The 72089-nt window shown below is 40.4% G+C and overlaps 4 protein-coding genes across 4 annotated transcripts; 3 read left to right on the forward strand and 1 right to left on the reverse strand.

The window, feature by feature from the left end:
• The first annotated feature begins 272 nt into the window (after positions 1-272).
• On the forward strand, positions 273-7290 carry rhbdl2 (rhomboid, veinlet-like 2 (Drosophila)). The gene is made up of 8 exons (XM_062421981.1): positions 273-460; positions 1805-2048; positions 3249-3397; positions 4621-4733; positions 4942-5042; positions 6061-6121; positions 6204-6265; positions 6886-7290. The coding sequence occupies exons 2-8, from the start codon at positions 1818-1820 to the stop codon at positions 7063-7065; spliced, it is 897 nt and encodes a 298-aa protein (XP_062277965.1). The 5' UTR covers positions 273-460; positions 1805-1817; the 3' UTR covers positions 7066-7290.
• Positions 7291-9794: 2504 nt separating this feature from the next.
• Positions 9795-11816, forward strand: gja9a (gap junction protein alpha 9a). Its single transcript, XM_062421978.1, has 2 exons — positions 9795-9847; positions 10334-11816. The coding sequence occupies exons 1-2, from the start codon at positions 9795-9797 to the stop codon at positions 11814-11816; spliced, it is 1536 nt and encodes a 511-aa protein (XP_062277962.1).
• A 1094-nt stretch (positions 11817-12910) lies between these two features.
• Positions 12911-15980, reverse strand: LOC133983051 (c-Myc-binding protein-like). Its single transcript, XM_062421982.1, has 5 exons — positions 15848-15980; positions 14887-14959; positions 13825-13873; positions 13501-13630; positions 12911-13374 (listed from the first exon to the last, which is right to left on the reverse strand). The coding sequence occupies exons 1-5, from the start codon at positions 15860-15862 to the stop codon at positions 13327-13329; spliced, it is 315 nt and encodes a 104-aa protein (XP_062277966.1). The 5' UTR covers positions 15863-15980; the 3' UTR covers positions 12911-13326.
• A 1517-nt stretch (positions 15981-17497) lies between these two features.
• On the forward strand, positions 17498-31710 carry rragca (Ras-related GTP binding Ca). The gene is made up of 7 exons (XM_062421979.1): positions 17498-17854; positions 21106-21309; positions 23586-23785; positions 26315-26429; positions 27607-27749; positions 28109-28257; positions 29722-31710. Exons 1-7 carry the CDS (start codon positions 17672-17674, stop codon positions 29874-29876), a joined length of 1149 nt encoding a protein of 382 aa, XP_062277963.1. The 5' UTR covers positions 17498-17671; the 3' UTR covers positions 29877-31710.
• The last annotated feature ends 40379 nt before the right edge of the window (positions 31711-72089 follow it).

Consider the following 72089-nt stretch of genomic DNA (forward strand, 5'->3'; position numbering starts at 1 on the left):
ACCGACCCCCTCCGCTCAGTGTTTGTCGGTGACGTCATTGACCTCAGGTGTGGCACGGGGAAAACAGGTAAGCTTTTGTTTCAGCGCGCGGCTAATCATTTATAGTCACAGCTACTTTAAAACGGTGCAGTGGTAAACTGGAAGGAGGGAAGTACCGGCGGGTTGTTTTGGATGAGGAAGCGTCCTGCAGGAAAAGGCAATGAAAGGGCTATAATTATCTCCCAAGTGCTTTTTTTTGTTTCGATCTCTCAGGAGCGGTCGGTCTGAAGAAGAGGCTCTCTGGAAACATGGAGGAATAGTGTTGAACACGGATATACAGTATTTTGAACTCATTTCTTGTATATGAACCTATGCAATTTTCAGCTTTCACATTGAGCTGTTTTAATTAGTTTAAAGGAGTCAGTATTTATGCGTTTAGGACCGCCTGGAGCCTCCCGCACTCTTCCCTTTGAAGGTTTAGGTGAGTAGGCCACAGTTAAGCTGATTTTATTGAACTCTAAAACAAATAAATGTTAACTTTACATTGCTGAGGAGCCTGAACTTTATCTATTTTAAGCTGTGGACAGCTTGAGTCAGCAAACCACAAAATCAGGGTAAAACTGTACCCAGCAACGCCCAGTAAACAGGAAATGTTAATTTACTCAGAGCTATTGTAACTTAGAGATAATTTGAACTGTTTTCCTGGAATTAGTATCAGCTAATGTTCAACCAGTGACATGTTGAAGGTAAACAATGTGATAAGCTAATTTTAGCTGTCAAAAGTGGAAGAAATACTATTTCTGATACAGTTGCTCTTACTGTAAACAAGTTCTCACTGAAGGAATTTATTATAATGTTATTAAAATACATTTGATAATTTTATTTTTATTTTTACTCAAAGTTTGTTTTCAGTTTAAGTAGTATTTCTTTCCACCTGGGTTTGACATTACTGTAGTTATCTGTTGAATGGACACCAAAACACAAAGTGCTGGTCATGTCCTTTACTGATATTTCAAGGCAAGATCAGGCTTACATATACATCTCACTACACCTTATCATTCTCTCGTGTCTCTTGGTGTCAAAAGTATATATATATATATTTGTGATAAACTCAGTTGTACCCATAACCCCTGTATGTTGTTGAATACCTCTCTGTGAACTATGGGAAATTATAGTGTGCCTTTTTCAGTATATTCTGACAATTCTTTGGCTAAACAATTACTTGAGAGAGTAATCTTCAGATGCATCAATATTAGGTAATCATGTATGTGTTAAAAATAGTAGCAATCCGTACTCAGTTTAATCAATTTCTAAGAAGCACTGAAGGCATTTAAATGTGATAACATCTTTATGGTGATTTAACTTTGTTTCTGTGCGCCTATAATCTTATGAGAATTACTAAGCGAGTCAGAATGCTATGCAGGGCTTCTTCTTCTTATTATTAATTTCTTATTTGATTAATCTGCTGATCATTTTCTCAATGAATTGATGAATAGTCTTTTTTTATCAGTCTTTATATGTCTTGTTTTGTCCAATAAACAGTCTGAAATCCAAACACATTCAGAGAAGCTGCAATCAGCAAACATTTGGCATTTTTTCTTTAAAAAAATACAAGAATGATTCATATTACCAAGGTAGTTGCAGATTAAGCAAATGAATTTACTGACAAGTTAAACATGTTGCCAAAATGAAACAATTTCATATAAAAATACAAATTTGCTTCAAAACAGTCTTAATTAATTTGTAAAACAAATATAAGAAAGTCTCTGACAGAAAACAAATGTATATTGCCACAGTCAATCCAAACATGTAATTTGCTGTGCAGGACTGCAGCAGTGATGGATGACATAGACGTCGAGCAGCAGGAGCCGTTTCCTGTGGACCGAGATGGACGACAGATAACGATTGAAGAAGACGAGCCTGATGGGAACAGGAAGCTAGGGTGTTGTGAGAAGTTTCAGCGGTTGGTCTCCAAATGGATGCTCCCAGAGACCCACCGCAAAGGGTACATGGAGCGGGCCAACTGCTGCCCGCCTCCCATCTTCATCATACTCATCAGTATTGGAGAGGTGAGGCTTTAGCTCCGCCCTGAGTATACACACAGTGACACACATATCAGTATAGATTCTGTGATCTAATTATAAAACTCACTTTCTATATTGTCATGGTGTTAATTACTGTATAGATTTACTCTAATAATATTAAGCAGAGTGAATATTGAGGTGAAGATGTGGAAGCTTAGGTTGAATATCTTCCAATAATGACACTAAGTGAAACAATTAGCCTTATTTGACTGTGTCTAGATTTAACATTTGAAAAAAAAAGTAGCTTTTGCTTTCAGAGCTCTACTCTGAGAGGCTCTTGTGTAGCCACAAGCGTCTCTTTTGGCATCTGTGCAGTCTCTTCTGAATGTCTATATTCATGAAGGGCAGTCGCCCAGAAGCAGGCAGAAGGCACAGTGTCAATGAAAACAGTAGTTTTGCATGAGTTGTGGCTTTAGACTAGAGTGGGGGCAGTTGGCCTTTAATGATGGGATTCAAAGCTGCTCTACCAGAACATGTAAACAGAAAGCCACAGTGTCTTTAAACTGTAAGATTCAAGTAAATAAACACATCTGGAGAAATGTGGAGGATGAGTGGTTGATTTGTGGAAATGGCAAAACGATGGCCTCGTTTCCTTGCATAACAAGGTTTTAAAACAGACTGGAGTTACTTTGGGTAGCGACTCTCTTCCTATTATCACAATTTGAGGATGGAAAGATACACTTTATGAAAGTAGAGAAATCTCTAAAGCATTCCTGTCTCATGCTGCTGTGAGAATCAATTGAAGGATGTCGGATCTTATCATTAAGCGTTTTGCACATTGCTTATTCATACTCTGACATGAACAGCTCACTCTTTGTAGCTCCCAGATGTCCAGTGTCACTGCATTTGAATGTCTGTGAATACTTTCTTATTTGAAGGATATTCAGTCAGTGAACATCAACTGAGCTTCTTTGTCAGCTCGTCTTTGCTTTATACACATGCAGATATAAGCATTCGGACATCTGAGCTCCTATGTACGGTCACCCTGGGGGAGCATTCCTCAACATCTGTACTCCAAGTTCATTTTTCCTGTTTTTATTTTCTCAGCTGTTTGGGATTTGGCTTCTTGCTTCGAACCTGTTGCTCTAACCTAAAGGTTGATCAGTTCCCACTCTGTTGTGGAGAAGAAAATGAACTTGTTTTTAATCCAAGAATAATGTGTTTACCTTCTCTGTTCTTCATTAGTTGGCAGTGTTTATCTACTACGCTGTGTGGAAGCCACAGAAGCAGTGGGTGACCCTGGATGACGGCATCTGGAACAGCCCCCTGACATATAAGCCGGATCACAGACAGGAAGCATGGCGCTTTATCTCCTACATGTTTGTCCATGCTGGGTAAGTGTGGGCAGGGCTGTTAGACACAATCATTATGTGGTAAAAGCTTGAGTCACAAGGTGGAGTGGACAAAATCTCAGACACTTAACAGCATAGTATCATGGCCCTGCAGTAAACACCAGTTTGATGAAGCTCATGATCTTTCAGGGGCTTTTTATTAGGCCGTCAGTTCAATGCAGTGGTCATTTGTTAGACTTCAGGTTGGGACAATGGTCAGGATGATTTTTACACTTCTTGCTGCATTATATGACAACATAATTTAGTGTGTGTTACTGATGCGACTTTTGTGAATCACAGTTACAGTGTCAGATAATTACTGTTTTATTACATAATATATACATAAGCGACAGAAACACAGGAAAAACAAACCTCATGACTGCACAGAAACACTGCATTTGCCAATACCCAAGTGAGAGGTGTTTAACGGGATATTTGCTTAAAGGATAAGTCTGGTGAAGTTCTTTGTGTTTCCTATTGTCAACAAATCTCATGATAAGACGAAAAAAAACAATGAACTGATCCCACTAACGAGTGTTGTCTGTGTATTCAGAGCCTGATCTATGTTATTCCTCTGAGCCGTAGAGCTCCATTGTTGTCCAAAGACACAGAAATGAGCCACAGTGACCACTGGGTGACATTATGGGTGGGAATTTGAGTGAGTCATTTAATTATTGACTCAAAAACCGATTCTCAGTTAAATAAATAGAAAGACAGAGAGAAAGGAATTTAGGAATTTGTAAATTGATTCAGAATAGTTGCAATCCAATCATTGTATTTCATTTTAATTCAGTCCCACTGCTGCATCCTGCTGTTGTAGACACTTAGAAGAACACCACATATGTACAAATCTGGAGCTGAAAATGTTCCCAAACAAATGATCACATTTAGTAACGTTAGATGACATTTGTTACAAACTACAGAGCCTAGCTGTAGTCTTTTTAATGAAGTGACACTATATTGTGACTTGTTTTTAGATATAAACATCTTCATTAGGAACCAATGGGCTGAGTTTGGGAAAGTACAAAGAGGGCAGACTAACATATTTGTTTTTAGTCTTTTCATTAATGTTGACAGTAAGAAAAATATAGAATAACACCAGTCTTACCCCTTAACACCTCTACACAGAACAGTACAGTATACGTTGTCCACCCTCCTGTACATTGGTATGATTTCACCTCCGTGGTGCAGTATATTGTGTTCATCACATGCCTCTGCTTGTCCAGTGTGGAGCACATCCTGGGGAACCTGGTGATGCAGCTTCTGCTGGGCATCCCGTTGGAATTGGTCCATAAAGGATTTGAAGTGGGAATGGTTTACCTTGCTGGCGTCTTGGCCGGTGAGAAACACTTTTCCTCCTCAAATACAGACTTATAAAATCTTTCAAGACCCTAACCTTGCAGGGTTTCATAAGAGTTTGTGAATCCTGTGCCTGCAGACATCTGACATTTACTTGTCTTGAAGTTGGTTTTTCCAGTTTGTGTAAGAGTGAGTCGTGGCTTTCAGAAATGCCACTGACTGATCATTCCTGTTGCTCTTTCCTTCAGGCTCTCTTGCCAGCTCCATCTTTGATCCTCTCCATGCCTTGGTGGGGGCTTCTGGGGGTGTTTATGCCCTCATTGGAGGCTATTTTATGAATGCAGTGGTGGTAAGTTTAAATTCAGTGTAATTAAAAAACACTTGACCTGCATTTCTGACTCAAGTATGTACTCTGTTGAGTTCCCTCCTTTATACTGTGTGTTACTAAACTACCATTTACTCATTGAATCATTACTGTTTTTGTCCAGGGCTGCAACTAATGACTATTTTCATTATCAATACAATCTGATGATTATTTTCTTGATTAATCATTTTGTCTATAAATGTCAGACAATTATGAGAAATGGCTGTTACAATTTCTTAGAGCCCAAGTCAATGTCTGCCTTGTTTTGTCTGATAAATAGTCCAAAATCCAAAGATATCCAGTTTAGGTCACACACAAATGTTTAAAATCCTCCAGTGCTGCCCCTTGACCAGTCGCCAAGTCAGTGCATCAGTTGATAAACCTCAAAGTCGAGTGGCATTTATTCAGTTGAATTGTTGCCATGTCGTTATTCACTGTGTAATGCAGAGTGACAGCATGTCATGTAAACTTTTACAGACTCTTGACTGTAAATGACTTAAATACATAACTATGATAGCTATGCACAGAGAGGGATGGTGGAAATGGAAGACAGTGTGATGCTGCAGACACTGTTTGCTGCTCTGATGCTCTCAGATTTGGTGTTAAAATGCAAGGAATTTGGCTAAACTACCATTTAAATAGATGTGTCTCTACGTGTCCTCCTCTACCGTCCTGTATGATTGACTCCTCGGCTGAAAGCGCTGTCAACACTTGTATTTTATTATTGAACTAATATCAGGAGGCACACTTTTTATACCTCTGAATGTGAGAGAATCTGATGTTTTTGCATTACAAATGATGAACAATATCATTAAAACACAAGCTGTGCAGGTAAAACATGAGAAGCTGTTATGTCAGTTTAGTGTGGGGAAACATAAATGTCATAAAGTTCCTTCCACTGAGAGTGGAAGGAAGTTGCTTTTTTATCTTATCTCTATGTAAATTTATTAGAGCTGCTATGAAAATATTTTTCTTCACAGCTGATGACTCTTTCAATTCACAGAATTTCCGAGAGATGATTCCTCTCCTTGGAGTGTTTCGTATCCTTGTCATAGTGGTTATTGGTAGGTTATCCTTTTTTCTTTTTTAAATAAATAACTACTGTGATCACACTTCAAAAATGTTTAATCTAATACTGCTTTCCAGTTGGCACAGATGTTGGATTTGCCTTCTACAGAAGATTCGTCAGCCATGATGAAGCTATGAAGGTATGATTTCCCTCTTCCTCCTCTGTACAGTAGATAACTTCAGCAAAATAGGAAACAAAAGGTCTCACTTAACCTTTTCAGACATAGATAGAGCCTCAAGAGAAATACAGGTAACCTCCCTTAAAACCAACAGTGGTTTGTGATGACTGCATTAGCTTGTAGCTGCAGACAAGATCAGCAGCTCTTAGTGGGAGTTAAATCCTCCCTGTGTAGGCATGTACAATCACCTACACTCTACACACAAACCTCCTCTTTTTTAATCAGTAATCCGTATCTATAAATGTTGAAACTTTGTTATTTGACTCCATATTTTCAGTTTCAGTTTTGAATAAGAAAACAACAAGGAAAATCATGTTTTCCCCTCTTTTAGCTTGTTTGTTTTTCCAACTTATGACTCCACACTATGAAAACATGATTCATTATCCACTCCCCCACCTGATTTTCACCCTCTTTTATTCATTTGTTTTGCTGTTAAACTGGTCCTGCAACTTTTCTGGGTTTTCCCCACTTTTCCGGTTGGTTAGGCTGACATTAGCTGGGGATCTATGGTCAATACAATGCTTTGGTGAAGAGACTTGCAGACTAAATCTGAAATTTGACCTCATGTTTTCTCCTCTTAGGTGTCTTTTGTGGCCCATTTTGGAGGAATTGTGGCTGGGATGACAGTCGGCTACGTCTTCTTCAGCGCCTACAACAAAAAGCTACTGAAAGATCCACGTTTCTGGCTTTGTATAGTGGGCTATGTAGTCTTTGTCATCTTTGCTATACTCTTCAATATCTTCCTCTCACCAGCACCATAAATCTTCACTCAACCACCTATTTTAAAGGTTAACGCTAAAAGCCTTAATGTCACACTCAGGAAACTAAATTTCACTGATGTGTTTTATAGCAAAGTTGCTTTTCAGGGACTTTGTGAATGCAGTGCACAGGTGTTTTTTAAATGTTATATTAGATTTTCGTTTTTAAAAGTGCTGTATTTGTGACTTTGAGTGGAAGGGTGCCCCCTGCTGTTTATTTGTAGCATGCAGAAGGCGTATTTTACATTTTAGACAGTAAAATGAAAATATGCCTTTTTAAAAAGTGCATCATTTGAGTTAATTGAGTCTAATTTTTATCTTTGATGCAGCTTTGTGTATTTTTTTTTTTTTTTATAAGTTTGTGGATCTTTTTTATACTTTTCATGATTATCAGTGAATATGTCACTTTTCATTGACAGGAAATAATGACCAGGCTGTTAAATGGAATGACTTTATACTCATCTATGCTGTTGTTAGTTTTCTATTGAATCATAAACTCTCTCTCTAGACTTCCAGTATTCCTTAAAATGTGCCTTAGAAGTGGGGAAGTCCCTCACCACATTGAACAGATTTGATTACGACATTTAAGACATCAGCTGTATGATGACGCAAAATGTACAAGGAAGTCTCAGGGAAAAGGAATACATGTCCAAAACTGCTGGAGTGGCCGCTTCCTTTTGTAAGCAAAACAACTGGTTTACCATCAGGCCATGGCTGAACGCCACTTCATTGTTTCAGTCTCATCCTGTTGAAAAGAAGTAAACAAATGAATGTTAGTTTATTGTCACGTGTTTGTTTTGTATCCAATCCAAAACTTACACAAACATCCAACTTTTGGAAATATCAACTGTAAGATTACAGGGAAGCTATGACCAAAGACCGTATACCTCATACACTTTTGGTTTTGCATTTCCACAGCTCAATGTTTTAGTGTTTTTAATGAAATTTAATATTTTTTTTAGTGTTTGTTTTGTCAAATAAAATCTGACCATTTGCAAAAACAGGACAGCATTGATGTTGTCTGATGAATAAATACAGAATTAAAAGTAAAGACTTAATTTCCTTATTGTAGGATAATTGATTATCAATATGTCTAAAGGTTAGTAGACAACATGGTGTGTGTGTACAGTAACAACGTGCTGTGTGATGCTGCAGGGACTCCATTTCATGTATTTGATTTTGACCCTGTGGCAACTTCCTGTATGTGGAAAGTTCCATAGTTTCCAGATTTAGCACATCAATGTTACTTAATGCATCAATACTCAATCACTATAAGCTTGTTTAACTAAACTTGTTGGCGGGAAATTATATTTTACCCCATGAAGTTCTGCATTTGACACATCTGATGTCACTAGTAAGACGGCTAAAGGTCTGCAAGATTTCAATTTTTGTTTTTTAAATTAAATATTTGCTGCTAAGCACTCATTGTCGTGTTTTGCATTTCATTTTCTTACAGAAGAATGTGTATGTGCTTCATATTAATGAGGATCTTAGTCTTTTAGCACTAAGAATTTTGCTAATAGCAGAACAGAGGACATCCTGGTGACACCAAATAATACAGGGACTGAAGCACAAGTAAAAATTGATTTTTGTGATTGGAAAGAAAAAAGGCAAACAGCACTGGGATTTTCCCAATATTGTTACCTCAGTGTGACCCTCTGTACCCCTAATGTGTTTGTACCAGACTAGTTTAAATCAATCTTGCTCTGCAGGGCAACAATCTGGCAGAAAGAGATTTTAGGACAGAGGGAAAAAGTTCAGCATAGCATAACCTCATATTTTCAGATGGGTGGAAAAAATCTTGAACTGAGTTGAATGTTGTCAACAGGTCAGTTATGATTAGCTTGTTCCTGCTGACAACAAACATCCTCGGTGTAGTAGGTAGATTTCATGCTCTGTGTATTTAAAGAACTATATAACGGTTAATAAACACTTCATGCTATGGGTGTGAAGCTATTATATAATGACTGACAGAAGATAACAACCATATTTATCAAACAGGCATTTCCACAACGGTGAGATTAGCCAACAGACGCTGGAAGCAGCACTAATCCATTGAGATACATTTCTTGTACATTTTATTTCAAATGGGATAAAATAACATGTCAAGTGCAGTGAGAACTTATTTACACCCAGAGAGGAGCAGCAGGGTATGAAATTGGACATGATGACTCATTGATTACTTGCCATAGTAGAAAACTATTGATTGAACAAGGCCTCTGAGGATAACTGACTGGTATTGATGGTGGGAGGGGATTGAAACTGTGTATTTCTGTCTCTTCGTTGGTACATGGAGCAAGTAGTTGTTTACACCCAGACCGGACGCACATACTCAAATGAACCACCATAAATATGTTCAGTGTAAGCTCTGTGCTGTTGGTGCAATTAAACTGAATCCATGCAACGCTGCTGTGTGGAAATGTGAAGTTAAATCAAGACGTACAAAAAATAAAAAAGTTGACCTCAAAAGATTGAGGTCAATATCTGTGTAGAACTGGTTACAACCCCATCAATGTGGGGCCATGATCTAAATGCATCTAAATGAAGCTGTCAGTATTGACTTTCTCTGGACAGAGTAGTGCTGGCACTCTTCCCTCAACAGCTCAGTTGTTCCCACTTTGTTTCTGGCAACACCAAAGCGGAGGCGGGTCACTGAAGTTTAGGTGATGTTCAGGGACTCGTGGAGGGTGCTAACGATTTCTAAAACTTTTTGGTGACCGTGTCAGAGCTGTATGACCCGAGGGGATTTAAGTCACCACCGGCAGTCGGTCCATGCTGCTGCAAGGTAAATGGAAAGAACAACTAAACAGGACTCGGCCTTGCTTTATATAATGACACTGCTGAAGGGAATGGTTTCATTAAGACAAACCGGGATAGCTGAACAGCCAAGGGAACATATCTGCGGATGTAAAAGTCTTTGCTGTGTGCTTTTACTTTATCTTTTTGCAAATATGTGACACATTGCATTATTACTCCACTGCTACTACAGTTTGGTATTTGTTAATATTTCATTTTTCCAGCTGAGAGGTACTGTAACTTCTTAATATTTTCATTGTTACTAAAAATCTTTCTTTGACTTAACTTTCTGGTGGTTTAGTTAAAATGTTCTTTTGTGCTAACTAAATCTGAAAGGTTGCTCATATTCTCAATGTGCTTGTTTTTTTGTCTATTTAAAAAATCCATCTTACTTGACCAAAAGAGAACCATATGTGTCTCGGCAGATTTTCTTCCCTAATTATTCAATCTCTCTTTGTCAATGTCTTCCTCGCAGTCATAATGGCAGAGTGAAGATGGGTGACTGGAACTTCCTTGGGGGGATTTTGGAGGAGGTGCATATCCATTCCACAATGGTAGGCAAGATCTGGCTCACCATCCTGTTCATCTTCCGCATGCTGGTCCTCGGGGTGGCAGCTGAGGATGTGTGGAACGACGAGCAGGCTGACTTCATATGCAACACTGAGCAGCCCGGTTGTAGAAATGTGTGCTACGACCTGGCTTTCCCAATCTCCCTCATCCGCTACTGGGTGCTGCAGGTCATTTTCGTGTCCTCTCCCTCGCTGGTTTACATGGGCCACGCTCTCTACAGGCTCCGGGCGTTGGAGAAGGAGCGGCAGAGGAAGAAGGCACTGCTGCGGAGGGAGTTGGAGTTGGTAGATGTGGAGTTGACAGAAACCAGGAAGAGAATTGAGCGTGAGATGAAACAGGTTGATCAGGGGAAGCCGAACAAAGCTCCTCTGAGGGGTTCTCTGCTCCGCACATATGTGGCTCACGTTGTCACTCGCTCTGTTGTTGAAGTGGCTTTCATGACAGGCCAGTACATCCTTTATGGCTTTCACCTCTACCCGCTGTTCAAATGTGAACGGGATCCTTGTCCCAATGCAGTAGATTGCTATATTTCCAGACCAACTGAGAAAAGTGTCTTTATGGTGTTCATGCAATGCATTGCTGCTATTTCTCTCTTCCTAAACATCTTGGAGATCATGCATCTGAGTTACAAGAAGCTCAAAAAAGGCATCTTGGACTTCTACCCTCACTTGAGAGATGACAGAGATGACATTGATGATTACTATGCCAGCAAGTATAAAAAAGAATCTGTAGTGCAAATATGCACCAGTACAGCTCGAAAGGCAACGATTGCCTCTGCACCCAGTGAATACAACCTAGAGAGAGCCCAGGGCACAATTATGTACCCAAACCTTATCAAACCTTCAACTTTTCTACCTCTTCAGGGCGAGCTGGCCAATCAGCAGGATTTGGATGATTCTAGATGTTCAGCTCAAAGTCCCCCGGAGTATAACTGCAGCTCGACTACCAACGAGCAGTGCTCACCGTGCAGTGACTCCATAATTAAACCAAAGCAGGAGGCTGAGGACTTTTTGCACCCCCCCACACACAGTAAGGAGGGCAGTGAAAAAGGGAGCCCAGACTCTCCGAAACGCTCACGTAGGGCATCTCCTGCTTCCTCCTTACCCACGCTGCCAATAAGTGCAGCAAGAAGACCGTGGAAGTCTCATGGCTCTTTCAAATGCGCCACAGTGCTGGAGGGTAAAAGCTCTGACACAGATTCATATGGAGGTGCAAAACCTAGTAGTGGACCCCCGTTGGCCAAGCATCAAAGCCGGCCCTCCACCCCAGAGTCAATGGACGACTCCACCTCAGGATCCGGGCACAATTCAAGATCACCTTCCTCTACGTGCAAAACATCAATGGCAAGTAACACGAGCAGCAGGCGAGCACCTGACCTGCAAGTCTAAACTCTAAACACAGACAGTTCAATCTTAATCCACGTTGTTAAAAATCAACCCATGAACCAACTGTCATGTCTACACTCAAGCTCAAATATGGATTTAGTTGCAAAAATTACAAGTATTTATTTGGACTGCATTTTCTCCTGAACTGCAAACACTGCATTTGAGACAAACTGCAATTAAAGTTACACAACTCTGACTGTAAACTGATTTTAGTGAAATATTATTAATGCAGAACAACAGATGTACTGTGCTGTATATTTAATGTTTTTCCAGCTGTTTTGGAATAAACATTTGTTTTATATATCGTGACCTACTTCATGTATTGCTGTCAAATTACCGTGAAAAATAAGTGAGTACAGTAATTGTGTTACAAAAAACCTTGAAAAGTCTGACACAGGATGAGCCGTCACAGGTGTTTTAATTACAAAGATAAATGTCAGCTAATTCAGGGCAGTAAATCTCAACAAATACACCTAAACCTTTTGCCCTATACTACTCAGTTTTCTGAACAAACAATAAAAGAAAAACATGATTGTATAGCAGCTTTTAAACATGAGTTGCAGTTCAAGGTACTTAATATAAAACTGCATTTTAAAAAGGAGGACTATCCCCAATATTTAGGTTACCTGTGAAAGCATGAAGTGACTTTTTGGATTTGTAGCATTGTTATATAAAATAAAACTAAACGGGAAGAATGTCATCCAGATAATTTTGTCAGCAGTGTGTGATTTCACTGTAACCCCATCATATGTTTTAGGGTATTAGCAGGAAGTCAAAACTTAGATTTAGAGGAAATAGCCAATTAACCTGTACAGATTTAACAAAAAGTAAATGTCAGCTGTATTTTAATCCATAATGACAAAAGGAAGTCCTGGATATAAAACACTAATAATTTCCTGTGCATATCAAAAAGCAGCTAACAAAGAAAGTGTTGATAGCAGAGTTGTGTCCTGTAATATTGACTGGATGCAGCTATCTGTGAACGCAGTAATCACAGTATCTAAATCCTGTGACAATCCAATAAATGACCTAATCAAAACACTGCTGTGCAGAAATGAGTTATGAAACCATTTTTTCATTAGAAGGCTGTGCTTTATTTCACCAGTGACTTACATTTCTGAGCTTTTGACAATAGTTTACTTTCATCAGACCTGTCTTTGTCATTCATTTAGATCTGAGTAGTGTGTTTGTGCTCATAACAACGCCAGAAAAACACATATTGGTTATTTTCTTACATAAAGCCCTCAAAAAAGAAAAAAAAAAGTCTAAAGAACCGACTTGTTTAATTGTACAGAAAGATTCTTACTGTAAAAATGTACTAAAGACTGAACAAACAAGAAAAAACTTATTTACATACATGTACAGAATAATTTAAATTCTAAGAAACATAGTAGAAATAAGATTTACAAAAACAGCTGAATAAAAATCCTTCACTTTACAGTGTTGTCTGGACTTAAAGTTACAGTAATATAAACAAAAGCTGTATTAAATCGTGCCAAAGCTCTGCTGGGGTCTAGTCCACCGTGGCTGCGTCTTCTGACACAGGTTCATACTGCTGGAGCTGGAGACGGAAACAACAGGTATACATGTTAGACACTTTTTACAGTATGTTGCATGAAATTAGCGATTATTTTTAATATTTATCATTAGAAAAAATTCTTATTACTCTCAAAAGCATGAGATTTACCCTTGTTCTGAGGTCTTTGTTCTCCTCAGCCAGACGTGAGCACCTCTGCCTCAGGTCCATCACCTCCTGCTGTAGAGCCTCGGTGTCTGTGGAGGCCTGGCCCGCCGCACCGAGGTGCTGCTTCACAAATCTGGGTAGGAGTTGGTTAAAGAATCCACAGCGAGCAACATTTTTCTCTTCGTTACTATTTTTGTTTGGGAGTTTTAGTATGAGCCTGAATCACAGGCTGAGGTCACCACCCACTAAACAAAGAGACTATTTTTGGAAACATACAGTGATTGTGGTTTGAGTGTGAAGAACAGATTTATATGGATGGAAGGATACTCCAGAGCATTAGTGGGTTTTTCTTGTTGTTCATACAGAGCGACTAACACTGAAATACAGAGAAACATGTTAACAAGATTTTACAACGACCAAAACGAGACTCTAGCACAGACGAAGTGCATTGCTGCTGTTTTGTGTTAATACAATATTAAACTGATGAATTTGAGAAGTTTGGCTTGATTTATTAAGCACAAAACACATTCCCTTACTATTTGGGGAATATGGGGGGAAAAATATGGGTACTCAAATTACACAGTCTTTAAGCACAATGGACTGTTTGAAGTAGTTTGCCTGGCGATCAAGCAAAGGGCATCTTCGACTTATCAGTAAATAAGCTACTAAATAAAAAGTTGTTATCGACAATAGCGTGAAAAACCTTTGTGGCAGTAATGCAGGTTGGTACTTTCTATAAAACAGAAAAAGAAGAAGAAGAAGAAGCAGCGAGCAAAGCTGTGCTGAAGATGTGCTGTGAAGGAGTGTGTGGAGGTATTCGGGTGGCTACACCGTAGATACCTTTTTCTACCTTGACATCAAATCCCAGAACTTCTCAGCAGACTTGACACACACCTTGTCTGATCAGTGCAGCTGTTTGACACCACACTGGGAAATATAAAGACTATACTGAAGGATAAGAAACACTCTCTGACCGCTGTTGGACGCTTATGATGGACACAGTAAACTATATCTCTGACACATTACTGTATGCTTAAATCAATCTGAACAAAGTACTTGTTAGTTCGACTTTGTTCAGACTTGACTTTTTTGAAAAAGTAAGTCAGCGAAACTGTGGCACCAGCACCAGAGTTAAAAGGTAATCTAAGTCAGAAGTGTTCGATTAGTTGATAAGTTAGTGTGTTGAAGTTAGTGTGTTGTCTTATAAATCACAATTGGTGGTTTCATAAATGTTGTCCTGTTTAATGATCCTTGTTTCAACCTTTTATAAAAAAGTTAACAGCAGGTTTTAGTTATAATCGAGTCTAAAATGCTCATTTGCTCGTTGCTTTCCACTGCAAAGTCAAGTTTGTGAAAATGGTCCGAGCACTTTAAGAAGAGGCGTCATACCGCTGGTAAGGCTGTCAACAACACCAGCTTTCTCCAAGTATCTCCGAAATTGTTCCCTTTTGGGGTCTTGAGCCTGTTGGGAGATTACAAAAAAGGTCATTAAAAAAGCAATTAATGAATATCAACTCATCACAAGAGGTCAGTGGTTAAAAGCTAGACTTCTCTCTAGAAACTGAGAAAAACACAAAACATGGATGAAAACAGTCAGGTGCACAAATTAACACTGAAATAGTTTTTTTCCCTGGCCATTAGAATCTCACTTTATAATACACTCTCTATGTAAATGTCGCAAAAAATCCACAAGCCTCTTTGTGCTGTAAAAATATATTTAAAAGAAGTTTGTGAAGCTTATATGAAGCTTCAAAATGAGTCAAATCAAGTAGATATCTTTCAACATTACAGTCTTTTTAGTGCAGAAGTCCCTCTTTTTGTTGCTATACTTCTACCACAGCTCAACAGGGAAACACAAAGAGGGAATTTGATGCTAAAATGACTGTAAATGTGACAGATATCCACTTAATATGACTAACTAAGACTAATGAAGCCTAAGACCAACTTTAAAATGCATTTTTGCACTAAATGACACTTACATTGAAAGAACATTTGAGGGGGACTTTTTAATAGCCAGTATGGCCAGGTGGGATGATTACAGTGAGGGGAACCGCACTTAACTAAACTTGTTTAATTGACCAGAGCTCCTGTTAAAAGCTATAAACTGTTTAAAAAAAATATATCTAACCTGCAGCAGAAAAAGTCAATGTCAAAAAAAGTAATACGGCAACAAACATTTACAAGCTCCAATCATTACTAAAAAAAAAACCCAATCATGAGCTCTCACAGGTGGTCAGTCGCCCCTCTCAGCTTGCTAACCTTACCTTAGCTCTCTATAAGTTTTAGACCTAAAAAGTTAGTTTTTCCAAGTACTGAAAGCGTAAGAAGAAGCGACAGACAACAAACTTACTCTGTAATGCGCCATAATGATGAAGGCTGTAAAGTTGGCTTTTCTTCTCAAAGCAACTATATTGTGTTTGTCCCGCAAAATACTGCAGCAGCACACAAGTTAATAGAGCAGCTAAGTAAGTAGAACCGGGAGAGCTTCAGTTTCATTTTTTCCACGGAAGGGTCCGTGCTGCCTTCAGGTGCTCCTCGTAAAGATTAACACTACTATCAATCACAAGAATTAGAGCGAGATAGAGGGGAGGGAGAAAGATTCATTAGCTGTGTTATCTTGTTGAAAGCGTTGGAGGCAGGGGCGATTGTAGGATCAGACCTTTAGAGGGCCTCAGCTCCTAATGAGAGAATTTGACATACAAGTGTTCAAACCCCCTGCTAAATGACTCATTTCGCTGGATAACGTTAATTAGGCTATAACAATACATTTTAATACATAGCAGAGTGGTGTACTATAGCGTTTAATAATAATGGTTCAGAATAAACAATTACAGATTTCTACAGAGAGGACTCTAAGATAGTTAATGAACCCTGAGGGAAAGACAATAATAATGACAGAACTAGCCAAAGTACATTAAACCTGTTAAAATAAAACCATTTGAACCTGTAGGATAAGTGTTTTACGCATCTCTAACAGACAGGCTTGCAAAAATAATTAAAGTTGTATAAAATAGTTTTTAGTAGAAAAGAAAAACAACATAAAAAGGGTCTAAAATCGCCACTGGTTGGAGGTATCAACCATCAAGCTTGAAGATTGTCATTTCTCAAAACTCACATACACTGAAAAGTATTGAAGCTCATTTCCACCAATTTGATGAGAAGAAAGATCCTGTAAGTCAATATAATGAGAAACTTGCTCAAAATATTTACTTATCTCATATATTATATAAGCACATACCAGTACATAAAAGTATGAAAGCCTTAAAATAGCAGCAAAAGTAAACATGAGGTAATGCAATGAGTTTGCAGCTAGGCATTTTACTGTTGTCAAAGTGACTGATGCATTATGGAGATGTTGCACTTAACAAAAAAAGCATTGATAATTCATATGTGCTCTTGTTTATAATTGTTTATATTGTATATATTTTGTTTATAAATGTCATGTTGTCAAACACTTAAACAAAACATAAACATAAGCAAAGGTATATTATTATTATTATTATTGTTGTTGTTGTTGTTGTTGTTGTTGTTGTTGTTGTTGTTGTTGTTGTTGATGATCGAGTGATAACTGTTAATTCCGATATTCTCGACAGACCTTGAAAGCCTTATCTCTACTGTAGTGGTGTTTTGCTGCCATCTGTTGGTGTTTAAGGAAACCACCGTAACTGACATAACACTATTTGGTTTGCTTTCAACAACCTTTAGCGAATATTCACTGATTTTTTACAGCAAATGAAATGTATAAATACTAATATATCGCTAGAATATTAAGCAGCATTTTTAATCTGATTTGACTAAAGCGTGTTTTAGCTTTATTCAGGCGATAGGTCACAAAACAAGTCTGAGTACTAGTCAGGTGACAGCGTCGAGCCTCAAATAGAGTGACAGCCCGCTCGACCAATCACAATCCGTATCGCAATCCAGCCAGCCAATCAGAGCGAGCAGAGGGATGGGATCAAAGGCGAGTTTTTCTCTTTTTTTTGCAAGGGAGAGGAAATCCTAAGAAAATGTGTGGGATCACGCTCGGTGTTTCGAAGTAGCTTGGGCTTTTATTGACAAGCTATTTATCCATTTTTGTGACGGTACTTTGACGGTGCATACCAGCTGTGTGTGTGTGTGTGTGATAAGCAAAAAGGGGGGGATATAAGGGGGAAGCGACCGTCGTTGGGTCAAAATGTCGATTCAGTACGAGGTGGAACAGCTGGCTGACAGCTACGGGGTTGCGGACTCGTTCCCCAAAGATTTCGGCTATGGTGAAGAGGAGGCCGACATCGAGGACAGCCCGGCTCCGTCTGACAGCAAACCGAGGATCCTGCTCATGGGTTTGAGGAGAAGTGGCAAATCATCGATACAAAAGGTAGCGTAAAAAAAGAAAAGAAAAAAAGCCTTTGCGCCTTTCCCTCTGCTTCAAGTAAACGGGACATTAGCCACCATAGCTAACGAGGTAGTTTAGCATGTAGCCAAGTGATGATAGCTGATAAAAAACAATCAGTAAATAACATATGTCCAACTACACAGCTAGCCACATCTTGCAGCTAAGTTAGCTTTCCACTAGTTGTCTGCTAATATTAGTGTAGCTGTGGCAAGTGAATTATTAACCAGCTGGATGCATCTCCTCTCACTGATCTGTGGACATACAGCATGTGACTGTATGGTTAACAACTAGTTCAACATGCCACATATATCTTTTTTTAGTCCGTCCCACCCAGCTGTGAAAGCATAGACTAGGTCTTAATGAGGAGCTCTCACATGACAGACAAAGCCGGCCACACCTTTTCATTCTGCAAGTCATAACACTTTGTTTTCCAATCAGTGCAAACACCTGCTGTATGGTCAACATCCTCTTTCCCCTCTGTGTGTGTGTGTGTGTGCTAATGGGGCCCCTCACTGACCCCCTCACTCACTCAAAAGCCCATTGTATGTATGCACTCTTCTTCTTCAAGTTTCCATTTAAAGATAGGGGTCACACGTTTTCAAGTGTGTCTTCATCTTCAAACAACATGTCATGTGCCCTTTATGGACACTTGAATGCATACTGGCTTGTCATTTATTTAGTTTATCTGAAGCTTATATGAGGCTTCAGCAGTCTGAGTTAGTCACATTAAGTGGATATCTGTCACATTTACAGTCCCCCCCCCCCTGTTGAGCTGTGGTGGAAGTATAGTAACAAAAGAGGGACTTTAGCACTAAAAAGTCATATGAAGCTTCATATAAACCTTTACACTTTTGCACAGAAGTAGGAATGTGGATTTTAGCCCCCATTACTAACATTGAAAGTGCATTATGAAGGTATCGTCTCATGGTCATTAAGAGCATAAGGAGTGGTGATGGCAGGAAAAAACAATTTCAATGTTCATTTGGGAACCTGATTGTCGCTTTATTACAGACTTGGGAAAAAACCCATCCAGAACAACCAGAACTTCCATGATTTCCCCAAAGATTTTGTTTAGCTGAGCAGATCCTGACACATCACTTCTCATGTTTAATTGACTTATTATTTGATGTGTTAAAAGTACCGTCAGTCATTAAATATTCGCAGCACTTTGGGAAATAACATTCTTGCTTTTTCTAAACATGAAGCTTTGCCTCAATGTTTTGCTTTGTTAAAGCGTACTGAGTTTTAGGAACATCATTGGAAGTGGTCTCTTGGTGACGTGGCCCACCGTCACTATAAAACACTACAGACACTCTCATGCTAGGATAATACTTTATAGAGCTATTACTGTTGATTATTTCTTCAGTTAATTTGTTAGTTTGGTTTATAAAATGTCAGAAATGTCCATCACTGTTTCCCAAAGCCCAAGATAATATCCTTAAATGTCTTGTTTTGTCCACACTGCAGATATATTGAGTTTAATATCATATCAGACTAGAGAAACCAGAAATATTCACATTTGAGAGGATGGAATCAGAGGATTTGGACATTTTTCTGTTTTGAATTAAATTTTTTGTCTTAAAATTGACTCAAAATGGTTCATTCATTATCAAAATAGTTGCCAATTCATTTAATAGTTTGAAATTAACCCATTAATTGTTGCTGCTTGGATACTTTATCTGTGTTAGTTTGTGGCACTTTCATTACATACAACTTTATTAAGAATATGCGTCATATAAGGAAGCATAAATGTAAATAATAAAGATCTTAAAGCAGGATTTTGACGCAGGATTCCTGTACAAGACATGGTGGCACATTAAGTGAATAATGCTTGACCTGCCATAGTTGATATTGTACTTTGGGCCCCTCAGGGTTGGTGCCACTTTGCCCAGGTGGTAATCTAACCTCGACCTGAAAGCCTTTTTTTGTTTTTTGTGATCTAACAAACTCTTACAGCACAGTTGCCTGTCTCCATCATGTTGTTGAAGTCTGCCACTTTCAGGCTGGCACTGTGGTTGAATAATTGATGAGTTGCAGTTGTTCTTCCTATGATATTTCATTATTTATGTTAAAATTCAAAAGGGAAGCAGAATCATGCGAGATATAGCGTGACGCACCAGTGGTCTATATGTACTGCCTAGAGAAGAGTAATAGTAAAGAATTGAACTTTCCTGTACTGAAGTGTCCATGCATTATTGTACTGTGTTTCTTATAATCAGCACACCCTCGAGTCCAAGATTAATGTTCCTCCCCAGTAAGCCTCCAGTCTGAAAAACATGTGATTTGGCTTTTTTCTGGTTCATTGGCCTGTGACCTCATTGGCCCACACATTGATTTTTTTTTAAAAGGCAGTAATGGAGCACTTACTCAACCACTGTAACTCATTTTCTCACGTTACCTGTTACTGTACTCATTATATGCAGACAGTGTTCAAGCTGCTGTCTCACTGTCTGCTGAAAAATGCTGAATGTAGATTGATGTGTGTTACATCAGAGTAGTGAGTCTGCAATATTTTGCCCTTTCCCTCTCGCTCTGCATGTGACATCTGGGTGATGTCTTTGTGTAATCTATGATAAAGGCTAAAATCACAGCACAACTCTAAATACATTACTGCTGTGATAACCCCACCAAAGATACATTATGGCTGTAACTAATTATTATATTCAACATATTCAGTTTATTATCATATCATATGATTCATATGAGATATAATATATAAAGGAAGCAGCATGTCTTCACAGTTGAGAAGCTATAATTGTGGAATTTTATGGTATTTTTTACCCCCCAAAATGATTGAATATCAAATGCTTATACATACATACATATTTTATTTTCCAGTTGATCAACTAATTATTTAATCGATTATAACATTCATTGCTATCTTAGTAACTTAAGAAGAAAACATCTCTAAAGTAAAAAAACTTTTTCAAAGGGTAGTCACTTACTGCATATTCTATATATATTTTTAGCCATATGATAAAATCTTTAGTTTTACATCATTTCATTAATAAATTAGATAAATAATGTTTAAAAGTGTGTAAAGTCAAAGATGTTTTAACACAAACTGTCAAGATGTCAGATCAGTTCATAGCGTTACAATGACCAGAGTAAGCATATAGTGTGTCATTTCATTTCATTCTAGTATCTCTTATTTTCTGTCTCATTCTCCGAATCACTTAAATCAGTTCATCTGTATTCATTCTGCTTAAAGACGAACACTATTCTGATTTCAGGTGGTTTTCCACAAAATGTCTCCCAACGAGACCTTGTTCCTGGAGAGTACCAACAAGATCTACAAAGACGACATCTCCAGCAGCTCTTTCGTCAACTTCCAGATCTGGGACTTCCCCGGCCAGGTCGACTTCTTTGACCCCACCTTTGACTACGAGATGATCTTCAGAGGAACCGGGGCCTTGATATTCGTCATCGATGCTCAGGTGAAAAACAGATGTGGTTAATTTGACACGGTTACAAATAGAGGAAGTGGATCTGTGGTGTTCCAGCTGCTGTGAAAACAATTTCAACTTTAAACTTAGCCTTCAGGCCCCTGACGGATACAAAATATGACAATGTACTGTAGCTTCCATCTCATCTAGATGACTCAGCATCTGGTGAGGTTCAGTAGAAGCTGAACTTTGCTTTAACCCCTGACAAATAATCTTTACAGAGTTGATGAACAGCCAGACCATAAGAGACAATTACACGCTACAGCTTTAATGCCAGTGCTGCTCACATGACCCTAAATGCTTTCAAGAAGTAATCTCAGCTACGATGTTAGCCACAGCTGATCTGATCGCAGGCTTTATATCTACTCGAGGAGGTGCATCAAATTCAATTTGTCCCAGCAGCTGCTCACACTGTGATACCTGAGGAGACTTGTTCTTGTCTCACTGTTTTGAAAGACAATGCAGCGCTGCATTTCCTCATACCTCATTTAAAAAGAACGGCCTTAGAGCAGCAGCTATTAATCACCTTTGAATGCTTTTAATAGTCTTGATTTTCCTGTTAATGTTATCGCAGTGAATTATCTGTGGCATAGATACTCTAATTGCTATTGTATTTGGCTGTGCTAAAATATTCATAAGGGTTGTTTGTTGAAGGTTTATCCAGGCAGAATGTGGTCACATGCAGTGTTGAGAGACTTCATAGTAAGAGGCTTTGTTAGCTTTGCAGTGTCCATTTATTTAAATGAGTTTTGTTACAGTATAGCAAAAAATATAGACGATTAATTAAATGCTGATTGTGTGCATGAATGCAGTCAGTGAAGATAAATGATCTTTAAATAGGGGCTAAATTATTCTCTTAGATTTTGTAATACATCTATTCCCAGATTTGTCATTTACGTACTTGAAATATGTACATACCGTACATTAGTGCTGGAAAGTATACCGATTCATCTGGTGTACCAGTTTCATTTACCCATACAATATGAATTTTTCATAAACCATCACTCTAGTGCATAGTTGACATAATTGCTGTAACTTTTCAGTAGGAGGAAAAATGTATATAATTACCACGAAGAGCACTACAGTCAGGAGAAGCTGTGTAGAGTATACATGGGGAAACCCCTATTAACTGTGTAATACTTAACACGTATGCTTGGTACAGTTCACTTGGTGACCAGGTAGCTACGTTATTAAGTTTCAGAATTAGATTTGGTTACCAGGGCAACCTCAGTCAGCCTCCCACTGCTTTAGAAATAAACAAGATTTTTACATGAATGGCTTCAAAAGTTTGTTTGTGAGTCTGAATGGAAGTAAAATAGGAAGTAGCTGTTTGTAGCAGTATTATGGCTAACTGCATAGGGAACTACATTCAGGGCAGTTTGTTTACTTCTGAGGCTGAGGAAGTAACTTAGTTGAAAAGTAGCAAAATGCTTCATGACTGCACGTTCCCAAAATGACAAAACATACACTGAGCAGTTTTCATGGACTACCGCGGGAAGATAGAGACGTACATACTGTAACTCCTCACACAGTTACGTGTTGAAATCGTGTTTTTCTTACCGCGTGTGGAGCTGAACGATTGATCCAGCCGCCCTCGCTCTTTTATTCCAGTTGGTTTTGTGGAAGTGAAACAATCTCCAGGATGAAACCATTTGTAGTAGTTACACAGCTGGGATTACTCTCAGTCGTGGATACTTTTAGTTTTTCTGAGTCTGGCAGCAACATGTCAGACTGCAGAAACAGCAGCAGTTTCCTCGGAGGGAAAGTCCACTGTATGTTGACTTTCCTGACGATTCTTCTGCCTCCATTCGTCATTTTTCTTCTTTCGATTGTTTTATCTCCTCTCTGTGTACTCTGGCTTCAATAAACACGCTTCGCCATTCACACTCAAATGACTCACGATCGGCTACAGGAAAATCAGTCATTGCACTTCGTTTTTTTTTTAGCTTCCTAACAGTCGAACCGCAGTGAAAGTCAGCCGCAATAAACCAGTGTCTGCAGATGAATATGAGGGTGGTTCGCTTAGCTGGCAAACTACCCCAGATATAGATCTGTATGTAGTTACCCATAATGCTGCTACAGGCAGCTAGTAGTGTATTTACTTTTATTCAGACTCACAAACAAACGTTTGAAGTGAATCATGTGAACTGTACACCTGACTGTAGAATTTCAGTCATGCAAACAAAACCAACCCCAAAACCCTGTCATATCCCGTTCAATCGCCCAATTCATGTATGTGTGTTCATGCTTTGTCTTCTTTGTTTCAGGATGATTATGTGGAGGCACTGGGTAGGCTTCATCTCACTGTGTCGCGGGCATACCGAGTCAACCCAGAGATCAACTTCGAGGTGTTTATCCACAAAGTGGACGGACTGTCAGACGATCACAAGATCGAGACCCAGAGAGACATTCACCAGAGAGCCAATGATGACCTGGCGGACGCTAGTTTAGAAAAGCTGCATCTCAGGTACCTTCTTACACACACACACACACGATACAGGATACTATATAATAAATTTATATTTTAAAGGCTATCATATCAGCATTAAATTATTTATTTTAGAATAATTATTGAAACAAACGCACAGCAGCTCCCTGTAGACGTATAGTCACTTTATAACCACAAGCCAAATCAAATCAACAACTTAATAAATCCACAGACTTTTGTTGGGATGTTTGCATGAAAAAAAAAAAAAAAAAAAAACGGCACAAGTCATCAGACACACATTGTGTTATATTCTCAAAGTAATGCTGCAGCAGATTTACTCAACATAGCAGCTGATCAGAAACCTGAAATCTGCCTGAAAAAAAAGCATTTCCACATTCAGACTCTGATTACTAAACTAACCTCACTCATCTGCTCCGAGTGTTACAGAACTACAGAGTAACTTCCTCAGGTGTCTCTGACTTGATGGAGTTGACTAACAGACTCAAGCATCTTATGCGGCATAGTGCTTTTATTTTTAGAGGTGGTTTGATTTCGTTTTAACAAGTCAGCAAAACAGGGGCAGAGAAACACTTCCTAACATAATTTACTCATGACGTCAAATGATTTTCAGCTTTTCTTAAAGCTCCGTAAGATAGAAACCAAGACCCACGAACCCTAATGCAGCTGCCCCGTCTGTAACTTCACACTGAGCACAGATCAAACAGGAGCAGTACATGTAAACCCTCTTTTATCCACATATTAAAACTGTGTGTTTTATTGTACATTTTTATCCTCACAATTGTCATAATGATGTAGATAATTCTAATACAGCTTATTTTATGATACAGGTGCTATAAAGGTGACTTTGTGTTGTTTTTTTTTAAAGAGGATATATGACTCTAAATAGTTGTCTTCCCAGAACTGACTTTGTGTAAATGGAAAAAAAAAAGAAGTTGTTACATATACGAGGAAGTAGATGGTTATGAGTAACTGTGGTTGCTAAGTTAAGCATATTTTATTTTGTTTTTTTCGTAGCAATTCTCTGGATTACGCAAACTATGTCCTCCAATAACATGGAGGTGTTAACATGTCAGCCTTATACTCCAGCTTGTCACTCCTCCCACTCAATTCACTTTGTACTGACAGTGAAAATTAGGCTGCGTTCACAAAATCTTATTATATACTGATGTACTTTAAAACATTTAAACATCCAAAAGCTTGATTTAATACCTCCAAAAACTCGCACTGTTCATGGAATGTGTTTATTTGTTTGTGATTTGTGCAACAGCTCAGCTCAGAGCAAAACCAGATTACTTGCTTAGTCCTTGGAGAGAAAGCTGTGGCTTTTTAATGCGGTTGTCCCGTCAGTGGAGGAGATGTTTGTGTTCGTCTACATTCTCTTTGCATTACTGTGAGATTCCTCTTTGGCTTTCTAATGAAGAAACCGTGACCTGTGCTCAAATACCAGAGCGGATTATGATTCCAATAGCCTGACATACTTACGATGTATAAAAGAAGGCAAAGGTCCACATTTACTGATTTATTCTTTGCTGCTTTTTAAGCAAAAATGCCAAATTTGACATGTGATTATTGTGAATGTTTTTTCTTTGTTACACACTAGGGGATTGGGGGGGTACAAAGTTTTATCTTATTTTGGGATGAAAACACTCAAGATAATTTAATCAGGATAAATTTCACAGAAGACAGAAGATTAACTGATGATTACTGATAATCCAATAAAGCTATTGAGTGCAATACTAATTATTTGCTTAAATGTAAGAATTTGTTTGCTTTTTAAAAAAATGTTATACTTTCAGTTAAATATTTTTTGGCCTATTTGATCTTCAGATGAATTAAGAAGATAGTTGTATATAAATCTGATTAATTATTTTCTGATATTCAAATATAAAACAACCTTTAATTGCAGCCCTCAGCCTGACACACTGTGTCTAAAGTCCAAATGTGTTATGTCCCACATTAAACAGGCTGTTCTTGCTGAGCCTGGTCAGCTCTGCAGCAGCTTTACTGTTTATGTTGGGGTTGTGTTGGCAGAGGCAGCACTGTGTTTTATGTGGGGTGAGATTGTTGTTTATTCCGGTTAGACAGCCTGACCGGCCCTGGATATATAGTGGAGCAGAGGGAGCTTTTTTTTCTTCTTTCTCTGCCCTATGTCTCAATGCTGCTTTATTCACTATATTACTTTGTAAGTTGAGCTTCTGCGTAGAGTTTAGACCGTTCATTTGACTCAAGCCACGAGTTTCCTTGAGATATGATCTTTTATTTATGTATCTCAGTATCTAAAGTGCATAAGTCATGTGTGTCCGGTGTTGCAACAGTCATATGAAGACGGTTTAAAAAAAAAAAACCAACCCTATTGTTTTCATCTCTGTGTTCTCAGTTAAAAATGCTTCGATTAAGAGCTCTCGTCTACAATCCGGCTTCTGGCTGTCATATAATCTCGTGACTGTCTGTGTTTTTACCTGCTTTCGTATGCGTCGTTTTGAGGAAGTGAGAAGTCCTTCTGGCAAGCAACTGCTTATTCACTTCCTTTTTGTTGATCTCATTCAGCTTTTACTTGACGAGTATTTACGACCACTCCATCTTCGAGGCCTTCAGCAAAGTGGTGCAGAAGCTCATCCCCCAGCTCCCCACTCTGGAGAATCTCCTAAACATCTTCATTTCTGTAAGTAGACAACAGCCCTGAAACTAAACTGTATGTCAATGAAACTTTTTTTTTTTTTTGTTGATGTGAGTCACTGTCAGCCCTGGTGCCACTAGTTAGCCCTCCTGTCAGCACCCATCCTGCTTTATTGTAATGCTGATGTTTTGACCATGCAGAGGATTTCTAACTTATTCTCAGTAATACATATTTAATTATACTGCTGTTGATAAAATATCACTGGGAGAGAATGACCTCATGGTGTGAATATTAGAAGTATAACAAGCAGTCTGACTCGCATGATATTAAGTTATTCGTTTTTTCTGCACTTACTAAGTTGGTATGGTTTACTGTTTCCAGACAGTATATTCACTGCAGATATATCTGTATGGGCTTATATGTCTATCAACTCATAAATAACAAGACATTCAAGTACAGAAATGCCAAAGATATGTTTTAAAGCAGTGTCACCACTCTACAGTATAGTATATGTATTGTCCAACAGAGTAGTGACAGTTTATATTTCATTGGTAAATTGTCCTGCATTGCAAATGTCATTTAAAAAAAAATATTATTTATTTATTTGTTAGTTATGTTGTGTAAATTAAATTAATTAATGCTGATTTTTCATTAGCAGATTTAGAAATTGAAGGTATCGCTATCTGCCTCGGGTTATAGTTCAGATAGTCCTCAGTGTCAGAAAAGTATGTTTAATGGAAAACAGTCAAGTTAAAATCTGTGTGTGGGTCTTGAAGTGAAACCATTTCTCCCAGGTACTGTGAAGTGAACTTTAGTATACAGTAGATGTTATAGTTCATGAGAGTATTTTATTTCACTCTTTGTCGTGAGACTTTCAGGTCAGGTTATGGTGACACTCAATATCTGTTTAGAGCTGAGAACAAAGTGTGATTTGGGTTGCATTTGCATACCCTGTTGTAAAACATCCTGTCGTGACTTTAAAGTTGCATTTAAAACATTAAGTTAAATCCTGTAACTGAATCAAAATGAAGCTGAATACTTCAGGTTGAGGCCAATCTTCTAAAAACTGTCTTTTTACTCAGGTCATCTTCAGAGATTATCCTGTTTCTTTCCCACATTATAACTCCTTATTCTCCACTTTCTTTCATTTGTCTTCCCCTCCTTCATTTCTCTTCTCACGCTCTTTCCTCCTCTACTTTCTGCCTGTTTTTGCCACTGACAGAATTCAGGGATAGAGAAGGCTTTTCTGTTTGACGTGGTCAGTAAGATCTACATCGCCACAGACAGCTCTCCTGTAGACATGCAGTCTTACGAACTGTGCTGTGATATGATCGACGTGGTTATTGACGTCTCCTGCATCTATGGGTGAGTGTGTTTGTTTGTACATTCATGTAATGTACCAGAGAAGTCAGACTTGGGTTACAAGAGTGCTTTCTGCTCCGCCTGTCATTCAAGTGAATTGAAAATGTAGTCGAGAATATCTATAGAGTAGATTTTGAATTAACTTCCTGTATAAATTTGCATATTGAATACAGACAACAGATTTCATTGAATCTTCATGCTTTAAGACATGGAGTTCACCCATGTGTTGTCTGAAGAGGCTTTCTTCCTGCGAGCATAACTTAATTTATGCATGTATTTGCTTAATTAATGACCTCATTGGCAAGCTGCAATTATTTCCCTTTTTCTTCTGAACATTGCGGTGGTGTGTTGTGTCACATTAGTCTGAGGGAAGACGGCAGCGGCAGCGCTTACGACAAGGAGTCCATGGCCATCATCAAGCTCAACAACACCACTGTGCTGTACCTGAAAGAGGTCACAAAGTTCCTGGCCCTTGTCTGCATCTTGCGAGAAGAAAGCTTCGAGCGCAAAGGTAAGCTGTCGGAGAAACCTGTGACCCCCCCCCCCTCCTCTGCAACTCATCCGGTATTATTTGACCTTTGCTTTGTGGCTTTGGGTCAAGTGGCTTCAAAGTCTTTCTAGCAATGCAGCAAGTCTTTATCTACATGGATACAGAGTGGGTGAATCCAGTAAAAGGACACCTGTACATAATGTTCACTTTCAATTCATTAAAGTGAAATTTCAGTTCATTAAAGAGTAGTATTGTGCCTTCATGAAGTTGGGAGACTTACTAGAGACAGATGTTATAAAGAATGGTGAAAAATTGATTCATTGGATGCCAGGATATCCTGATTTTTGGTCCTTAGAATGAGTGAAGCTCCAAAAACACTGTTCATTGCGTTAAGGTTTGAAGCCTGGATGAAGATAAACCCACCTGACATCATGAGGGATATTTTTCCTCCAGTTTGAAATGTTTGTCCATGCAAGAATGTTGTAACTTTTAGGGCTGTTGTCTGGTGGGGTTTATTTGACTGCAGTGTATTATGATGTAAGGTGCTCATAGTTATTATATTGCAATATAACAAGACCACAAACTACACTCAAACACTCAAATGTAACCATAGTGTTGAATCAGTGCCTCTCTGACAATCTCAACTACAAATCAACATGATCAACCTATAAATACAGTGGATGGCTATGTAGTTGATTTACATTATTATGTTATAAATTCCTTTTTTTGGTGGCATCATATATTTTGATGTGAAGTCATACTTGAATCTTAATCTATGAAATAAAAGCACAGACTATAATCTGAGGATGTTTAGTGCATGAACATGATTTATATATTTTCCTGAGAGTCTACTGTCACTACTTTTCTTGTTCATGTAGTAGATTTTGCCAAATATGTGTTGTGTATAGTCAGGATCAATCAGCATATCAGACTTAGTTTTTGTCTTAATATTAGTTAAATTATAGACAGGAGAAATGGGAGAAAGAAGGTATGACATGCAACAAAGGCCCCTGGTCAGAATCAAACCGAACATGTTGCTCTTATATGGTTAAATTATTAAATACAAGGCCACCAATGTGTCCCAAACTTTTGACTGACCATATGCAGATATTACAACAAAGTGAGACTTCAGTATGTTGGAGAGACATGAGGTGTGGGCTGCAGTTTCCTTCAAAAGTTGAACTCTTTCTTTGAGTTATAACTCCGTCAAATCTGAACACACACACATGAAACACATATTCTTAAACCTTTTCTTCAGTATTAAAATAAAACAGTGATATTTGTCTGTACATCCATGGATACATCACAAACTGAGGAAGGAAGGAAAGCGCTGATAGTGGCTAATTAACTATACTTTTAATGGTGCCAGTTTTCCAAATTACAACAAATATAGTCTTAAAAAACAGCTTATATTATCTGGGTTTTCTCTGAGTGGTGGTCCATAGTGTCAAACTCCTGATCTAATGTATCTTTGTCTTTCCTCAGGATTGATAGACTACAATTTCCACTGTTTCCGGAAGGCCATCCATGAAGTATTCGAGGTGGGCGTTTCCACCCAGCGTCCAGCGGGCTCCCTGGCGGTGGGCTCGCCCTGCACCAAGGCCGTTGCACTCAATGGCACGCCGCGCAACACTGTCTAGACACTGACGCAAAATTTAAAAAAAAAAAATGCAAAAAGAGGGTCGAGGAAAGGAAAGATGGAGAAGGGCCAGGGAGCCTGTAAGAGGTGAGACTACTAAACTTTGGGCTCACCAGAGCACCAATCACAATCCCTTGCTCCCAGCACCTAAAACACTGAAAGACGGCTCGAGCCAAGAGTGTGTGGGAGCAGCACTGGAGCGTAGAGGGGTCAGGCTTCTCAAGCTAAGATGGAAGGGAAATTCAAGTATGAAGGACATCAAGAGAATAAAACTGCAACTGGACAGGAAAAGCTGTCCAGGATCTTTTTAATGGATTTCCTGTTGCAGTCAGAGGCTGTGATGATTAGCTGCTGGTCCCTCTATATGAACAATGTGGGAAGGAAAAAAACAAACATTTGACGTAACCTCTCGCTACGGACAAGCTGTGATATCAGTTTGCAGGATTAGTGATGGTCTAGTGATGAACCCACGCCGACCACTTCTGTGCTGATGAAAAAGATGGTGGTGATGTGAACTGCCAGTCCTAACCCACACATGTTCAAAGATGGCCTTATGTAGATAAAGCTTGTCTGCAATGCAAGCTTTCTCTCACTACCACTCACCTCACCCTACCTGAATGCTGCCCAGAACTTGCTTTTTGGTTTCACTTGTGAAGGGAAAACAAGGTGTGCAGACTAAAAAGGGATTGTGCTGTCCATATAATTTGGTCGTGTGCGTGTGTGAGTGTGTGTGTAGATATCTATGAATGTATGTATGAGTTAGTGTGTGTGTGTGTGTGTGTGTCAGTGAAAGGTTTTGATTAGATCCCAGATTGGGCTGTGCTGGTGAAGGATCCTTACAGAAAGATAATGTTTCCTTTTCAATAACAGCAAGCTTAGCAAAATTAAACTATTTTCAATCAGTGAAAGTAACTTAACTGTGTGTACTCCACTGTAAATCAAAGTTATCATTGACTTTCTGATAAGTTGTAAAAATGAGTTTGGCCAGAGATTCGAAAAGGTCTTTGCAAACGCACTGCCAAAATGATTTAATGATTCAGAAACTGTTAAAACAGTAAAATTGTGAATATATCATGATTCAAACTTTTATTTCTTACCATCTAAGAAAAAATATATTAAGTCTGGTTGAGGTGAAAGACGGAGGGGTTTCAGACTCCAGATTGGTTTTCTAAAAGATTTTAGGATGCTTTAAACTTGCATGTTTTCCCACCTACAATTTAAGTCCTGCTCAAAATGATTAACCCATGTTTTGTATTTAGTTTGGCTCTGTTCAGCAGGATCCACAGGAACAAAATGTACCCATTCCAAGCATGCATACATCAGTGTGTTGTCAACTTGTATCAACCATAACACTGCTCTTTGTATTCAAAGGTGAGAAAGTGAAAGTAAACTAACCAAGAAAATTAAACAAGAAGGATTAAAAGACCAAATTTCATTACTTTCGCTATTACAGTGACATGTGAGATGTTCACGCCTGCATTTTTCTGTTTGTTTAATCAATGGTGAGATGTGGGAAATCAGATTGACTGTGTCCAAAGAACAGGAACCTTTCTCACGAAGCAGGATTACCTACATTTTTTTGGACCGCTTCACTTGTACAAATTTCTAACTTAATTTCATTTACATCAGTCCACTTTCCAGATTTGATGGACTTCTCCTTTTTTTCCTCAGTTACATTCACTAGATAAACCTGCTTCATGACACAGGGGAATGATCTCTACCCGGTCATTATCAGTCACCTGAAAATAAACACTTGCACATCAGAACCGTGATGGATGAGTGACTTCATGTATTGTGACGCTATACTGTGTGAAATAAATGAAAATTTAAATTTTGTTCTTGATATTGTTATAATTGATGCAGCAGCACATTAAATCATTTCAAAGCATCCCAAATGAAAGATAGAAATGTTATTTTATCATCTTAACTTAACCAAGACCTACAAACAAGCACAAGATGGCGCTGTAGGACTGTTCCAGGGTTCCCTCACAATGCATTGTTATTCATTTTTGCCCCTTCTCCCTGCCCAATAACTGTTTTCATACTTGTTAAATTTACAGAAAGCGTGCATCATCTGCTGAGCCTGTATGGTGAATTATATGGCCTGTTAAAACAGGACTGTAAATGTCAGCGGCTTCTATAACCGTTGCATGCAACACAACCCCTCATTTATTTGAGCTGCACTATGAGCATAATAGGTTCAAATGGATTACTCCGTATTGATCAAACGTGGGGTTTAGCTCACATCCAATTTGTAAAGAAGTCAAGATCATGGTGCATGGATATTTTCTCTATCTCAACAGATTAAATTACCTTTTAACCATGATTAATTTGCTCACAATGGTATTTTCTGTGATTATTTTTTTTGAAATATGAATCTACATAGTCTGTTAATCGTTAGTTTTCTTTAGTTGGCTGTTGTTCATATTGGCATTATGATGAGTGAGAAGGAGGGAGGAAGAGAGAAAAAGAAATTCCTCTTTCTGGTTTAGTGCATATAAAAACAACTCACTGAATAGCTTCGCCATGCAAGTTATTCACCAGTTAAGTTAAATAAGCCTCACAGCTACTGTCACGACCCATTATGTGGGGAGTAGGCGAGACAGCTAAACACCACTTCCACACAATTTAGATGCAATAAAACACTGACAGCTTTTTTATCCACTTCATTAAGCCAGTAATTTCTTATAAAAATCTCCTGCATTAATCCTGGCGATGGTTTCCCTGCGGTTCCTTAAGCTCTCCTCCAACCTTAGCCGCCTTGCTTTGATGCTTACTCAAATAGGCGCTAATTTGAGATAAATTATGCATCCGCATGTAGCCTACCCATGCCAAGGAATATAAAGTGTGACACTCTGAAAGATGGTGAATTAAAGCAAAGTGTGATATCTCGACGGGCTAATGGCAGATAGGTTAGGCCTGTCAACCCGATGGTTTGTTGATGTGGAAGTCACTTCATATTCAGAGAAGGGGAGAGGTCATGTTTACGATGTTTTGGAGGTCGTTTGGCTTTAGTGCACAGCTGTCAGACCTCATGTCAGATGTACAGTTCATGATGCGCTGGACCTTCAGTGAAATTACTCAAACTATTACATCATAGTCTTTATTGTCCTATTAATGTCAATAAGATCAGATGAACTTTATTGATCCCACACAGGGGAAACTCAAGTGTCACAGCAGCAGATGTATATAGATACCTAACTTTAAAAAACTTTCATAAAGATATATTATTATTTATAATAGTTATATTATTCTACACACCAACATAAATAGTGACTTTAAAGTGTAGGCTATGGACAGAAACAGTCACAGGAGTCAAAAAAAGAGGAAGCTGCATACAAAAAAAGTTGAATTAGAAGTTGCACATGAGGGAATTAGACACTGAGTAGTGGGTAAAGTGTCTTTACGTCTACAGATATCAATGTTAGCAGTTTATTTATTGTACTTGTAGCAGCAAAACCAAAATGAGTAAAGTGTGTCTTATCATGCAGGACAGTTATCTCTCTATCTAATCTTCTAACTAATTCTAGATAAAATATGCCATTTGTTGAATCCTTTTAATCCTAAATTTATTTTACTCATTGTCCGTCGGTGACACAAATTGATAAAACCGTTCACCAAAAGAAATGTGTGTCATATCTTGGATCAGTCAGTTCTGTTATAATTCAATCACATCAGCAATCCCCGCTGAAGTTAAAGTGAGCCGAATAACAAACTCCACAGACAAGTCAAATCAAGAAATGATCATATCTCTATTATCGATATATAAAGTGCACTTGGATCATCTGATAGTGGCTCAATAATACAGTGACTTAATACAATCTCTAGATGGGGCTGTTGTCTTCTGTTTGACTCGTCCCTCGCTCTTCTCTTCCAGTCTTTCTGCTTCACAGTGCAGGCAACATGGAGATCAGCATCACACACAGACTACTTCCACAGAGAGAGAGGTAGAGGAGAGAACCAGAGGAAGGGGAGACTGAGGAGAAGTTGAAGAAGCAGCAGAGAGGCAGCTACATGATGTACAACTGTAATTTGGCACTGTTGCAGCTGTTGAAATTGCCTTGCTTTATCAAAGGCAACGCCGCTTCACACCCCCCCCCACCTCCCCCCCCTGTCCCTAATAAGGAAGCTTAACCAATAATGAAATAAAGCGAGTGGAGCACACTTTTGCCTGTGATGTCACGCTCACTTCCGCACGCCGATCCGCCTTTCATCTTAGATGTCTTAGTATCATTACAACAATGATATTGCCATTAGATTCTTAATAAAACTCAGTCAGTGGGGTATTATCTCCCATCTTTACATTTTATTAGCCATGCATATGAGAGATGAGGGTAAAATGACTTGAGTAAGTAAGACATCTCAGATAGGTGACAGATGTAATACAGACTTCATTTGTTATATTGTAAAGGCAATGCAGCTCCAGTGAGTGTAATTATGCAGCAAGGATAAGGGAAGTTAATACTGAGATGGACTGTTTTGTAATACAGGTTTCACAACGGCATTCATCTGACAAATGAATATCATGTTGTTGACAGTACTGCTTCAACATGAGAAATGATGATGTTTCCAATTGTTCACGAAGGGACAAAATGTAAAGATAATACACTCTGAGTATACATTTTTAGCTTTTACAAAGGTGCTTAAATCTCAAAATGCAAATCATCCAGTGAAATGCCTAAAGGTAAAGATATGGATTGTAAAAAATGACACAATAGCCTAAATTGGCACTCCAGACATTCAACTGAGTTTGGAGGAACTTGGACAGACTTAAAGTAAAAACATGAATAATGGGGTATTGTTTGCCAAACCTGTTTTGTTGTTGTCATGTGTTGTTTTTTGGTGTTTGTTTGTTTCCATCTGGAGTTATTTCAATGACACGCTTCTTTTTTACTCCTGTAAAAAATGTTTTTTAATTGGATTGAAGACATTTTTGTTTAAGATGAACTGAAGTCTATTGGGGATGAGTTTATTGGATCGGTGGATCAATTGATCAGTTGATTGACAGAAAATAAATGTCAACTGATAATCATTTAAAAAAATTTCAACAAAAATTACAAAACATTCTCTAATTATGACTTCAGTTGTGTATATCTTTCCACTTTTCTTTGTCTTATGTGATAATGAACTGTTTTTTGGACTTCACCTTGGGATTTAGGAAACTGCAATGGCCATTTTTCATTATGTTATTACGATTTTTGGGCTAAATGATTAATTGATTGATTGATTCTCTACAACACAAACTTTAAATATATGAGTTGGACGATTCTGCAGAAAAAAGTAGTGACTTTAAAGGGACATCTAGGTATCAGAAAAAAGATTATTTCGCCTAAATTTCTCCCTACGTTTTCCCATATAACTGAAACACTAAAAAAGAAATCCTGAGTTGAGGTTTCCTTTGCTATTGACCCAAATCTATAATCCAACCAAAACACACCTGTCATTTGATTTTCTCCTTTTTTTTGTTTTTTTTGTTCTGTTTACCTTAGTCAACACCTCTTCATTTCAGCAAAACTACTCGAACACCTTTAGTCTGCAGAGATGGGAGGAGCTGGAGGAGGACAGGAGTGAGGGGGGAAAGGATAACGAAAGTGGGAGTTAGAGGAAGGGACAGGCGTCTCCTGTATTTTCTCGGTCAGGCAGCAGAGCATGGAGCAGAGGGGCCAGCAGGCCAGCAGCCAGCTAATGGGGACCAGCAGTGAGCAGGGGCCGGGGACAGCGCTGACAAAGGGAGCAACGACAGATGCCATTATCTCAGCCTCATGCAGATACAATGGAGCTGGACAACACAGGCCTTGACACTGACAGACGTGTATGTGTGTGTGTGGGTGTGTGCATGTGCGTAAGGGCGTGTGTGGACCGAGAGAAGGAGCATGTGTGTGCTATGTGAGGTTAATGAAACACGATAGAGGAGAAGTGGATTATCGAGGAGACTACAATTTCTTGGTAACACTTGTCTGAGCTTCACTGCACCCCTATGCATGCATGCCCGTATATGCGCGTATGCAATTCGTGTGTGTATTTGAGTATAGCCTACATGACCCTGTCTTGTTACAGCAAGACAGCTAGATCAGTCACCCATCACTTGCTTAGAATTCAGGGGCGTAGTGAAAAGCACATCACATTTGGTCCCAAATTTCACTGGGTGCTACACTCTTGGCCTTAAAATATGCAGCATTCACTTCACCCAAGGATGTTCTGGTCATTTGGAGAACCAAAAACGTGTCAGGGTGGGGTTTGGGAGGGGGGGGCACGAGGGGGATATGGCAATGCGTTTAGCAGGATTGGCAAAGGCAGAGAAGGGTTGTTAAGCAGCAGTTTTTGGGAGGGATAAGAAATGTGAGCTTTAGCCAGTGTAGTGCGGTGACATGGGACAGTGTTATTGACTGTGGCGGTGCATGCTGACAGTGGATTGTCAGCCCCTGCAGTCATTTGCCAGACTGAGCGAATGCAGGGATCAGAGTTTTTGGAGCTTAGAGAAGGAGAGAGAAAAGAGGAAGAAAGTGAGAAAGAGAGGGATGGCATGAAAAAAGAAAAAAAAAACAGAGAGAGAGCAAAGACTGGCAGCCATACAAATGCTTGAATATACACATAACACACACACACAGACACACACACACTGAGCCGTGGATGCCCCGCTGAGTGTCTGACACTGATGCTGCCAGACTAATCAGGGTTCTCTCTCTCTCTCTCTCTCTCTCTCTCTCTCTCTCTCTCTCTCTCTCTCTCTCTCTCTCTCTCTCTCTCTCTCTCTCTCTCTCTTTCTTTCTCTCTCCCTCTCTCTCACTCACTCACTCTCTCTCTCAGTCACTCACTCTCTCTCTCTCACTCACTCACTCTCTCTCTCTCTCTCTCTCTCTCTCTCTCTCTCTCTCTCTCTCTCTCTCTCTCTCTCTCTCTCTCTCTCTTCTCTCTCCCTCTCTCTCACTCACTCACTCATTAGTATTAGAGGAGAAACCAGACAGTTGTGACGTTGTAATGACGTTGCGACGTGCTGTTGTACCCGTGTTCAGTGTGAGAGGCTTGAGTTTTGAGTTTACTGTCAAGTCCTAGTTTTCATGGTGCTTGAAACAGGTCATTGGCCTAATTCAAATGGTTCCCCACATGGCAGCAGTTGTTATATTTATTCCTAGTGGTGGTATGAATTTCTGCTTTATTAGATCAAGACTAATAAATATTTATTTGTAGGCTACGCTTACAAAGCTGCAGTTTTTCTTTCTTTCTTTCTTACTTTCTTTCTTGCTTTCTGTCTTTCTTAACCAAGGATTTAAAAAAAAAAAAAAAAAGCAACACAAGCATAAAACCAATGTCTTAGCTAGTAATGACTTATGTAAAGTGTAAATCAGTTGGATCAGGAAACATCCAACCAGCTGGTGCATCCAGCTCCAGGGGGGAAATATCCTCAACACAGCTCATCAGTGCTGAATTAGAGTGACAGATACAAATGTGTGACAAGTTAAAGGAAAATAACATAAAGTGTCTAAAGGTATCGGCCCACTACGAGCCAGCAGTGCTCTTTATCATCATCATGGACTCTACTAGTCTCTGTAACGTCACTGGAGGAATGACCACCATTTTTCCCAAAAACAATGATGGTGTAACACCTGTCTGTGCCACATGTCCCTGTCAGAATATTTAAATCCCACTCCACTCAAACATATATTTTTCTTCTGGTTCCTACAGTTGGATGTTTGAATGTCACTGTGCAGTATGATGTATGTGCAGAGTTTGGCGCCAGAAGGCTGTTTTCACATTCATCTGTTGGAAGTAAAAAGTTTCTCTGTGCTCACTGAAAATCAGATTTCAAGGGACGGGCCTATCAGCCTCATTTGTGACATCAGCATTAGTTTGGAAGCTGATCCTGGTCTTATATGAAACTTACACAGGTGTGATGTGAATATGTGAAACCGCCAGTGCACAAACACTAAGAACTGACTTTACAGTGAGGTAGGAGACATCTTGTGTCCAGCAGTTAAAATATTTTTGCATATTCATGTATTTTCAATGTTTTAATGAGGGAGGAGTAGATGACATGTTAAGGATTTTAACATGGTAATAGTACTTTTTTGCGTGTGGAAGAACCATGCAGACACACGTTATTGTTCCAAGCAGAGTATTTTTTTTTATGTCTTAATACATGTCTGTAGGGGATCTTTAAAGATTCTTCACATTTTTCAGGAGCAGCTTTAATTCTGTAAGTAGAACAGAGGTTAACAACTGAGTCAATAACACTGAAAAGGACCCTAGACAGTTCCTTAAAATGAAATCTGAGACAGAAGCTGCTCTTGCATCTTTAACTGGTTTATGATATTTCAACAATAAGTCCCTCACAACACTGTAGGACACACAGAGTTTATTAGCCTTGGCTTTTTTTATGTTTTCTCTTTACAGCCAGGCATGTCCTTTAGCCATCCGAGTTTTATTTTTCTTGATTTGTTGTTCCTAAAGGGAGCAACAGCAGCACAAAGAATACTGAAGTAGCTGCTATTAAAACAATAAAAGGCTCCTTTGGTGTTGAACGGCGTTAGGCAGTAGACTAGTGTTGTGATAACTGCCAAAAAGGCCTCAGAGAATATTTGGATAGGACCTGAGTTACAGTACGCATAGTGCTGTGCAACCTTGATTGGGGCAATCCCAGATGAAAACTTAACATGAATGGTTTGTATTTCAAATGTCATCCTCCATAAAACATAAACACAGTCAATGAAACTGATACAATTATGTGTAAGACAGCTGCATAGGCAACAGATTTGGATGCTAGAATTAAAGATTTGCCATTATGAACATTAGGGAATCAGTGGACCTTTTGAGGTGGCCGATGATGAGAAGAAGCAGATGTTGCAGACTGCAAGCTGCCAATCATGAGTGACAAAGTGGCTGAGAAAGCCAGAAGGAAAGGTCAGAGGATCATGTCTTTGTCTTTGGATAATATTTGTACACTCATGACTGAATGCTTGCTTGTTTCCCCAATAAAAATAAGAAAACCTGGATGTAATTACTTTCTTTCTTGCCTCCCTTCCTTGTTTCCTTCTTTGCTTTCCTCCTTCCTATCCTACCTCTCAATCTTGCAGTCATGCTAATGACCCTGCTGTCTGCCCCGGCAGATTCTCATAACACAACTTATCAGCACCGAACAGGAGTATGGGTATTTTTAAACTCTGCTGCAACCTTTCTCTCTCTCTCTCTGGCACACACACACACACACACACACACACACACACACACACACACACACACACACACACACACACACACACACACACACACACACACACACACACACACACACACACACACACACACACACACACACACACACTCTGTTACTATTCAGTAGACTTGCTGGGAACTGTGCTGAGGTCCAGATTGAAAATGTGATGTGTGCTAATGCATTCAGAACAGAGGTGAGGCTGGTCCTTTCCTTTTCTGTAAGCCAACAGTGGGAACACCAGCCCCAATACGGTAAGCTAGAAAGGCGAGCACATTACAGTGGCTGAGTAATGAGAACCATGGAGCTTCAAGTCATCCCCCCCCGCCACACACACACACATAGAGGCTGGTCTGTGGGAGTGTGTGAAGCAGCGAAAGACTCCAGCAGAGTACAACCAGCGCTATGCTCTCCTGATGGTGATGCTGTGTGAAGTGCAGAGCTGTTCGACACAGACTCCAGCTGCTGCTGCCCTGTATTCAAATGGCACCACAAGACACCAGCACGCCGTCTCTTGGTTCTTATTAGACTCAGCCTCTCACTCTTTTTGTCTCTGTCTTTTTTCTTTCTCTCTTTTTTCCCAAAAGTCTCTTGACTCATCTACACCCGCCATATCCCTTTTTAAAAAAAAACAACTTTTACTTCCCTCCTCTCTTTACTTGTCATGTGTGCTGTGCTCTTGTGAGTGTTGGGCATCAAATTGTGGCACATCACAAGAGGAATAAAAGAAGATGCATATGGAGAGAGGTTTATAAGTATTCTTAATGTATTTGCTGACTGTCTTCAAAGGGACATCTGCAATATTAGTGCTTTATTTGTGTGAACTGTATTTTTCTAATTTTTTAAAATTTCATAGTGATGTGACTTCAACTTGAAATAATCTGAATTGGATCAGTCAGGCCATATGCATATTCTTAAAAATGTACAATATGCACATGTCAGTGTATTTCTATGAGCGTATATGCATGCCAGTGAGTGGGTGCTGTGACAGGCAACATTTTCAAAAATTGTAAGAGAGAGGTGAGAAGAGATCGACTGCATCCTGCAGCTGTGTGTGTGTGTGTGTGTGTGTGTGTGTGTGTGTGTGTGTGTGTGTGTATGTGTGTGAGCATGCTCAGTGGTTGTACATGCAGGGCCAGAAGTGTGTAGGATGGATGGAAAAAGATGAAAAGATGCTGATGCAGAATGGAAATTCTATTATATCAGAGGATTTTTTTAGTATTTCATTGAATACAGGATGCACTGGCACATCTTGGACAGAGAAACAAAAGTATACATCTCTAACTATGTATTCTCAGTATCCACTTTACCTTGTGCGCCTTTGGGTCCACAAAAAATACAAACAATGAGTCAGCTATATAAAGCATGTGTGTGATCCAGGGCTGAGGGGTGCAGCTGCTGTTTGTCTAAAGGTCAGAAAAAACAAGACTCATTTTTTAGATGTTATGAGGATGTAAATGTATTGTGCGATCACCTAGATTTGAGTAAAAAAAGATTATCCACTGTTTTTCACACACACACACACACACACACACACACACACACACACACACACACACACACACACACACACACACACACACACACACACACACACACACACACACACACACACAATGTTTAAATTCAATTCACAAATGTTAATATCATCACCCTCCTTAAATAAACTACCTTGGGGAGAGGAGATTCAAAGGTAATCTAAATCAGGCTGTTAATTAGCTGAACCAATTTTAATTTTTAAACTGTGATATGAGATGTATCAATAAAGTTTTTTTTGTGGGGAAAGCATTGCAAAGCATCATTATATCAATAGAAAATAGTGAGTACTTCTTTCATTTGGATTATGAACATAAAATCCCAGGAAAACGTTTGAGCTTTGTGGAAAGACTGATGAAGAAACTCAATGAGAAAGCCCAACTGGTCAGCAGAGGTTACATGAAATGATCCGCCATCTTGGATGAGTTTTGCTAGACTTTTCCAGCACTTCACCTGTCCTGAGTGAGACTTTATTTTCAGTACTTTACACATGCTTGTTATCGACGTGAACCATCCAGAAGTTCACATTTCCTTCGGTGAGTTCATAATTTCAACATTTATCCTACTCAACGTGAATAAATACCACGCAGAAGCTTTAATTTCGGACAGTCCTGCATGGTAGTTGTTTCTGTTGTGCTAATTGAGGCGCTAATTAGATAAGATAAGTAAATCATTGTTTGTATAAAGTTGTGAATGCAGAGCTACATAACAGTTACCAGGGTAACAGGGAAATAAAAAGAAGGAAAAGAAAGCTTCAGGATACATTTTTAGTTAGTATCCTTCAATGGGGGGGTTCACACTTATCATTATTTTCGTTCTGGTGTCGGGTTAATTTATCAATTTTTGCCCATTGCATTGTACTGTACACACTAGGGCACTTTATTAGCAACACCTGTGCAACCTAATGCAATCCAAAACAAAAAGCTCTGCCATAAATTCTGCTTTTGTGAAGCTTGTACATTTTCATTCGTTTTTGTTGACATTGTTAGAGAAGTGATAATTCTATTTAATGTTAATTATTGAGCTCAGAGTGGATGTGTCTTTTTGTCCACCCCATTAACATACATGTATGCTTCACATGCATATTAGGAACATTTTTCTATATATTGCAGTCTAGTACACCACCACCACCACCACCCACCTGGATCTCAATAGTACATGTAAAGTACTATTATCACCTTTCTGACATTGTCAACAAAAACTGAAAATAGACCTTGTAAAAGTAGGATTTATGGCAGAGCTGTTGTTCTTAATAAAGTGCTCTGGGAGTGTATATCACTTCTGAGTTTGCCAATACTGAATATCAAATTTCCATTTAGCTGCTGTATTGGGAGTACTGGCTCCTCACTGTTACACTGTCTTACTGGCACACCTGAACAGAAAGGAATTGTTATTAATACACACTTGTACTTTTCGTCTGTGAAAAGTCAAAATGTCTGTTGTGAAAAATCCCTCTTGTGAGTGGTGACTTGGTGCTTATTCTATCCTCGCTTTAAGCTGAATACAGGTCTACTTTTATGGATGTATTGTTATGGATTACCACTGTGCTAGATTTCCATATTTTTTAAGATACTGGTTAAGATGTTAGTTCAGGCGGTGAAGTTCCCTTTAGATTTGGATGGTTTCCTTTAGCTATGGATATGTAATGTTGATATATTACAAAAATATGCAAAATATAAAATTAGGTGCATATTGGATCAGTAAATATCTCCATATTTTGTCTAAAGCCAGAGCGCATAGAATACATGGGGAGTAAGTATGGATAACCTTGATGATAATCACTCATGACAACAATTGAGAAGTTGCTGAAAGATGTGCAGAAATGTATTTGTGAAGGTAGAACAGTTTTGTTTGTGTGTGCATGGTCACTCCATGCTCCTTCTGTCTGTTCTGCGAGACACCTGTCCACTATAGACATGCAGTTGAACTGTAATGAATGAACAAAAAGGCGAAATGCAGAGGAGGAAAATGAAACAGAAACTGAAAAGCGTCTGTCTGCGTGTTTGATGGTTATTTATTTGTGCTTTAGAATGTAACTGCTGTGAAACAATCAGAAAATAATATTTTATTTCTCTCGCTCACAGCATTGTTCTCGCTACCACCGCTGCTTGCTCACTCTCTCCCGTTGAGCTTGCTTGTGCTCTTTTTCTCTTCTTGTCTCGTCTTTTTAAAAATGAGTCAGGAAGCCAACAGCAAAGCCTAACTTACTTGTACCGTTATCAAACGAAGAGAAATGTCTTCCCACTCACCCTAAACTGTATATCCCTGTTTCTGATTGACTATTATCTTGCCCTGCATGAACTTTCAATGGGCCTTCAGTTATATTGGACCCTGTCAGGTGGTATTACTCATTTTTGACCAGGACCCAGCATTCTCTTTACATTATATACAAATTATTGGACAAGCAGCCGTCCAAACACTTTTATCTTTTGTCTTTTGTTTAGTTATTTTTCTGATTGCAATGCCATTTGGAGACAAATGGGTACAGACACGGACTTTTCTGGTTTTAGTTTGGAGGTTAAAAAGTTTGACCAATGGTGTTATGACCATCATCTTATTCTAAACAGTAAGAAAACTGAATAAATTATTTTTGATTCAGGACATCTGGGAGATCATTCTCCACTACTGGTCCATAATGCTCGTATTACCCAGGGTCATTCTTGCAAATACTCGGGTGTACATATCGACTGTAATGTGAATTCTGTATGCACTGGGATCCAACAGCGACTCTGCTTTTTGTGCAGACTCAGGGTGTTTGGGGTTGGACAGAGGGTAATGGTGTTATATTATCATGCTGTGATATAGAGAGTATTACATTAAGGAATCTCAGCTCGGTTTGGTAACATATCCGTTAAGTTAAAGTCACAATAAACAGACTGGTCCACACTGCAATAAAAGTGATGGGGGTAAGGGAGCTTTCCTCGCTCTAAATGCTCTTTGAGAAGACTATAGTTTAAACAGGCTAGGAATGTCTTGTTTTCAGAGTATGAACCGCTCCCATTATGTAGACGCAACAGGCTTCCTATTAAATACAGGAAAATATGCCTGAATAGATATAAAAAACTTTCATCCCTCTTTCAGTGAAACTCATAAACTCAGGACATAAGGAAGCTGTGAAATGAGCAACTGTGTTGCATGTATTTGAAGGCACTTTACGTCTGCACTATGTCTGTTACTGCACTATAATTGTATGGTGTATTTTTCATGTGGCAGCCTTTATGTCCAAGACACATTTCCCTAGGGACAAATAAAGTAATCTTGATCTTGATCGTCTTAAATGGAGACTGTAATTTGTCCTCAGGTGATGTGTTTGTCTGTATATGTCAGATTGACTGGTGATCTATCAGAGTGGAACTCTGTGTCCTCCCCAATGTGAGAAGGATGCAGCTCCCTGCTCTCCTGCACAGGATAAGTGGGTAAAAATAATGGATGCACATAGTTTATTATGTCAGAATTATAAACTAGTAGGAGAGTGGGCCTGCTTGCTCTTGTCACTTTTTGTTTGTGAGGTGTATTTACTTATTTATTTAGATGGACTAACATAACTGTGGATCCTGTAGGCTGAAAGTAATTTGATAATCCTGTTGCTTATCATAATGATATTATGTTTTCACTGCATTAACCGCATGGATGTTGGTAATGCTCACAATGAGCCGTCCAAGTGATCTTGTAATGGCAAAAATGCTGAAGGAAAGGACTGCTGTCACTTGCTGTGTTTAATACTGTTTAATAATATTTTTTAATGTCGACTGTTTTAATGAAGCCACTTACTGTCACTTGCTAATACTAACTTGATGTCTATTATTATTAATATTATTATTATTAGGGGAAGAATTAAGACAGAAATCATTCAGAAGCTCTGTACTTGTTCCATTTTAAGCGATCAATTATCTTAAACTCTGGCTTTGTCGAACTGAATTCAGTAGAACTTAATTGGTCACCAGAGTGAAAAATTGTCTTTAGCTCTCCAAAACATAAGAGCAGGACAAGAACATAAGTAACATGTAGAACAAATGTGAACAAGAAACCGCTGAGGAATAAAGTACAGTACAGTACACTGCTGAAAAATACAAATAAATATTTAAAGCATTAAACATTAACACATAAAATGATAGATTAAAAAATGCTGATTGCAGTGGGAATAAAAGACTCAAAAACAGTATTTGATGGCAATGGCAGTTATTTTAGCCACATGCTCCTGAGCCCACTGTGCAGGTGAAAAAACCCTGATGTCAAGACACATATTAAAAAACAATTTCTAAAACTGACCCTCTTGAAAACTATTAAGTCTCAAGTAGTTTTTATTCTAAGTGATGCTCAATTGATGGTCCAGAATTGTACCGAGATATATAACATTTTGGCCGTCAAATATAATAAGCCCTGTTATATAATCCTGATTTCTTTAGTCTCATCATCATTAAATGGAGTGAAATAATATTCCCAAAAATATAAAACAGCCAGTCCACCTCTGGTTCAGTGCTATATTCAAAAATTAGACAGGCAGCTCATCCACACAGGGATCTAGGACCACCAGTACCTGCTAATGGGGGAGCTCCCTGGACCTGCAGTTTCTCATCATATAACCTATCTGCACAACACAGCCACTGTGTGTATTTTCGTCTCTGCTGCAGTCAGCCTCTCTCTCTCTCTCTCTCTCTCTCATCTCTCTCTCTCTTCTCTCTCTTTCTCTCTCTCTCTCTCTCTCTCTCTCTCTCTCTCTCTCTCTCTCTCTCTCTCTCCCCTCTCTCCCTCTCTCCTCTCTCTCCTTTGCTGTGTCTGTTTTACTATCTTTTCTCAGACTCACATGTGTGTGTGGATGTTTGAGCATAAGCGAGTGCACCCTTAACTCACACATATACACAAACATGCGCATACGTACACACACACACACACACACACACACACACACACACACACACACACACACCACACACACACACACACACATCCGCACACACAGCGGGAGTGGGACCTGCAGCTCCTGGGTGTTTTGCGGGTTGGATTCACACCGATGCTTTCTCTGACTGCACTATTGTTATTTAAATGTGGGAGGGCGATCAGCAGCAAGCATTAATGGCATCCTCAGCAGTGTGGATGCAGCACACACACAAAAGCATACACACATAGACATCTGCACATGCACGTGCAGGCACACACTTTGACGCAAGCCTTGCGGATGCACCTTGAGGGCCATATGAATAACAAATACCTCTGCCATCTGCAATACCACAGAGTATTTCCAGCCATTTCGGCACATTAGTCAGCAGTCCTTTGACTTGGCTCTCCATGCACCACTTGGTGTATTAGCAATGCTCTCCTCTGCTACGATACACTGCGTTTAAGGGTGCCATTTGAATAGAAGTTTGTTTTCTAAGATTAAACTTTATGTCGCAGCTGATATGACCTTGTCCTCTTGAGTTTGATGTAGTGGGAGGTGCTTGAGTCGTTTGCTGCGGCGATGTTTTCTTCTGTCAAGGCCAATCAGAGCTGGCTGGAATACCTGTGGTGATGGTATCGTTTTAAACTGGTGAAGACCTCCCCCCACTCTCCCGACATTGCCAGACCAAATGGGATTAGACAGGCACCCCTAGCCATTAGCACTTGATCCTTACCTGCTTTTCTATCTCTTTAGAAAACTACTGGTGAAATAGTTGGATATGTTGCCTCTCAATTCCACTTAAAATTTGTAAGTTTTGATTCAGTAACTCATGGAGATGGTGTTGCATATTATGGCTCGGGGCTATTGAAGACAACCAGGGGCATTTGGAAAAGGGTTGGGGTTATTCATTCTAATCTGTTTAATGTTAATATGCAGAAGTGTACTCTTAACTGTGATTGCTGGTGCAGGGGGATGCAGTACTTCAGGTTGAGTTCTGTCAGCACTGAAGTGAAATATCTGTACACTTATTAGTGTTTTTATACTTGAATAGGATTTAGTGATAAGAAAAAATATACCATGACTGAAATTTGTCTATGGCGAAAGAGCTGTTTAAAGTCCTGTGAATATGAAAATGACTTTGAGTTTGTTGAAGTGTGAAGCATATTTAATAACCCCAACTTTAGATTTTCTATAGGTTTCCATCATTTCCATAGATTATATTTCTCATTCCTGCCAAAGAGATAACAAAGTAAACAAAATTAAACCTGTCTTGGTAGATGGATGATTATGTAACTCAGGGGAATATTTAAATATTGAGATATGTTTAGTGAGATTTAGGCTATATCATAACTATTTCTGTTGCTCCCAGATTAACATGGATGGTCTCCAGCTTGTGTGCCTCTCATTCCTGTGTAATTAAAGCAACACTGATAATTAGCTGCCCAGTGTGATCAATTAACTACAAAGCAACTGTTTTCACTGCAATTTCTCAAAAAACAAAGAATCACTAACAAAAGGCCAACTGATTAGAAATTGCCAATTCATGTGAAAGAGAGACTGATGCATGCAAGCATTTAATGTCTGCTTATTTCTGGAGATCTGCGTTGCAACTGGTGTTGTCGTCCATCAGCATGTGCGCTTAAATCTGAGCATTTTGTGGCGATAAGCACGCATATGCGTTTTTGTGTTTGTTCTCACAGGAGTGCATTTGTGTGAGTCTTTGTGTGTGTTGCAGAGTGTTGTCAGAAGTGATCCCATTTTCATTACTCACTGGCTCAAAGAAGGAGGTGAGGCCCTGGCTTGCAGCAGTGATAAATGCATTACCCCAATAAACCCTGTCTCCACTGAGGTGCTGAATGCTGACACACACACAAACACAAACACACACACACACACACACACACACACACACACACACACACACACACACACACACACACACACACACACACACACACACACACACACACACACACACACACACATACACGCACACGCTGAGGAAAGAGAGAGAGGAGGCTGGTGACGGAAAGAAGGATGGTAGATAAAGGGAGTAAAGAGACAATCAGATGGGAAGGGAAAGACAGTGACAGGTAAGAGGAGATGAGAAAGAGGAGACGTAGGAGGAGAAAGAAAAGAAACAACAGAGATGGGAAAGACAGGGAAAAGTGACAGGTGCCGAGGAGAAGAGGGCGACAGGAAGGAGAGGAGACTGAGGAAAGAAAGCAGACAGGCACTGAGAGGGAGGGAGGGTGCAGGAGGAGGTGGTGGGTGCAGAGAGGGACAGAAGGTTAGGGGTAGAGGGGTGCTAATGGTTGTATGCAGAGCAGACTGTGGGGCATGCTAGGGCTTGTGGGGGCATAAGGATGGCTGTGTGGGTGGATGGAGAGAGGTATGGATGGAGTGATGGAGGGAGGAGGGAGGTGAAGGATCAGTGGTGTCCAGCTGGCCTCTTCCTCGGCCCCTCATTAGAGTAGCATAGGTCTGTTGCAAATGGTAATCCTGGCGTCGACAGGGGAGGAGATGTATGTAGTGTGTGTGTGTGAGAGTGTGCATTTTGAAGAGAGTGTGTACACCCGTTTATGTGTATGTGATATCATGCATGTGTGTTTGTCTAAGTATATTTGTAAATCTAAGGGACAGTGAATGCACATGTGTGTGTTTACGTAAGTGAGCCAGTGTAAATGTGACTGCAAAAAGTCTTCACGTTATTTGACGTGTGTAAATGAATGTGTGTATATAACAAGAAATGCTGCATGTGTGTGTTTATGTATACGTGTGTGTTACTGAAAAATGCTTACGCAGGCATATTACCAGGTGAATATATGTGTATATATACAGTATGGTTAAAGATGTGTGTGTGTGTGTGTGTGTGTGTGTGTGCACGTTGAGTGTGTGTGTTATGATGTAGATGTGTGTGTGTGTAACTGTAGCACTGTTCAAGTGTAAGTGTGCATACAATTGTGTGTGTGTACATGGCATGGGAATATTTAGATGTGGGCCAGAGTATATGCAGTGTGTTTTCATGAATGTGAATGACCGTGTGTGTATGTGTGTGTGCTCTAACTCCTAATCACCAACTCCCTCACTCTCTCACTTACTCTCTAGCTCTCTCTCTTCTTTGCCTCCCAACCTACCACCTTTAGTAATGAGGTGAGGTTGGGAGCGGATCAGAACCCTTAGCGGAGTGGACTGGTCCCATCCTCAGTCGCGACTACATGCGGGTCAGGCCTCCCTCATTAGCTGCCATCACAGTTACATCACAGGCTATGTGCAAATTGAAAAACACAGAGTTCACCGAATGAAATCAGAACCTTGCAGAGACCTGGCTAGTCTGCGCTTTAAGGAAAAAAAAAAAAGAGAAGCAGAGCAGGTCCTTTTAATGTCTTTTTGGGATTCTTCAGGAATTAGAGGAGAAGTCGGACGTGGTGCGTTGGAGGGGGGGTCAGATGGGGAAAATGAGAGGCTGAGGGGGGGTGGAGGGCAGAATACAATTAAAAGGGAGCAGAGAGTCAAGGGGACTGACCTGGTGATGGGAGAGGAGAGGAGGGGAGAGGGGGCAGTTCTGAGTGCACGTGCACCACATAATGAAAGGTTGAACTTTTTGTGGCTGGGGTGGCATACAAAATCAACTCACCCTGGGAGTGGTGAGAGAGCGAGGGGATAGAGTACGGACTGCAGTGTGAGAGAAAGAGAGAGATGGAGAGAGAGAGAGAGAGAGAGGAAGGAGAAATGGAAACAACAGGCGACTCGAACGAAAGAGGCAAAGGCGAAAGAGAGGCAGAGACTTTAACGAGGGACAAGGGAGGCAGAGAGGGACCGAACATGGGAGGGACAGGGGGATGCAGACCGACTCACCGAATGAGTGGAGAAGAGGAGGATGGAGAAGGAAGGGAGAGACAGAGAGTGAGAGGCCCCCGCTATGTGGCTGCCACGGGGGCCTGAGTGACAGAAATTAATAATTAGTGACAATGATTGACAGCGCTCCCTCCATCTGCGGCTCTCCGCCGCCTCGCAACGCCTGCCTCCGCCAGCGACCGCGGGCACAATGAGCTCCAGAGGGATTGTGGGAGACGCACTTGATTGACAACTGCCTCCTGGAGAGACAAGGGGGGTTGGTGTGGAGGGGTGGGCAGAGGAGAGAAGGGAGAGAGTAAAAGAGAGGAGGGGTAGTTTACAAGAGGGAGGAATGGAGGGGAGAGGTGGGTGACGGGGCAAAGGGGGACAGAACAAGAGCGGGGGTTTTTTGGGGGGGGGGTTAGGAAGATGGTCAGATATTCTTTTTTTATCTCCCTCAGAGATTGAAGAAGGAATTGCTGCTATCAACTCTGCTCTGCCCTCCCTTCCATTATCCTCCCCACTTTCTTCATCACACCTCGGCCTGCTCATCTCGCCATCCCACTTCCACCAGCGCCTCACACCACTCCACACCAGTGTATAGCACGATTTATGCAAAAGTGACAAATTTGCCACAGAAGGAAGGAGAGGGATAAATAAAGAGGAGAAAATGAGAAAGGGGGTTGAGGCCTCAGGTTTCTGCAGTGAGGGGGAATAGCCTGTAAATAGTCATCAGCAGGGAATTTGTCACTCTCTTTACCCTTGTCCTGTCTCTCTTTTCCTCCCTCCATCCTCCTCCGCCGTGCTATCACTCCTGTTAGCCATCCCCACAGTCTTTCTCTTTACTGTCAGCAGTGACACCATGAAGTGTCTCGGGCTTGCTACACATCCAGACTTTCTCTGTACGTGAGAATGCATTTGTGTAGGAATGACGCCTCCATATGATGATGATGATGATGATGATGCACGCACAAGCTCTGTATGACATGAAGTCAAACAAATGTCATTTCTGTTGCTCGTTCTTCTCTCTCTGTCACATATTTTGTCTCTTATGCTTTCTCTATTCCTTTTGTACTCCTCCGTCACATTTTCTCTCCTCTTTTTGCCCTCACATCCAGTTTTTTTTCTTTCATTTTATTCTCTTTTGATCCTCTTTCTTTCCCTCTGGTGGTCCCTGTCTTCATCCTTTTCACTTCCGTGCCATGCCTGTTTCAGCCTGCCATGACATGGCCTGGGCTAATATGCTCCAGTACGGCTTAATCGGTGCACAGGTCTCCAAGGCTTACTGCTACACACTGTAACAAAGTACACTATTTACCTCAGGGCCACATAGAGAATAGGCTTGCACGGAGCACGGCGAAATCCAGTGGGGAATCAGTTTCACATCACAACACATTATTGATTCCCCCCCCCCACCCCCAAACTAGACATGTTTTTCATTGTTGTCTGAGCCTGGCTTCCTATCTCTCTGTCCCTTACAGAGATGGGGCAGGAGCTCAGGATTAAGGTCGTGCCCTAGAGGTAAACACTGTAATGTGTCTTATTTTCGCACCAAAACTATCCATTTTACTGGTTAATAGTTATTTGTTCTGTTACTGGGTGCATCAGTTGTTAGTTTATACTTTTTACTGTAGTAACAACTGTGATGTAGGGCTGCAAAGTTAATTGGTTAATTGTTTAGTCTATAAAATATCTAAAAACACGCAAACATTTTTTTTTTTTTTTTACAGTTTCTTTGGGGAAAAATTATGTTTTTTATGATCTAGTCGGTGGTAGAAAGGTGAGTAAATCAGTGAGAAATGATATGCCTCAAAGGTCAGCTGACCCGACTCACAAATGGGGATGTTGCGGTTCATGGTCAGAGCTTTAAACCCTCGGGCCATTAGGCCAACTTAAATCCTATTTCCCAGAGAAGTCTTTAAATAGCTTGTTTTGTCCAACCAAAAGTCCAGAATCAAAGTGAGTCACTTCTCAATGATTTAAAACAAAGAAAAACAGCAACTCTTAACATCTGAGGAGCAGGAACCAGCCACTGTTTGACTTTTTTGCCTAATGTTGATAGTTTTCTACCAAACAACTAATTGATTAATTGACTAATTGGTTCATTACCACTGATGTAAAGAATTATTTTCAGCATCAGTATCCCTTTTTCCTGATCTTTGAAAACGTTTCCAGTATGTACAGGTCATTGTCATTAAAATCTCCACATTTCTGATTTGATTTAACGATTAATTGTTCTTCCATGGGTGAACAGAACTACTCACGTATATTTAATAAATACAATAATCAACAATTGTCAAACAAAAACATGCTGGTGTTTTTAATTGGTTTTATTCGAACATTTGTGGGATGCAGGTAAATGTCCTTGAAGGTCCCTCATCATTTTCATCCTATCTGTTCATGGCCCAGCTGAGGTGTATAACTTTGCTGCAACCCTTTACTCTTCACACACACACACACACACACACACACACACACACACACACACACACACACACACACACACACACACACACACACACACACACACACACACACACACACACACACACACACACACACACACTAAACAGACGGCACAGAACACGTGGAGGTGACAGCTGGTAACTTCAGGGCCCAGCAGGTGCAGGGTGTGTGTTTATGTGTGTGTGTTTGTGGTTGGCCCCAGAGGGCCCCTGACTCATGGCCAGAGAGGCAGGCAGAGGTGTGTGTGTGTGTATGTGTGTGTGTGTGTGTGTGTGTTTGTGTGCGTGTGTGTGTATGTATATATTTGCTTGGAATGGGGGCCTGGCTGACTGACTAGCCTGGAGTTGACTTCACTTCAGCTCCAGTGATTGATTGGAATAGTCCTGGACATGAGGCGATGTATTGCCTTTGGTCATTACCTTTGACTACCTTCATTGCATCAATATCGCTCCCTCTCTCCCCTTTCCTGTTTTGTTTTTGTTATTTGTGTGTTCTTGTGGCCTTTTTCTGAACTTTGAAGAGTTCACTTTACTATGATAATCAGCACAGGACATGTTTTACTGGTCCAGGGACTCATTGAAAAGACTTGCTTTTGTGATCTGCTTCATGAAATGGATCTTTGCTTGTAAGGAATATGACAGGATTAGCTTGACTTGAAGTTTAAAGGATTAGGTTCACACTGAAAAACAATGTATCTCTCTATCACACTCTCTCTCTCTGTTTTTCTCTCTCACCAGAATAAGCTTGTTCTTGGTCAGTATGCCATTTGATGGAGTGTGCTTGCCAGCCCGCCTGCCTCTGGCTATGGTGCCATCTTGAAAGGCGCCGCGGCACACGCACCTGGCCTGCCGGCTGCCTCTTTGGTCTGTCTCACCTTTTGTCAGCACCATGTTAATGAAGGCCCTGTCAGTGTCCACCGCTCGCACACCAGGGCGCCTTTTAATGAGTTTGCTATTTGATCGCTATAGACACCCGGCACGAACGATGCTCTTTTTTTTTTTTTTCATCCCTACTGGACGATGCTCCTTCGCTCTTGTATATGTATGCATGTTCACAGAAGTGTGTGGGTGGGTGGGGGGGGGCTAAAGGGGAGGGAGACCAGAAGAAGGGGGCTGGTCAGCTGATTATGACTAGTTTATAATAAAAGGAGGGAGGGTGGTTGTCTTTTAAAAAAAGGGAAAGAAAAGAAAATTATTATTTTTATTCCGCCCCCCTCCCTCTGTACCCAAGTGAGTCGTGGCTCTCCCTTTTCAGGGGTAGATGAAAGCAGCTGGGCGCAGGGCTTCCAACAAAAAGTGCCAAGCGATCACAAACAAACCTTCAGATGAATCACATCAAAGGCGCTGCCCCAATTGTTAGCCCTCTCGTATCTGCGGAAAATTGGCTCATTAAGGGCAAAAAATGACATTGTTTACATTAGCCGGGGCCCTGATTAGTGCCAGCCATGTTTGTTGTGTTGCTCTGCTGTCCGCTTACCAACAGACCACTTCAGCCGCTCTGCACAATCGCTCCTTTGAAGGCTTTCTTTCTCTGGAAAAAAAGGAGATAGAAAGAGTGAGGACAACAACAACAAAAAGAAAGGGGAAAAACAGAGAGCGGAAAATTCATACACAGACACACAAACGCATACAATTGCTGTTCCAAACACACACAAATGGACATGATAGCTGGTCTTTTCTCTTTCTGCCTCTCTGCTCGCCTCTGCCTCATTGGCTTTTCTCTCTTTAGGACTAATTAGGTTGCTTGTGGAAATGGAGGCGATAGGAGAGGACAGTTGGGCCAATGATGAGTCTGTTTGTGCTGTAATTGCACTGATAAAGAGGGTGGTATTGTTGGCGGCAAAGAAAAGAAAAGAACGAGCCTGACAATGAAAGGGCCTGGGGCTCTTCTTTGCGCCTGGCGGCCTTGCCTCTGTGAAAAGAACACCTTTTGTGGAACGAGGCTTTTGTAAACTGAGATGATTTCTAATCTATGGAAAGTGCCATGTGTTTTAGACAGGCATGTGTGCGTGTGTGTATTTGATCTCATAGATCTAAAGTGTTAAGGGTCCTTCTAGCTTCTCATCTCCCACTTGAACGCCTTTCTTTTCTTTTTTTCTGCCCATTTCCCCCCCCATCTCTAGAATCTGTAGAATCATCCGGTACTAGAAAACCTGGATGAGATGAAATGTAGCTGCAGAAAGCCAAAGGATCATAGCCAAAGGATCATATGTTCTGTTCACATATTAAATTATACTGTATTTGTGTAGTGTTTTTTATCACGAACATATATAGATGCAGAGATACATAGACCAGTGACAAATTAAAGGAAAAGCCGATATAAAGTGTCTTAGTAAGGTGTTGGGTCACTATGTGCTGCCAGAACAGCTTCAGTGCACTTTGGCATTGATTCTTAAAGTCTCTGAACTCTACAATCTTCTAAAAGATATTCCCTCATTTGATGTTTTGATGATGGTGGTGCAGAGCGCTGTCTAACACGTCATAGGTGTTCAGTTGGGTTGAAATCTGGTGACTGTGAAGGCCATAGCATATAATTCACATAATTTTCATCAAATCATTCAGTGACCCATTGTGTCCTATGGATGGGGGCATTGCAATCCTGGAAGAGACCACTCCCATCAGGATAGAAATATTTCATCATAGGATAAAGGTCAACACTCAGAACAACTGATTTGCAGTGACCGTTCCCTCTAAGGGGTCAAGTGGACCCAAACCATACCAGCAAACCCCCCAACCCTCCCCCCCCCCACAGCATAACAGAGCCACTGGATCCCCTCACTGTAGGGGTCAAGCATTCAGACCTGTACTGGTTATCTGTCTATAGATACAAATGCATAACATTTCCCATTCCTGATTAATCTTATTTAATTCATATTTTTTGCTTCTGTGTTTTTGATTCCTTCCAACACTTTTTGGCTAACTTCCCCCAACAATTTCTCTCAATGAAACATTTGACCTATTAAAATTCAGGAGGGGACTTTTTATCTATCTCAGCTTAGTCTGGCTGCAGTGAAAGAATGAGACAGTGTGTGACAAAAAAGGGAAAAAAACACACAAAAAAACTTGGGGAGTAAAACTTCAAGGGTGAGCAGTTCAAGCTGCATCGCTAACGACAGCCACCGACCCCGTGCCTGCCCTGCGTTACCCTTCACCTTCCACTGCTCCCCAGGCCGCCTCACCTTTGCCCTGGGAGAGAAATGGAGTCTGAGACCGAAGGGGGGAGGGATTGAGATAAGGATGGTGAAGACCTCCCCCTCAACATAATGATAACCACTGAGATCTGGCCACCGTCCCCCCACTGGCCCCTGGACACTCAGCCCCCGCGGCCCCCAGGTCAGCTCAGCACATTATACCTCCTCTCTCCTCCTGAACTCTCTGACTCCACATTTACATATCCACCACTTTTTTTTCTTGCATTCTCACTTTTTTTCTGGTTTGCTACACTTTTCCATTTTTTTTTCTCACTACACCTCATCTTCTCTTCTGCCTCTCCCTGAACTCCTCCCTTTCTCCTCTTTGTCTTTTGCATCTCATCTGTACAGTCCAGGTAGTGCGTCTGCATGCCTGCGTGTGTGTGTGTGTGTGTAATAATTACCATTTAGAATACTAGCAGATCTCTGAGGGAGGGAGTCCAAGTTTGCCAATGCTGAGGCATTGTGGGAGCTGTTTGGTTTGTGTTTAGGTGCCCTTGGTGTGCTGTGCTGAGGAATCAGAATTTCCTTGACTTTTGACCGCCTTTGTCCCCAGGGGGGAGGCAGGGAGGGATAGAAGGGCACGGACTGACTTCCATTTGTCGTTTAAGGACCCTTATGGAAAATATAAATTAGTAGCAGCAGGAAAGACTGAAGACATTGGCATTCGGGGCATCCGCCATTTGAATTCATGAGGTTGTGTTGTGTCTCTGCCCACTTCTCGATTGGAATATTTAAGAATGTGTCACACGAGGAAAGATAGATAGAGATGTCGACAGTGCAAGTCTTTTCCTTTGTTTTCTCTCCGAAATCTTTGAAGTCTCTTTTTAGATTCCTGCATCATTTCTTGTTAATATCTGATACATAAAGTGAATGAATTTTGACAGCATGGATGAGTTGATTTAGAGTCGACAGTGTTGTTTGTGTAGTTACAAAACGCTTCAGCCTGGTGAAAATCTTGCATACACCCAAAATTTGTAGATATTATTATTCACATTTATCTGGCAGATGCTGTCATCCAGAGAAACTTACATAATGTGTTATATTCATGACTAAGGCAGCATAATCTGATCAAGATATAATACACAATTGACATCAAAGTTACATCATTTTCACAGTTTTTTTAAAATTTAAAATTAATTTGCAACTTTTTGGATTAATTAATAGTTTAATCTGCATTGTTCCCTGATATAAGACTTGCATAATTAAAACATTTTCAAAATTGTTTAATATCCTGTCTATTGACTTAATAATTTTTTTTTAAACTGCAGTTAAAGTTTGTAGACCTATCTATTTTCAGGACTGTTCCACATTTAAACTACCCTTAAATACCCAATAAAAATGAAACACTGTGTTGTAACACACTGATAATGTCTTACATCATGAATCAGAATCACTTTGACGACATAATAGACATAATCTCCTCGTCTTGCTTCCAGGAACCACACTTGAGTAGCACAAGCCTGCGGTCGAAGGGAGTAAAGCTTACTCAGATGGATGGGCAGGGTATATTGTATGTGTATAGTGTGTGTGTATCTGTGTGTGTATGTGTGCTAAGGAGGAAGAGGAGGGGTAGTGCAGTGAGTGTATGGCTTCATGGGATCAGGCCTAGTGGGGGACCACATTAGGAAGGGGTTGTGTCCTGCTCATGGGACAAGGGACCAACTGCGACCTTGTGGATAATAACTGCCAGCAGGCATCACAGCCATGGAATCAGATTTGAGTCAATATAATTAAATAAAACTTCTTAAATATCAAACAAAAATAAGAATTTGAGAGAGAATAATGATCATTTTCTGGTTTCAGCTTGTTAAATGTCAGGATATGCTACTTTTCTGTTTAAAAAAAAAATAAAAATAAAAATCATAATTTGAATACCTTTCGGGTTTTAGACAGTTGGTTGGACAAAACAAGCAATCTGAAGTCATCATCTATAGGACTTTATAAAATTTTGATGGGATTTATTTTACTGTTTTCACACAATTTACAGATTGACACAAATCTGATGCCATACACAGCCAGCCGCAAAGGGAGAGAGACAGAGAGTGAGACTGAGTGAGAGAGGACAAAGCTTCATCACTTCCCCATTCTCTCCATCTCACTCCGAGTGCCCTCCCGCTCATGTCACTGCTATCAGTTTAAGTGGAGCATTATGCAAAACGGAGATGATTTTGGCTTTAGGGGGTGTGATAGGGAGAATTGCGGGTTAATGTAGGGGAGAAAAGAAAAGAAAGATGGGGATTTTGTTAGGTGGGAATAGAGGGTTAGAGCAATAGTACGGGGGTTGTGGGGTTTGGTGGGGGGTGTTGAGGGGGAAAGGGGGTATAAGAGGGTTAATAAAAGTGACAAGTGAGTGTTTCATTCTATCTAAGCCACCTTCCTAGACAGGTAACTCACTTAGAGGATTCGCTGAATGAGAGAGTCAGGCTATTGGGGGAGATCGTCACTTTGGTGTCTGTCTCAATATAAGCCGGAGGCGACACAGGACCCCGGGGTCCGGCCTTCCCATATAAAAGCCCACCTGAGAGCCAGCGCAATAAAGGCCACTCAGCCAGATGCAATATACCACAAAGAGAATTTTCTGAAAAAACTTGATTTAAGCTGGAAAGGAATTGAAAGTTATTTGCAAATAGCGATTTCCTAAAATCATATACCCCAGGTTGACTTAGGAGAGTCATTCATATAAAATTGACTGTTATCTACAAGCTAAGTGGATTTGGTTTTACCTGACTCAAAAGAAAAAGTTATTGGAAAACACACTTTACTGAGTCTCTTGTCTCTTCTTGTGGACTGTTGAGGGGAAGTGCAGCGTTGCATATATCCTTGAAGGACTTCCAATTTTCATCGCTTACTCTATTTTGAAAGGGAATCAACTTTTAAAGAGGCTGCCAAATCTCAAACTCCTACACGTTTATTGCACTTGCCATGAGTCAAAGATGTGATTATTTATAAAAACATTCTGGTTCAGTCTAATGAGAATTTTACCTTAGTCATGTGTTCAGCACTATTGAATTCCCAACCCAAAAAAGTGACTTTGATCTCCTTTGTATGTCATGTATTGACCGTATGTCTCTCTAGATTGCGTCTGATTAAAGGCAGGCTGCAGCTTTTTGTCATAAAATAGTGGAAAGGTGAAAAAGATCCATAAAAGTTTTTCGTAGTCTAAGATGATGAAATCTTGTTTTGTCCGACCAACAGTCCAAAACCTGACGATTTGACCATTTTCAAGGGTATGAAACAGAAGAAAGCCAAAGATCCTTTTATTTGAAAGCAGTTTTAAGAGAGTGGTTGGCATTTCTGCTTAATAAAATACTTTTTAAGAAATCAACTTAGAAAATTCAAGTTCAAGTTATTATTTTTAATATTATTAGTATTAAAAATGATTGCCAAATAATTTTCTCTTAATCAACTAGTCATTTAAGCCCTAATGTCAAGAAGAGGAGGAAGCATTCAGTCACTGTGCACCACAGAGCTGGAACAAACTTCCAGAGGATATTAGACTTGCTCCAACTTTGACCATCTTTAAATCCAGGTTAAAAACTTTAATTATCTGCACTGCCTTTGAGTGAACTGTAATTACTGCTCATTAACCATCTTACCCTTACATCTTTACCGGTCCTGTATCTATGTATATCAATGTTTTTTGCATTTCTTTTAAGGTTTCTTTTCTTTAAAATCTGAATTTTAATATTTTTTTTGCCACTTTAAGTTTTTATACGTTTGAATGTGAAGCACTTTTAATTTCCCTTGAATAAGAAATGTGTTTACAAATAAACTTGCCTTTCTTTGCCTTTGCATGGTGCAGGCAGGTTTATTGTGACTATCAAAAATCAGAGGACAGTGGCACTATGACTGTGTTAGTTTTTTTTTTTTTTTTTACAAGCAAAAGATTAGGGGACAGTTTTACCATAGTGGAAAATGCTTAAATTGCTGTCACAAAATTCCACTGTCAGTTTAACTGTACAGCAAATTGATATTAGAGCTCACATGCAAAACATGGCGTGGGAGCAAGTGGCTGAGACTGCTGTTAAACAGCTAAAAATAGCTTGCATAGAACTAAATGCAAGGCTACAACACACAACTAAATATTGTTTCATATACTTACAGAAAATATGTGACACTACTGGTCACTGATTGATGTATGTGTTGAAAACTGGATAAAGTGCCACAAATGTTTTGAACTTCCGGGCAACGCACTCACAGTTTGTATGTGTGCGGGGTATGAGGTCCCCCTGGGGTGAGTTAAATAGGTTCTGTGTATCACTATTACAGAGGTTAACAATTATTTTCTCCCTTGAAATGAGGGCACTGACCCTAATATGAGGCACTTAACACCCATAATAAGATGATAATTGGCCAGTGATGATGGCCATGCTCCTCCCCCACCCCAAAAACTGTCAGTTAATTTTAATAGATTACCTGGATATTTGTTACATTTCATTCCCAAACTGAAGCATGTGGAGATTTATATGTTCATGCGTGTGTGCATGTGCTCTTGTATACTGGCATGTGTATGTGAGTGATCAGTGGGGGAGGGGTGGCTGAGACTTGAGATGATGATAATAATACTTCAAATAATTTCCTCCTTCTCTTTCTCTTTACGCCCAGCGCCCCACTTTCTCACGTGCGCGCTTCACTGATGACTGTCATAATTGCGTGTTCACGGGCTCGATTTCCCCCGGGGGGTTCCCCAAATTAAAAGAAGTCATCCCACTCTTCTCTTCCCTCATCTCCCTTTCCTCTTGCACCCTGTTTTCCACACACACACACACACACACACACACACACACACACACACACACACACACACACACACACACACACACACACACACACACACACAATCTCTCCCCCCTCCTCTGTCTCCCTCTCCCTCTCTCTCTCTCTCTCTCTTACAATCCCGCTCTAGGGATGCCATGCTTATTTGAATGGAACTTTCTTGTCTTTTTTCTTCTTCCTTTTCAAGCCGCGTGTCACTAATGAATAAATAAAACACACACAAGCAGTGGATTGACTTTCATGCATGGGTGCACTGGCTTTGATGAGACCACCCCTCCCTCCCCTCCAATCTTATAGACAAGCTGCCGAGGACAGTCAGTCTCTGCTCTGCTAGGCTACTGTTAAACATTTGTTCTGTATGCAGATGATGCACATTTTAAATTTTACAAGGCCTCTGCTCGGGTCAAATAACAGTAAAGACAAAGGAAGATTTAAATTAATCTCTGAAAAGGAAAGTTATTTACCCCATCAGCATTGTCATATAAAAGTCAAAAGTTAGGACACGCTTTCCCAATTCCTTGAATGAGGAAATGTGTTCAAACTTTTAACTGATACTGTATGAGCATGAGCAGTGATAGCCACAAAGGCTGAACAAAAGAGCACCAGCTGCAGAAATAGAAATTCCACCTTCATCAGCAAAAAATGGATGGATCAAGTCATCCTCCAACTACCAACACCAAAGTGATTTGGAATACACAGATCTGATTCACCGGGTACTGGCCATAACTTTACTATTGAACTTTAAATACTGTTTGTTTTTATAAAGTTCAGTGTCTCTTCAAACAGTTCATATTCGTCCACTCACACTTTTAGCACCACAGCCATCCCTGGTTGCATGTCATCCTATATGAAAATGGTCCCACAGTTGAAACAGTGTCAAAGGTGTGATATACTTGTTGTGTTTTTTATATGGCAGTGTACTTTATTTACCTGCTTTTGCGACCACAGTTTAAAAGGAAAATGAAGCCATGACTGGTGAGAGTAGCCTTTACAAGCACTTGCGATGCTAAAGCCAGCAGTGTGTGCCCTCTCTTAACTGGCAAGGGCCTGGCATGCCACGCAGGGCAGAGGGATCCTGGCACTAATTAGCCTGTAATGGCATCATAAATTATGGACAAATCAAGGCGGTGCATCGGACAGACGTTTTAATGAAAAGTTGTAATGGGTCACCCCCGGAGGCCTGAGGGCTGAGGTCCTCTCGCCTGCCAGGGTTATCCATCACATCATAGCTAGCAACAGGATTGGATCCACAGTGTTTCACAGACAGTGTGGAGGATTTTGAGTTTTTCTTTCTCTTCACTAGCAATACCTGTTTGATTGTTTGTAGATTCTTACCTTGGAGGAGCTGATATCAGATATTCCAGTGAAGAAATTCTTCCTATTCAGCTGCATTACATCACCTTGCATCACCTTTAAATATATGCATATCCATAGTGCTACACACACATGCTCACACACACCACACATGAATCCATTACAGACTTGTGATGCTGCATGATTTTTCCTAGACAGAGGTGTTCTCCCTTCACCTAGAAATCTTTGAGGAAATGGACATCAATCCCTGGAACAGTTGGTCACATAAAATCGTTCTGGGACTTATTGATGTTACTTCTGTCCCTCCATGCAAGACCCGATAGGGTTCTGGCAGTGGCTGCCAGATGAGCGTCTGAGAATCATTAGCGAAGCTGATTTGATTTACGTCCTGTGTAGATGGGGCCACCCAAATGATCTGCCTCCCCATGGCCGTCATCAATCACCGCCAACCAGAGGGCACAGCAAGCACGCATGGGAAAGAGAGCGGGGTGGCACACCAAAGCAGCCACAGGGTGTGTGTGTATGGCCATGTATGCACACATTTTGCACAAATGTATACTCGTAAATGTTTCTGTGTTGATGGGAAGCATATTATGTGTGCATGCGTGAGGGAATTTGTGGGGTGGAATTTGTGTGTGTGTGATCAATTATGTGTATGGGAGGAGTATTGTGTGTGTGTGTGTGTGTGTGTGTGTGTGTGTGTGGGTGCCTGTTTGTGTGTGTGCATATAGTGCCTGTGTAGATCCCAACAAGATGCGTAATTATAAATATCAAACCTTTAACTGTAGATTCTAACATAATCTTCCCTTTAGTTAATTGACAAATCCAAGCACTCCATTGTTGGTTATCATTCAGTCATTTTTTCTGACATTTGTGATGTTTTGTTAATGTTGCTTTATTATGTAAGACAGTAGTTTCCAACTGGCTTAGCCTTCAGTTCTTCATTTCTTCTTGGATAATAAGTCTATGCATAGGGTTACTTAACACATATATTTATTTTACCAAATGAAAACAAAAATAAAAGGTGAATTTACTGCTTAAAGCCATCCTAACCCTAATTCAGCTAACCCTAACCCATCAAAGTTACAAAAATGTGCAGTTAGAGCTTCAAGACAAGTAACAGTAAAAGTGTTGCAATAGCAATTAAAGCTTATTCCAGCCCCCAAAACATGGTTTAAATAAAAAAAGAATAACTTAACATCTGAATAGGTCTAATAATAATAATAATAAGAGAGAAGTAAAACAGTTGCCTTGCTGAAAAGGATAAAGAGAGGAACTTTTTCCCCTAGCAAGGCTGCTTATGACTGGTCGATATTAGACTATGCATACTCTTTTATACACTTTTTCAAATCTCAGAGTTTTGGGGGAAAAATACATACATCTAAGTTAAATATTGTCTGTGTCATAAGTACCTCCTCTCCTCTGCTAATTGGCATTTTTCTATGGAAGAACCTTTGAGATGTCACAGGTAAATGCACAGGTGTAAATAATACAATACGGCTTTGGTTTCAAGGTCCTGGTGTTTTGCATGCTGGCTCACTGTCAGACTGTCATGTCTTACTGGCACAACTAAATAGAAGAGAGACGCTGTTAATATCATTATTTACACCTGTGATTTTTAAACTATGACCAAAAAAGTATCTGCTGTGAAAAAGCCTAGTAGGTTCCCTTCTAATCACTCTGCATTGGGATATGGTGCATCAGAATAACAGTGATATGAAAGAAATTCACTAAACTCCAGGCTAAAGATTTTTAGTCAATAAAGAAAGAAATTAACAAGCAACTTAAAATGCTCCCAGCTGGGAAGAGCTGATTTATGGCATTATTTAGTAATTAAAGTAATTCCAAAGTATTCACATGGACTCAAAACCACCTAAAAAATAATGTTATCCCAGTGATATGCTTTATAACTTAAGTGGGACAAGAATATGTCCACTTAGTATACAATATACATTTAACTCTGATTCAAGATATGATATAAAATGATTGTGACTTACTAAAAAAGGTTTGAAGTTTTTGCATTGCATGTCTAGTAGATACCAACTCCATATATTTTGAATTCAGTCCAGTGATTAAAATTATATTTGAACCTGATCATTTTTGACCTAAAGCAAGAGAGCTGGTGAAATTCCCTTGCTGTTCATGAGGTCTTGAAATCACAGTGCAGCTGCTTGGGATTAATCAAGACATTCTGGGGCCTGCTTATTCTGTTTTTCTCACATTCAGTACCCCTTTGTGTGTGTGTGTGTGTTTGTTTATATGTGTATGAATATCGTGCATCTGTCTGACAAACTGAGTGAAGTGGGGGTCTAGTGAGAAATGGGTGCTTTCCATTTGAGGGCCCATGATTGACGGCCAACTTCGGCTTTCCCGGGAGTATGTTGTTGCTGGCAAGAATCCATGGCGCCTTGTTCACTTACAGAGAGTTGGCACAGGTTCCACTCCACAGCAGCGCACAATTCACATGCCATTGCACTGTTGCATCAGCAATAATCTCTTAAAGCTAACAGAGACAGGGAAACGGATCAGGGTTTCGTTAATCGAAATGCCTTTATCCGAACCTCCTCCCATCATAACCACCTCCACGCTAAAACACCATGGCACTTGTATTATTGGAACATGCATGCTCAAATATCTCCCTGTGATATGCTAATGAAACACTAATCCTTTACAGTGTAGGTCTATTTGCACTTTTATAGCATTCAGAATCCAATGATTCCATTGGATTCAGGTTAAAGGAATATCACATTAGATATGCAGTATCAAATCCTGAATTTATGACTCAAGCTCATGCTTATTTGTTTTGTTTTTGCTAATACGCTGAAGCAATAGTGATCTTCAAACACTGAAAACTGTAAAATACTAACCTACATAGAGCACACACATACTGTGGATCATATCAGCAGCAAGAATATCACACGTTGGGGAGAGGTGTGTTTTGTGTGTGTATTAGTGTGTGTGTGTGCAGAGGGTGAAGGCCAAATTAGCCAGGTTGTATAAGCAATTATTGGGGCACACTATGTACCTAAGCACCCTAATAGGTATGTAGAGGAGGCATTATTCAATTAGAGTGGCGGTTTGCTGTAGCGAGGTGCAGAGCAGTGGTGACAGCGCTGGTGTCTTCTCCTTATGAAACAACCTATTTAAGCTAAATCAACTCCCACTTAAGAGCTGCGGTAATAAGCGTGCGGCGACGCTCGCCGGCCCGCGGGGGCCCATCCGTCATGCTGTAATACGGAATCAGAATGAGTGATAACACCTAGTCCTGCTACAGCGCCTTAGCTGCTGCCGCAGGAATGGCTCTCAAGCACACTTACACACACATACACGCACACAAGATAACATACACACACACCTGCACAGACACACACATGCACACATTGCAATACTGCTGGATGGCTGTGCTCATTTCCGTCTCCCACCCACCTCCTGCTCTACCAACTTCCATATGCAGAAATAAATTGTGTTTTATATGGATTTGCAAGTATGAGTCTGTTTTAAAAAAAAACTTTTTTCCATTGTCCGAGTGTAATTACACTGTAATGTGTTGATCTGGTGTATGTGGATGCAAGTCTATGCATCAGTGTTTGTATATGATTCAAATAATTAATTATATATATATATATATATATATATAAAATATTGCAGGGCTGTGTCTAGCAATTATTTTCTTTATAGATAATGGGTGCAGTGCCTGTTCAGAACGGGCTGATTGCTTGGCCTCTGGCCACTACTTCAGTGCTTAGAAAAATGAACACATGATGTAAGGTGTGAATGAGCAGCCTGTGTAGCCTACACCAACATCATGAAAGAAACTAACATTATATTATAAATAAAGTACTCTAATAGTAACTAAGTTATTTCATTTCTCATTTCAAATAAAAAAAGGGCTGTATTTAAAAAAAATAAAGAAAAGATGTGCATCATAAAATAAAGTGGATTGATCATATTGGACTCTTAGATCATTTCTATTTTCTGTGCCTTCAGGTGGATTTAAGTGGGTATGTTTGCTCCAAAGCTTTTTACTTTGTCTGTAGTGACGCTTCACAGTCGCCCCAGTCTCGGAGCACAAAAGTCAAACTTGTTTTAAGCTGCCTGTGGGAAGTATTTTATCCATTTTACATACCTAACTACAGTCATTGTGTATTGGGCTTAGAGCGTGTCCAGAACACAGGTGACCTACGTTCAACAATCTACCTGAATGCCTCCTGTGTAGTCACTCGCTGCTGCTGATCTGCTACACATGCTGCTTATGTTACACTTTCTGTCTAGACACGGGATAAGAGTGTCCTTTCTTGATTTAAAAACTCTGTTTTCACTGTCTACTTTTCTCTGACTTGTGTCACGCCTCGTCTGTGGTTTCTCTCTGACATGCTGGAGTCAGTCGACAGAGCCCTGAAGCTCCGCCCTGCCCCTGCACAGAGGGGAGAGGCTTGCTGATCACTGGTGTAATCAAAATGTATTAATATTAATCGTATCATGTGTCAAAATTGCCCCAAATTCGACACTGTACTCCCTTGAGTCCCCAGCCATACACCCGCTAAATGTGTAGTCAATAGAATGAACATTTCAAGAAATGCGCAAATGACATACATACAGAAAGAGATTTCTTAGTTTAGTTGATAGATATACTTTTTTTTTTGGATTGGCATTAATCTATTGAAAGTTGTGATAAGAAACATTCTCTGAAAACAGGCTGAGAGTCATGGGAGTGAACGATAACAGTGAACTGAAACTAGCTATAAAGCAATGTTACTAAAGGGTTAATCGATTATCAAAATTGTTGCTCATCTAATTTTCTATTGGTAGAATAATTTAATGATTCATGTACATCTTCAGTTCCACAGTGATATGTTTTCACTGTTTACATTCTGAGCCATATTGAGAATTTAATGAAAAATCAGAAGCAGGCACACAGTGAACTGTTTACATGAGAGGTTGCAGGCGACAGGCACCTGGTGTAGTTTGAATGAACCTCAAAACACCTGCGTGTCATAAAAGTAATTAATGTTTAGTTCTGTTCACAGTTGTTCATGGTGAAGCCCTTGTCCCAGATGTAAGGCAGTTAATATGGATTTCAAGCTATTTTAAACTCCCACATTTAACTGTTGTCTAGGGGATGAAAACAAATGCTTTGTCGAATATGCACATGATTGATTTATATATTCCCAATCAAATAAATCATCAATTTCAACGCTATTTAAACATAATTTATAAGTAATCAACATCCCTACTAGTACCGTTGTCCAGTGGGAGCAGCAAAGTTGGTCACACCGCACTGTACGTTTGCTCCATCTGCTCACCAAAGGCCTCTGTGCAGATATAACTTATTACAAAGAACCTCTGCAACAAATACAAACAAACAGGAAAAAGATGTTGAGTATTTTTCCCGAATTGAATTATGAATAGATGAATGAACAGATGAAAACAACAACAAAACATCTACAGAATGATGAAAACAGAAGAGGGGAAAAACACTCAATAAGCGGCATGCTTGAAATGTTTGCGAAGCCTGGTTTCATGGGCATCCTTTTTTTTTTATATCATGTTTGTTTTTCCCCTCAATTCATTCCGCATATCTCTCCTTCTCTATTTCTCCTATCCGTCTCTCCCTCTCTCTCTCTCCCTCTCTCTTTCTCTCTCTCTCTTCGTGGCTCATCAGTGTGGTTGTTCATCGGTAATGACTCCCACTGTGGCAGGGCCCCTTTAAGGTTGAGGTCCCTCCCCCCGCCCCTCCATTGTTCCCCCTCCTTCAGTCCCATCCGCCATGCATTATTCATGGCTTCACAATCAAATGAGGGAACAACGGTTGGTAGCAGGAGACATGGTGCATGGCTCTTCCTTCCCAAAAGTCCCCCGAGGTGCCCCAGTCTGGTACCCACCATCACCCACTCCCCCGAACCCCCACCCGGCCTAACCCGCCACCTCCCACCCACTCACCCCTCCCACCACTGTGACAGATTTTTTTATTTATTTTTTTATTGGGATGGGGGTCCAGACACATTGACTCCATCCCACCCTTCCCTGGGGTTGTTGGCAGTCACGCTGGTCAGTGGTGACCTCTGTTGCCCTTTGGGGTACTCATCACTTCCTCTTCCTCTCCACAGGGATGCACCCAAACTGTCTGGCACCTTTTTGGAGGGTGGCTAAGGATGGGTGAGTTGTGTTGTGGGTCGTGTTTTCTTACCACAATGGTTAACATACTGATTTGCCATCACTGACATGCTGTTAAACTTGTAAAGATGTTATTTTGTCCAAACTGTCATTGCCAAATCTCCCCCACCCCCCCACCCCATTTCTTCTTTGAACTTGATGCCCTGTAGCAACAGGCAAGCATTTATTTGCCAGGACATCATCATCTGCGTGACTCTCCTAACTTAAGTTCAACATAATACATAATTCATTGCTCTCAAGTGCACATTACCCTCCCTACACCTGCCAGTGTCCTTTTAACACCAGGACAATGTTTCACAGTGAAATAGAAGAAAGCCTGAAAAGAATGATCCTAAATCTCCTCTCAGATCAGCAACCTGTTTAAATGTCACAGGAAACTTGATTTAGAATAGATTTTCTTTCATGTTTGTATGTATGAATACATATAACTGTGCAAAGCATTTGATGTTACTTAAAACATCAAATAATATTTAAGAATCATCATTGATTTTTATTATTTTTGTTGTGGAAGTCCTAACAGCAGAACAGTATGGACATTTCAGTTAAATGCAAATAAAATCAATAAACACCAAAGCACACAATTAACAGATGGTTATCAAACAGTTGTTAGTTGCAGCCTTAAAGATGAAATCCACCAATGCCAACATAGGCAATGCACCCTCTGAACATGTGGCTATTTGTGAGAAGTAAATGTAGACAGCTAAAACAATTAAAATTGGTGCGTATAATTTAAATGAAGACAACAATTAGCTTTGTTTTATATCTGAATGCACCTTTGCATTTGCCTGGAGAGAGAGCTAGTGGGCAACCAAGAGAGATAGAGGAAATGAGTGAGTGAAACTAACTTGAAATGACACTTAACTGTATTTGCTACATATTTTATTGCTGTTTTCGTACAGAGGGAGAAAAGGCTTGACGCCAGAGAGACTGAAAAGGAGATCATTCTTTCAATGTGCTGCCTGTTGTAGAATAGTTGAATGAAGAGGAAGATTACAGATTAACATATTAAATGCCAAGATAGGCCCACCTGGTGTGTGACAGATCTTTCACACGGCGCAGCCAGTGGAAATGGAAATAACTAGGTCTCTCGTGAGCAATTTTATTCTGATCATTCCTGGTTTACTTGTGTGTGGCGTCTTTTATTACAGACCTTATGTGTGAAGGATTAAGTCTTGTAATCATGTTGGTAATTGAAATTGCAAGCTATGGTATTGTACACTGCTTAAAGCCATACAGACTCCTACAGTCACCTGTGTCTGAATCAGAGTTCTCCTCTTTCCTCCACTGCCACTCTGAATAACCCAAAACACTGCAGCCAGTGTCTTCTTTTTCAAGCCAGCCAATAAATATGCCATTATGGTACTCTTATTATCCTCATTATTGGGGTGGCAGGAGTGGCGCTTGCGTCTATCATGGCCCTCTAATGTGGGTCTAATGGTTCTGACCTGTGTGGGACACAGGTGGTCCCCAGAACAGCCTTGATTGGGTCCATTTATTAAGCCGCTCTGGCGCAAGGGACGGTCCAGTTAGTCATTTGCGTGCGGGGCAGGTTCCATTCCCAAGGCTGCTGATGGGCTGGAGCCCCCCTGTTTCACCCCATAGCTGCAGCTTTGTTCTTTCCTAATGGCTCAATTAAATGGGTTAATTTGGAATGGGGACCTTCTTCAAATCTGTGATTATCACCTAGCCCCCTACCCTGGCAAATCACCACCACCAGCACACATACAGTACATGCACACACACTGCCACTGCTCTATTGCTCTCCCCCCCTACTGCAAGCCCACACATTTATTATTCATCGCAATCAAATAAGTGAGGTGGTTGAAGAAAGTTGCTTTTCTCTCTCTCTCACTTTCTTTCTTACCTCTCTCTCTTTCTCTCCACCTCCATTCCCTCCCTGCGCCTCCTGTCCTCCTCTCCACTCGTCACCTCTCCTCTCCCAGGGAAGAATTGCTTTTATTGCGACAAACACTCTGTGGAGCCCTCGGCTTTCAGCAGCCCCAACCAGTCATTGATGCAGGCAGTCAGGAAAGCAGGCAGCCAAGCACCCAGGCAGCCCTCCCCATCTGGAAAATGAGCAATTCTCTCATTGTAATAATGCGCCTCTGTCATCTTCCCATTATCGGCATGATAAAAGATGAAATATTCAGGGAGGCTGGCCTCCTAACCTGATCTGGGCGCGATATTGGGCCTGTGGAAAATGAGTTTTATCAGCTTTAATATACTCCTTGGCAGACTGACCCTTGAAATTAAACATTATTACAGAGCGGATATTTAAAAAACCGGGGCCACAAATTACATCAAAATGAAAATATTAAGGAACATTACGAATATATCAAGTGGCGCTTCTCTCCCTCTCTTCTCACGCTCGCACACTGACTCCCCTCATCCTGACACCCTCTTTCTCATCCAGACTCATCCACCCCACCATTTCACCCCCCTCAACCATCCTCGATGAGTGTGGTTGGGGATGCGGCAGGCAACGTTGTAAGTGTCACTGTTGTTGTGTGTGTATATTTGTGTGTGTGTGTCTGCAGTGGGCTGGCAGAGAAATAATAACAATGCTGCCTGTCCCACCAGCTTCATACGTCTGCATAAACTAATTAGACCTCGACGTTCTCATCACCTGCTTTATTGAGAATGGAGGGGAGAACACTGGCAGGAAGTGTAGGACTTGAGTAGCATTTGAGTGTGATCCCACACTTGTGTGTTTTCATGTTTCGAGAAGCAGCGTGCAATGAAATTAATGTTTGATGTATATTTGAGAGAGGCACTGAAAGTGTGTGTGAGCTTCTTTGACAGTGGTGATGAGTCTTAAAATACTGTATATGCTGTACAGCTGTGTGTGTTTGTGTGTAGTAGTGAGGGAGGTTCAATTACAGTAATAAGTTATCCTTCCTCTTCAAAATAACTCCAGGTAGTTCAGCTCTCTGTTTCTCTCAGGTAAAGTTTTTTTTCCTGAATCCATAACATGAAAACTGATGTACAGTAATGCTCATGGAAAATAATGGAAAAACCAGTAGGAAGTGAGTTTCTCTAATCACTTTAAAAGTAAAAATCCCCCAAATCTGTCCCCCAAAATGGAGAGAAAGTGATGTTGGTTCTGTGAAGTGTGTGGTGATTTGTCACTTTGTGATGGGGGGATATGAGAAATGCAATAAAAGGCGGAGGAGAGATGTGATTTGAATAGATTTCAGAGGAAGTCGGTCCTTGGGGGAGTTGGATGAGTAAGCAGTGTCCCCGAGGACCGAATTAAAACTTTACTTTTGGTCACGGCGCCCCCTCCCCATAGTGCTCCTTTGCTTATCGCCTGCATGTGTGTATGCATGGGGTTACATTATGTGTGTGTGTGTTGTCGTACGAGCATGTATGTGTCTGACTTTCTGTTTGTGTCTCCGTGTGTGCAAATGTATTTTCAGATGTGTGTGTTTCCATTTGTGTATGTGTGTCCCACGCAAATGGAGCGCCCTCCCCTGCCCCTCGCCCCGAGGTTATGGGGGGATACACACAGCTCCCTCTGCCAGGCTCAGATGAGTATTCACAGCAGCACGCCCCTCTCCCTTAACCCAGCACAGGGGAGCTTTGCATATTGAGGCTGTGTATGTATCTAAGTTTGTGTGTGTGTGTGAGAGAGTGTGCACGTGTGTGTGCCAGCCAGTCTCCCCTGCCCAGAAACGAACAGGGGGTCCAGTTGATTCCATGCACATGCATTATTATTATTCCATTGGTGATTCAGCTGGCTTGGTTGGTCATTCAGCTGCATGCATGCAAGTGCAGTGGCTCAACATGATTTGATGCACACCACCATCTCACACTTTACTGTGTGCATATTGTGTAAATGGCTCCCATTCTCATTGATAGGTTAATACTTGTGACTTATGTCCAGAGCAGAGACAGAGGGGGTATTAAACACATAAGGAACATCATAAAAGGTTGTGAGCATTGTGTCCAGGCCAACTTGCAATTCCTAAATGCTTCGTGTGAATGTTGTGCTGAGGGAGGGAGCAGCTATCTGATCAGGCCAAGCAAAGAAATAAAAAGGAAGGAAAGGGGGGGAAAAGGGAGAAAGCAAATGCAGAATAGAGGGAATAGACACCACAGGGGTTGGTTGCCGGGAGGGTAGAAAACAGCAGAGGGAAAATGGCTTTCTCCATCCCTTCCTCCCTTCCACCCTCCCTCTTTCTCTCTCTCTCTTTCCCCCTCTCTCTCTCTCTGTGCCACTTGATTCATTATGCTGATATACACAGTATTTGCTTCCTGAGTGAGCCCCCCTGCACTCCCGCCCTCCTGGAATGCTCACACTGGTGAATGTACACACTCACAAGTACACACACACACAGAAACACACAGCAAGGTGGTGGTGTTGGTGCCATAAATATAGCAAAAGACCCAGCCTAGCAGCCGAGCAAGGTCAGCCACGGCCCAGGATGACAGTGCCGTGGGCGCTGCACCGAGCTCTTGTTAGAAATGCACACAGATAGCTCATTAGGACGGGCCCCTGAGGCCCCCCAAACCCACACATGCACACACAAACATATACAAACATTGATCCATTTACTATTTAATTGCAAAGTTACAGTGTACGCTCTGCCGTAGAACACGGACCGCTCTTTGACAAGATTGAATCTGCTCCCCTCATCAGCTACCGCTTTATTCCATGCGCAAGGATGTCTGCTGGTTTTCAGTGTGTGTTTATAACGTGTACCTGCATGAGTGTACATGAAAAGTGTGTTTTTAATTTGAATATCTTCAAGGTAAGTGTTAGACTCATGCATTTACACATTACATATATATGTTGCACTTCCCTGTAATGTGATATCCCATCCCCCAA

Source organism: Scomber scombrus, chromosome 7 (assembly GCF_963691925.1).
Source record: "Scomber scombrus chromosome 7, fScoSco1.1, whole genome shotgun sequence".
Taxonomy (NCBI): Eukaryota; Metazoa; Chordata; class Actinopteri; order Scombriformes; family Scombridae; genus Scomber; species Scomber scombrus.

What these genes read in the sequence shown, in the direction of transcription:
- rhbdl2 (XM_062421981.1), top strand. Translation starts at nt 1,818, where the DNA reads ATGGATGACATAGACGTCGAGCAGCAGGAGCCGTTTCCTGTGGACCGA. An exon ending in ATTTTATGAATGCAGTGGTG is followed by an intron (nt 5,043 to 6,060) that starts GTAAGTTTAAAT and finishes TTCAATTCACAG; the next exon opens with AATTTCCGAGAGATGATTCC. An exon ending in CCTTGTCATAGTGGTTATTG is followed by an intron (nt 6,122 to 6,203) that starts GTAGGTTATCCT and finishes ACTGCTTTCCAG; the next exon opens with TTGGCACAGATGTTGGATTT.
- gja9a (XM_062421978.1), top strand. Translation starts at nt 9,795, where the DNA reads ATGACCCGAGGGGATTTAAGTCACCACCGGCAGTCGGTCCATGCTGCT. An exon ending in TCGGTCCATGCTGCTGCAAG is followed by an intron (nt 9,848 to 10,333) that starts GTAAATGGAAAG and finishes TCTTCCTCGCAG; the next exon opens with TCATAATGGCAGAGTGAAGA.
- LOC133983051 (XM_062421982.1), bottom strand. An exon ending in AAACCCACTAATGCTCTGGA is followed by an intron (nt 13,631 to 13,824) that starts GTATCCTTCCAT and finishes ACTCCTACCCAG; the next exon opens with ATTTGTGAAGCAGCACCTCG. An exon ending in ACAAAGACCTCAGAACAAGG is followed by an intron (nt 13,375 to 13,500) that starts GTAAATCTCATG and finishes TTCCGTCTCCAG; the next exon opens with CTCCAGCAGTATGAACCTGT.
- rragca (XM_062421979.1), top strand. Translation starts at nt 17,672, where the DNA reads ATGTCGATTCAGTACGAGGTGGAACAGCTGGCTGACAGCTACGGGGTT. An exon ending in TTAGAAAAGCTGCATCTCAG is followed by an intron (nt 23,786 to 26,314) that starts GTACCTTCTTAC and finishes GATCTCATTCAG; the next exon opens with CTTTTACTTGACGAGTATTT. An exon ending in AGAAAGCTTCGAGCGCAAAG is followed by an intron (nt 28,258 to 29,721) that starts GTAAGCTGTCGG and finishes GTCTTTCCTCAG; the next exon opens with GATTGATAGACTACAATTTC.